Here is a 72,089-nt window from a genome sequence, read left to right as displayed (position 1 = left end):
CCCGGAGCCTTATTTTTTTAAAAATTTTTAATCGTTGCCTTTATTTCATCATAGCTGATTGGCGCTTGAAGAAATGCCATATCTGAATTCGGGACTTTAGATAATGTCAAGTCTTTGAGGAAATTCTGGATGCGAGTTGGGGAAGGGGGCTGCGGGAGGGAGTATAGATTTTGATAATATTGCTGAAACGTTTTATATATTGCGTCTGGGTGGGCAGTGATACGACCTGCAGGATCTTTAATGGAGGGGATATTATTCAGAAGCGCTCTACTCCTAAGTTTACGGGCCAACATGCTGCTTGGTTTGTTTGCATATTTGTGAAAAGTAGACTTAGTCCATGCCAGGGCTCTTTCTGATCTATTTGTTAAAATGGTATTGAGTTGTAATTTAGTTTCACGAATTTTCTTAATTAGATAAAGTGAGGAGAGGTTTTGATTTGCTTGTTCTAATTTTGAGAGTTTATTTTCTAATTTCAATTGTAGCTCAGACCTTTGCTTTTTCTTGTTAGAGGCAAGTTTGATTAGGGTTCCCGTTATAAATTGTTTGTGTGCCATCCACACAGTTCCCGGGGACACATCTGCGGTATTGTTAGTTTGGAAATATAGATTCAGCTCATCCTTTATACAGGTCCTTCTCAAAAAATTAGCATATAGTGTTAAATTTCATTATTTACCATAATGTAATGATTACAATTAAACTTTCATATATTATAGATTCATTATCCACCAACTGAAATTTGTCAGGTCTTTTATTGTTTTAATACTGATGATTTTGGCATACAACTCCTGATAACCCAAAAAACCTGTCTCAATAAATTAGCATATTTCACCCGTCCAATCAAATAAAAGTGTTTTTTAATAACAAACAAAAAAACCATCAAATAATAATGTTCAGTTATGCACTCAATACTTGGTCGGGAATCCTTTGGCAGAAATGACTGCTTCAATGCGGCGTGGCATGGAGGCAATCAGCCTGTGACACTGCTGAGATGTTATGGAGGCCCAGGATGCTTCAATAGCGGCCTTAAGCTCATCCAGAGTGTTGGGTCTTGCGTCTCTCAACTTTCTCTTCACAATATCCCACAGATTCTCTATGGGGTTCAGGTCAGGAGAGCTGGCAGGCCAATTGAGCACAGTAATACCATGGTCAGTAAACCATTTACCAGTGGTTTTGGCACTGTGAGCAGGTGCCAGGTCGTGCTGAAAAATGAAATCTTCATCTCCATAAAGCATTTCAGCCGATGGAAGCATGAAGTGCTCCAAAATCTCCTGATAGCTAGCTGCATTGACCCTGCCCTTGATGAAACACAGTGGACCAACACCAGCAGCTGACATGGCACCCCACACCATCACTGACTGTGGGTACTTGACACTGGACTTCAGGCATTTTGGCATTTCCTTCTCCCCAGTCTTCCTCCAGACTCTGGCACCTTGATTTCCAAATGACATGCAAAATTTGCTTTCATCAGGAAAAAAGTACTTGGGACCACTTAGCAACAGTCCAGTGCTGCTTCTCTGTAGCCCAGGTCAGGCGCTTCTGCCGCTGTTTATGGTTCAAAAGTGGCTTTACCTGGGGAATGCGGCACCTGTAGCCCATTTCCTGCACACGCCTGTGCACGGTGGCTCTGGATGTTTCCACACCAGACTCGGTCCACTGCTTCCTCAGGTTCCCCAAGGTCTGGAATCGGTCCTTCTCCACAATCTTCCTCAGGGTCCGGTCACCTCTTCTCGTTGTACAGCGTTTTCTGCCACATTGTTTCCTTCCAACAGACTTACCATTGAGGTGCCTTGATACAGCACTCTGGGAACAGCCTATTTGTTGAGAAATTTCTTTCTGGGTCTTACCCTCTTGCTTGAGGATGTCAATGATGGCCTTCTTGACATCTGTCAGGTCGCTAGTCTTACCCATGATGGGGGTTTTGAGTAATGAACCAGGCAGGGAGTTTTTAAAAGCCTCAGGTATCTTTTGCATGTGTTTAGAGTTTATTAGTTGATTCAGAAGATTAGGGTAATAGGTCGTTTAGAGAACCTTTTCTTGATATGCTAATTTATTGAGACAGGTTTTTTGGGTTATCAGGAGTTGTATGCCAAAATCATCAGTATTAAAACAATAAAAGACCTGACAAATTTCAGTTGGTGGATAATGAATCTATAATATATGAAAGTTTAATTGTAATCATTACATTATGGTAAATAATGAAATTTAACACTATATGCAAATTTTTTGAGAAGGACCTGTAGTAGATAAGACCGTAGGGTCTACTAGCAAGGATTCATTCAATCTCCACCTGAAGAGTCTAGAAAAGGTAATAGCAAAGTTAAATGCAGAAAGGACGGCATCATGGTCTGACCAGGACGATACAATATGTCGGGAGTATAAAACCGAGGGGAGTGTTCTGGAAGATGTGAGATGTAAATCAATTCTGGAATAGGACTTTTGTGCAGGAGAAAAATATGTATATCCCCGCTGAGGGCCATTTAGCTCTCGCCAGACATCTGCCAAACAATTTACTTTCAGCATTTGTAGGATTTTTTTCCTGTCTGTTTTTGATATGTCTGCTCGGTTCAGTGAACTGCTGTCAAGCGACGGGCTCAGAGTGAGGTTGAAGTCGCCACACCAAATAAGGTGATGATAGGAAAATGAAGCCAACTTTGATAAGATTAAACGTATGACCTTAGTCTGAGCGGCCGTTGGCAGGTAACTATTAACAATGCATATATTTAGACCTTGTAAGGTTCCCATCAGGATAATGAATCTGCCCTCAGGGTCTGAGTACGTGTTGGTGGGTTGGAATGGAAGGCTGTTTTTAATTAGAATAGCCACGCCCCTCGTTTTGCGGTCTTAGGTTGAAAGGAAGAATTTTGAATAATGTGCGTCCAGGAATTTAGGATGGGATGAATTAGAGAAATGGGTTTCCTGAATGCAGATCACATCCGGATTGTGCTTCCGGTAATCGAGGAAGGCCTTTTTACGTTTTATAGGTGAGTTGAAGCCCCTCACATTATGGGAGAGCACTCTACACATTCTTAATTAAGTGAACACTGCTAATAAGAGGCACACCAACACTCTCCACCCGACCTTGGCCTATAAAATCGCCATCGCAGCAATAATCTCTATGCAGAAACGGAAGGAAAGAGACAAACGGGGGAGACATCAACACAAAACATAACATAAGTTTTCCAAAGGGCATTGAGCCCGCAAGATATGGCGATCTGGGGTCCCATATTAAGAAGGACACCAAAATTCGCCAGGGTTGGGCAGCATGATGCAACCCCTAGAACCCCAACCCTTGAATCATATAAGGTTGACAGTATGATAAGGGGAAGAAGGGAGAGAGAAAGGGAGGGAAAGAGGGATGGGAGAGGAGAAAAAAGAAAAAAAAAAAAAGGGGGGGGGAGGGTGGAATAATGAAGGAGGGGGGGTAAGGAAAAGGGTACTGAATAATGCTATAGTAGGTAGTTCAACTGTAAATAGACCGAGCATTAGCTGCTAGGTAATTGACCTAGGTTCAGAGCGGGGCAAGATCAACAACTGGCCATACAACATAACCTAGAGTTACATAAATCACTTAGGGGGTGTGAAAACCTGGGTTATGCGAGTCAGGTGACCCGAGTGTTTTGACTTCTTGTTCTGGGATGGTTCTTCCATTCCCTTGCTGGCCTGGATTTTCTCTGTGGGAGTGGGGATGTCTCCGAGGATAGTGAGATACCAGCCTTAATTAAAGCCTGGGTTCCTTCCTCCAGAGACCGACAGGTATAAAGCTGAGATTTGAATGTAAAAATGAGAGCAAATGGGAAGCCCCACTTGTATTTGATCTGGGCCTCTTGTAGGGAGGTCATTATTGGCCTGAGGGCCCTTCTCCTGGCCAATGTAGTGGGCGCAATGTCTGCATAAATGTGCACTGTCTGGTAGGCCAGGTAAGATAGATTGGTTTCTAGCCGCCAGCAAGATCTGATCACGGGTCTCTTCGTAGTGCATCTTTAGTATTACATCTCTGGGCATATCATTAGATCTTGGCTTGCCCAGCGCCCTGTGTATTCTTGTAATATGAAGAAGGGCCGGGTCCTGGTCAGGTAGAAGGGCCGCAAAGAGGGCTGCTGCTGTATCTTTAAGGGCAACAACATGTTCAGGGAGACCTCTAATTTGTATGTTGCTTCTTCTGGACCTATTCTCATAATCTTCACATCTCAATTCCAGTTCAGTAATGCGGTCAGTATGCCGCTTGAGAGTTTCTTGATCCTCCTCCAGCGCATCTGAGACAACATCCATTTTTTCCTCCAAGTTGTTTGTGCGCTGTGCTAGGTCTTGTAACTGGGATGAGATACCCTGCATAGCAGTGGTGAGTTCCTCTCTAAAGGTTTCTTGTAGGGACCTCGTGAGAGCAGCCGTTGATATCATTGCTTCAGAGTGCGAGGAAGCGTCATCCTGCTCTGCGCTCCCGTTTCCCTGAGTTGCAGAAGTAGGCGGAGGATTAGTTGCTGTAGCCATTTTTGAAGGGGTGTTGTTCATAAGGAAGTCTGAAATAGTGCGGCCCATTGGCTGAGTTGCGCCTCCCTTTTTCGGCATTACAAATTTCACCGCTCTTAGCGATAAACTGTCCCCGGGGGGGGGGGGGATATTTACTGTGCTCCGGTCGCTGGAAAGGGTTAAATGGGGTCCGTCGGGTAGCAGAGCTCAGCACAACATGTCTGCTCTGCGCATGCGCCTCGTCAATAAAATTTTATCTGCTAGCTCATTTCACTTAGTTGCGGGATGAGCCGCATGCAGGGGGAAGCAGTGCAGACTGAAAACTATTGTTACGGCGTTTAGTGTGAGCAGTCCCAGTTACGATGCCTGCTGCTTTCTGCTGTTTGAAAGTACAATGATCTCAGAGCGGCAATAGATCTCTGTAGGCCCTATGTCCTGTTTGGTTTGTGACTGAAATATCGGTACCTCCAGAGGGGAGATTAGAGCCACCCCTGCTTATAGCTGTGCTTTCAGCGTTCACAGGGGTTTATCCCTCCGAAGTCTGTACACCCCTGCAGGGGAAGGTGCCCGGACCCCAAGTACGACGATGTGGGATATGGAGCGCAGGAGCTCCGGGGTTAACCAGATCCAGCGCGACAATCGTGCAGCCGCTAGCTGTTTAATGTTTAATTGTTTACCGAGCGCTGGTCCCGGGACTTCTTACCTCCGGCGCCTCCGGTCAGATCTGCGGCACCGAGGCAGCAATCCGTCCAGCCCGAATGCCCTCAGGGATCTTCACCTCCCCCCGTAAGTGTCCTCTGCGTTTAGCCGCTCTGCCGCGTCAAGACTCAGTGCGGGTAAGCAGACCTCTTTCCTCGGCGCCGGGATGCTGTGGAGGAGGGGGAGGGGGGTTCACTTGCAGCTGCGTCGGCTCTCTCTGAGTCCCGGCGGCTCCGGGATGATGAGGGTCCGGCGGTGCTTCCCGCCCTGTTCAGGGGCTCTCTTGCCGCTCCGGTGTAGGCTTCTCCCCGCTGGTCCTCCGGCTTGGTTCCGGCGTAGTGAAGGGGTTCATACAGCAAGATGGCGCCGGCCAGGTAATGGCGCCAAAACCTTCCGGGATCTCTCCACTCGCTTATAGCCGCCCAATTCTTCTACCGGTTCTGCCGCTGTCTTGGTGTAATCCTGGCAGTGTGGGGACACTGCAGTAGGTCTTTTATCCCGGCTAAAGGGGTAATAGAAGTGGGTTTTAGCGGGTTGAAAGCAGGAGCTACAGCGAGCTGCGTCCTCTCCGTTTGGGATCCAGGCCACGCCCCCTTGAGTTCCCTTTTAATCGGCAAGCTATAGCGCTTGCCAAATATGCTGCAGAGGGAACCCGGCTTCCTGGATCGCAGCGGCCGATCAACTGACCAGTACCGCAGCTGCATGTATTTGTTGGAACAATATATTTTTTTTTTCCTTTAGGAATTTTAAAAATATATATATTTTTACACATGTTAATTTTTTTTTTTTTTTCTTTTACATTGTCCCGGGGTGGGACATCAATCTATAAAGTCAGATCGCTGATCTGACATTTTGCAGAGCACTGTCAGGTCAGCGATCTGACAGGCAGTGCAGGAGACTTGCCGGTGCCTTCTCTCAGCAGGCACTGGGAAGCCACCTCCCTGGAGGACCCCGCGGCAATCTTGGATCCGGGGGCCTGCAGGGAGGAGAACGGAGAAGACCCTCGGAATAAGATGATCACATCGCGTTCTTCTAAGGGTCTCGGAAGCATGCAGGGAGCTTCCCTATGCCACCGGAACGCTGCGATCTTGTTTGATCGCTGTGTTGGGGGTTAAAGTGCCAGGAGCGGTCCGTGACTGCACCTGGCACATAGTGCCGGGTGTCAGCTGTGATAATTAGCTGACACCCGGCCACTCTCCCCCCGTGAGCGCGGCTGACCGGGTATGACGTACTATCCCATCGATAGTACGTCTGATGTCAGAAAGGTGTTAAAGGGAATCTGTCACTAGGTGTTTGCTATGTAATCTGAGGGCATCCTAATGTAAAAGCAGAGACCCGGATTCCAGCGATGTGTGCTTTACTGGGCTTTCTTTTGCTGTTTCAGTATAATCAATGCTTTATCAGCAAGAGATCACTAAGAGGACAGCTGGCCATGTGCCTGCTAGTCCAACCATAATCTCCACAGAGATAATCTTTAGTCCAGAGAGGATTCGTATTCGGTTCCCAGAGCAATGTGGACTGTCTGAGAGGATTGGCATTAGGTCCTGGCAACGAGAATCGCCTTAACGTGGCTGCCAGGTACATATGAATTGGCCACTTTATGCACTAAGCATTCTCAATTTTTCATAATTCTAGTGCAGTAATACAATTCAATTTTCATATTTTATGTTTGCATGCTATAGCGCAACAGACTGCTGCCTTATCTGTTTCATTGCTAGTCCAACCACACCTGAACCACTGATTAGCAGCTTTTTGTCACTATACATTGTACACGGAAAGCTGTAGCATGGGTGGGGCTATACGCAGGTCAACAACTGATCTTTTCTAAAACTGCAAGGCCTCGTGCACACGTTGAGTATTTAGTGAGTCAAAACCAGGAGTTGGTAAATTATACAGAAATGGTGACGTGTTTCTATTATAATTTCTGACTGACTTCCTCTCCTGGACTTGGAACACAAATACTGATTGTAAAAAACTCACCAAAATACTTAGGTTGGCCACGTGCACATATTATCTTAACTACTGAACTCGTGATACATTGCTGGAATCGGGGTCTCTGTCCCTACCTTACGCTGATGTCAGATTACGTAGCAAAAGTCTGCTGACATTCCTTTTAATGACCGTGTCTGATCTGTAAAGCGATGAGAATAGGACATGTTCTGAGCCCTATGTGGCGGACACACAGTTACATTTTTAAAACCGATGTGTGTATGACTCGATGGGTCAATGTGCTGTCCGTCTAACAAACAGCGCACCAATGTGTGGAGAAGATGTGTGAAGGAAGTCTGATGTGGATAGTCTGGATGCCGGGTCTATATTTTGATTGTGTTTCTCAAACCATTGGACACATAATATTGGTATATTATCCTACTGCCAGAGGCTGCTGCCATTAAGGAATGATGCTGCCATGAAGTGGTGTATATAATCTGCAACAATGTTATGTAGGCCCTAGGGTGTACTTGTCATTATGGTTGGGGGTAACAGCCATATAAATTCCTGGACCAAGGTTTCCATAGTGCGACATGGTGCCATCTCCTCCCTATGAAAGTGATATACTGGCAAACCACGGTCCACATAATGGAGAAAATAAAATTATCAGAGAGCACATTGTTACATTGCTCCCTGCTCTGATTCTGATGCTCTTGTGTCCATTGTAAACGATTTCTGAGGTAGACGAGTGCCAGCATGGACCAGTCTGTGGCAACACCGCAAGATGCAATGCTCTGTCACATTTCTATCCTAGCTGGGATTAAATTTATCAGCTCTTCCATGGGGTTAAACCAGACATGCATGGCAAATTGTGCTCCCAGTACTTAGTCTTCCTTGGACCACTTTTGGTAGATACTATCCTCTGGGAACACAAGCTCTGACATTTTGAGAACACTCTGATCCTGCCATCACAATATGACTAAGTTGCTCAGATACACTTTACATTTTATACTTCTTTCAACACTTCAGCCTTAAAGGGATTGTCCGTCATTAGGCTACAAATCTTCAGTCACTCCATATATTGCAAATGTATTGAGTGCTGCCGAGACAGTCTAATCGGCTTGTGGATGGAAGTAAGCAAATTGCTCGTTTGCAGGCGCATGACCACCCGCTGCCGGCACTGGAGAATCCTCACAGCGTGCATTGTGCGCATTCACAAGTCTGCAGTGACAGAGTGACTGCAGACTTGTTGCCTAAAGACAAACAACTTAAGAAATGATTGATTTTTGCTGTGTAATGTATTCCACCCCCATTTCAGTGGTTTTACTGCTGTCTGATAAGTGCCCTTTGATCCAATTTTATAACTCCATAAACCAAGAAAATATATTGAAGATGTCAAGTGCCACTCGTGCGTTGCACACAATCTGCACCAACACCACTATGCTAAAAAATAGAACTGGACACTTGGATCCTACAAACTCTCCATGCTCTCACTGGATACACATGCCTCACATACTGATACATGTCGCTCGCACACAATAGACGCATACCCCTGGCACATCACTAAAATATAGACCCCCAGCTGCTGACACACAATGCATAGCACTCATACATTAAAAGCATTGCTTTATTCTACCTACTTGGCAAACACTGATCGGAGTGCAATACAAACCTGTTTTACTTTAGCCACTGCTGACCTTGGCAAAACTGGACACTAGTGATAATCGAGTGTGCTTGTTTGCTAACCGAGTGACTTTGGTGTGCTCGAAAAATATAATCGAGTCCCCGCACCTGCATGTCTCGCAGCTGTTAGACAGCCACAACACATGCAGGGATTTTCTAGCAGCCACGAGACATGCAGCCGTGGGGACTTGGACATATTTTTCGAGCACACTGAAGACACTGTTAGCACCTGAACATGCTCGCTTATCACTACTGGACACACCCATCCTGATGCACGGCCTTTGCCAAGCCATGCCTTCTTATCCCAGTATATCACATCCACAATTGTTGGCACACCTCCATGATCTGGAGCCTTGTCCCCACTCGTGTTGGCCAATCCTGCGCTCTGGTTTGAATCAGCCCCCAATCTTCAAGGCTCCTATGCCGCAGAGCGCACTGCATGTCCAATATGGAGGCTTGTTGATAGAAGTTATTAAAACCTTCAAGAAAAATTTTCCCTTGCCCCATGACTGCACACCTGAGAGTGGATCCGCCCAGTCAGGACAGGAACCCTACTGAAAATAATAGAGCGGTACCTCTCCCTCGCTTCAGTTGGGTTTCCAGTCCTGACAGGGACCCTTGTGCTGAAAGACAGCGGTTCAAGGTTTTTTCTTTTTTGCTCACCCACTCCTGTCCCGGCACTGGAAGAACAGGCACGGCGCCTGTATGCCAGCCTTCAGGTGGTGGAAGCATCATCCGCAAGGCCTGGGGCCTTGTCGTAAGTGCAGGCGCAGGGTAGCACAGTCAGGCGTCCAGCAACTCTTCTGTGGCTGCCTCGTCACTCTCCCTCCTCTGCCGGCCGTCCATCACTCCAGGGTGAGCTCCGCTTCCGGGTAGCGCTGCCGGTGTCACGTGCGAGGCAAGCTGGGAATGGCCTTGCCCGCGTGACTGTGTGACGCGCCGGATCTAAGATGTCAGCGTCCATGATGAAAACACCAGCTGGTGGCGCGGAGAGATCCCTGTCTCCCTCCTCCTCTTCCCAATCCTTGGACAGTGATATAGGGGCCGTCCATGCTTCTCAACAGAGGACGTGGACAGATTAAAGCGGTCAGATCCACAATGGGCTTAAGAGGACAAAACACCTTGATCCTTTGAGGATGTTATGTTCGGGGGCCTGGAGGAAAAGAGAAAGCGCACCTTCCCCATTAATACAAAGGTGAAGGTGCTTATAGAGTGGAAGAGGCCAGAGAGGTCGAGTAACTTGCCTTCCTCTTCCAAAAGAAGGTACCCCTTCGAGGAAAAAGACTGAGAGCTGGGAAAAAAAATCCCTAAGATTGATGGGGCCGTGGCTAGGTCCTCTAAAAAAAAAAAATTGTCCCTGCCCTTAGAGGACTCTGGCATACTAAGAGACCCAATGGACACAAAGGCAATAGCTGGGACCTGTACTGCTCGCTCTCTCATGATCTGGCTGCAACATATTAACGAACAACTGAGGAATAAAGGGAGGAGATCTTGGCCAACATGACTCTGGTGCAGGGGGCAGCAGCCTTCTTACCGGTAAGGTTGGCAGCTAGGGCGGCAGGCCTGTCGAATGCAGCAAGACACGCCCTGTGGCTAAAACAGTGTCCAGGTGATTTGCATTCAAAGAATAGACAGTTCCATCCCGTGTGGCGGTCAATTCCTCTTTGGGCAGAATCTAGAGGATATTTTGGAAATAGTAGGAGATAAAAAGAAGGGGTTACCCTGATGAAACCAGGAAACCTTTTCGGAGAAGGATATTTACTGGAGGTCGTCCCCCAGGGGAAAGGAAGAGCTGGGACTTTAAGGACAGAAAGGGGTCTGGTTACATGTTCAGAGAGCCCTCCACGTCTTCAAAAAAGTCCCCCCAATAACGTAAGGTCAGAGGTAGGGGGAAGGCTCTCTTTCTCCCTACCTAGGTGAATATCTTCCCCAGGGGTTGGGTTCTGAAAGTCATCAGAGACAGCTTAAGAATAGATTTCATCCGTCCAGACCTTTGTGTTAACACCTCTCAGAACTAGCCCTGGAGACATAGATCTTGGGACTTGTACAGAAACAGGTTCTACGGGAAGTCCTGAGGTAAGAGGAAGGAAGGGGATTTTATTCCCCCCTCTTTTTGATACAAAAGCCGGACAGTTCTTGGAGAACCATTGTCAATCTGAGAAACCTCAACCAGTGGGTAGAGAATTACTCCTTCAAGATGGAGTCAATAAACACAACTGTAAAGATGTTATTCCAGCACTGCTTCATGGCGGTGATAGACTTAAAGGATGCCCATTACCGTATCCCAATCCATCGGGATCATCAAAAGTACCTGAGGGTAGCTCTATGTATCCAGGGACAGATCAGGCACTACCAATATGCAGCCCTTCCGTTCGGTCTGTCTACAGCTCCAAGAGTTTTTACCAAGGTAATGGAAGAGGTGATGTCTTACCTTCGTTCTCAGGACATATTTATCATCCCATATCTGGACGACTTCCTCATAGTAGGGAGGTCACTGTATAGATCAGGTGAAGGAAGTGACTTTAACTCTAATGGAGCTAGATTGGGTGGTGAACACGCTCAAGTCGAAGTTAGTACCAAAAAAAGTACAATCCTTCCTCGGGTTGGTACTGGACTCCGAACGCCAACTTTGCCTCCTGCCAGAGAGCAAAATTGTCAAGATAAGGGCTTTGGTTCTGTCAGCAATACAACAGCCCATAATGACACTGAGAAGGATGATGTCACTGCTATGCTCTCTAACATCTTGTATACCGGCAGTAGGATGGGCACAGTTTCACCTAAGGCAGCTACAGTGGGTAGTTTTGTCAGCGCAGAGATCATTGACAGGACATTTGGAAGGAAAAGTACATCTTTCCTTGATCGTAAGATATTCCCTAACCTGGTGCACTGTAAGAGAGCATTTGGCATCGGGGGTCCAGTGGCGAAGACCAGTGGAGGATGTCATCACTACCGATGCAAGTGGTACGAGATGGGGCGCACATCTAAGATCCCACGCAGTGCATGGTCTTCTTTAGAAAGAGATCAGGGTTCGAATATAAAGGAACTGTGGGCTGCAGAAAAGGCCTTGAAACATTTTCTCCCCTTGCTTCAAGGCCGCCATACCCGGGTCATGTCGGACAATCGAGCAGTGGTGGCTTATATTAACCGCCAGGGGGGAGCAAGATCCCGTACTCTTATGGAGGTAGCCAACATCCTGTTTCAGTTAGCAGAACAACACCTGCTATCTCTCACTGCACTTCACTTAAGGGAAGTCGAAAATACAAAGGCAGAATTCCTGAGTCGCAAGGAATGAGACAGGGAATGGTCCCTAAACCCTCAAGTGTTCCAGCAGATAGTACAGGCCTGGGGCAGGCCAGAGATAGACCTATTTTCCACCTTACACAACAGAAAAGTTAGGAATTTCTGCTCTCTAAATCTGTCAGAAAATCCATTTGCGGTAGATGCCCTGCACATACCCTGGAAATTTACCCTGGCCTACGTGTTTCCCCCAATAGCAATGATTCACGCTTAAAACGGTGTTGCTAGTGGCCCTAACAGCGCGTAGGGTGAGTGACTTACAGGCCCTGTCTATATGCCCTCCATACACTCAGGTTTTCGAGGACAGGGTAGTTCTAAGACCAGATCCGGCCTGTTGAGTCCTTCTCGTCCCTGGCTTCCTGAATGTAGGTAACCAAGTAAATGACACGCAGCACAGAGTTTGTGTGATCATATACAGAGGTAGCCCAGGAGCACGTCTGTCTCACTGGGCTCTCCCCCTCCTTTATATAGTAAAGAGTTAGACATTTTACAGACATGCGCACAAGCACTCATTTCACATTCTTTTACAAAGCAGATCTATACTGTGATAAGTTACAACCTCTGGTATGTAAGTGAAAGGCTACAATATCAAGAAGGAATGCGTGCGTAATTATTTCCATAAAAGGAAATGTCAACTTTGCTCAAGTTTAACAGGAGAAAGACACGATAGATTCTTTTGGTTCAGTCTGATCTCCACAATTCCCCCCTTTGACATATTCTTTTATTTTTATTACCACAGGGCCAAAGACAAAGCCTTTATTTGGTATTACACATGTACACGCTTGTATTCAATAAGAGAATCAAATCTAGTATTAATTCTTCCGTTTAACTCTCGCAACCTTTTCTTTGTTTTGCAATAAGTACAGATGTTACAAAGAGATAGCAAAATAAGCGCAATAATCAGTATTAGCAAAGGATAACATAATGCTTGTAGAATGCGTTGTGCAGTAGGAGACCATCCTAAGAAAATATCATACCAATGGTGTCCGGTTAACTCCTGGAGTCCAACTGTTACATAATCTGAATGTTAGTGTCCATAAGAAGATTATGGTCGAGACTTCTTGCAATGACTTATGTGTATCCATGATGCCTTTCCTTCAAGCTTGACTGATGTAGGTGTTGTCAACAGGACTTGGAAGGGTCCGTCAAATCTTGGTTCAAGAGCCTTTCTGGTGTGTCTTTTTACATAGACTTGATCACCTGGTTCCAACTTGTGACTCCCTTCAGTGTTGTCAGGATCTGGAAGGGAAGCAAAAACTTGTGCATGCACCTTAGTTAATTGTTTCTGAAGATTTTGCACATAAGAAGTCAATGACTCAATATTTAATACAAGTTGCTGTGGAAAATAGCATCCTAAATTGGCAATCCTGCCAAACAAAATTTCATATGGAGACAGTTTAGTCTTACCCCTTGGGGTATTGCGTATTGAGTAAAGGGCCAGTGGAAGGCATTCTGTCCAAGGCTTTCCTGTTTCAGCCATGGCTTTCTGTATTTTTAATTTTAAAGTTCCATTCATGCGTTCCACCTTTCCAGAACTTTGAGGATGGTACGGAGTGTGTAACTGACTTTCAACACCTAACATTTTCAGTACATTTTGAAATATTTCTCCAGTGAAATGAGTACCCCTATCTGACTCGATCACTTCAGGGAGACCGTAACGGGGTATCAGTTCGGCAACTAGCTTTACAGCAGTGTTTTTAGCTGAAGCCTTCCGAACTGGATAGGCCTCTGGCCACCCCGAGAACATGTCCACACACACCAACACATACTCATACCCATTACTTTTTGGCAGCTGGATAAAGTCTATTTGTAATCGCTGAAACGGGTAGAGAGGTCGGACGTGGTGCTTCATAGGGGTCTTTGTTGTCTGTCCGGGATTATGTGCCAGGCATATAACGCATGCAGCACAATAGTCTCTTGCATAGTTGCCAAAACCTGGAGCCAACCAGACTTGCTTTGCCAGTAGTGTCATTGTATTTGCAGACACATGAGTAGGGTGGTGCAGTCCACCAACTACAATCGGGTACCAGGCTCTAGGTAGACATATTAGTCCATCTTTCTTCCAAATTCCTGCTTGTTCTTCTGCCCCTTCCTTTTTCCACCTGTCCCTCTCCTCTTCTCCTGCATCTTCCTGTGCTTGTCTCAGTCTATCTTCAGTATTTTCTGTGGGGTTTACAGTATGAACCTGTTGTAAGGGTTTGACTGCTGCTGCTTTGGCTGCTTTATCAGCCCTATCATTTCCCCTAGATTCCCTAGTGTCGAGTCTCACATGTGCAGCTACCTTAATTACTGCTACTTCTTTTGTTTCTTGTGCAGCCTCTAAGATCTGTTTGATCAGAGAAGCATGTTTTACAGGTTGTCCTGACGCTGTCATGTAACCTCTAGCTCTCCAGATTACTCCAAAATCAAACACAATACCATATGCATACCTAGAATCAGTGTATATATTAGCTGTCTGATTCTCAGCTATTTTTAGCGCTTCAATCAATGCTGTTAGTTCTGCTTCTTGTGCAGACTGTTTCGGTGGAAGTGGTTCTGCTTTGAGAGTTTCAGATTCTGACACAACTGCATACCCTGTATGGAAGTTACCTGTGTCATCTGCAAACCTACTACCGTCTATAAACAGCTCTAAATCTGGATTTTGAAGTGGTGTTTCGGATACATTGGGTAAGCCTACCGTTTCTTGTAAAATGAGCTCTGTACAATCATGTGTGTCTGTAGGGAAAAAATTTGCATGTGGATCAGTGTCCTTATTCCCCCCTTCAGACTCGAGAGGTAGCAGTGTAGCTATATTGAGAGTCTGAAGCCTAGCAAATGTGATAGTAGAGGGGAGCAGCAAAGAACACTGCAGCCGCAAATGTCTGGCCATGGAAATGTGTTTTGGTTGGACCTGGTTTAATATCCCATAAACATCATGTGTAGTTTGAACTGTGAGTGGATACTCTAGGACAATTTCTGATGCTTTGTCCAACAATAGTGAGACAGCAACAACTACACGTACACAGGTTGGCGCTGCTCTAGCTACGGGATCTAACCTTGCTGAAAGATATGCAATTGGTCTTTGTTTCCCTGCATGCTTCTTGGTAAGAACTCCTGTAGCATGGGAATCAACTTCTGCAGCCATAAGCTGAAATGGTTTAGTGTAGTCTGGTAGCCCTAACGCTGGAGCTGAAACAAGGGCATCTTTTAATTGTTGGAACGAAATTTGACCTTCTTTTGTCAACAAATAAGGTTCACTTTTTACACAGTCATACAGTGGTTGCATTAGTTGACTGGCATGTATAATCCATTGTCTACAATGAGACACTATTCCTAAAAATGCTCGTAGCTGTTTATGATTTCTAGGCTCATTCATCTGTCTTATTGCTTCAGTTCTTTGAGGTGTAAGATGCTTTTTACCTTGAGAAATGCAATGACCTAGAAAGACCACTTTGGTCTGACAAGTTTGTAGCTTTTGTCTATTCACTTTACACCCTTCTTTTTCTAGAAAACATAGTAAACGCACAGTGGACCTTTCTGCGGTTTCTAGATCTGGGCAGCAAAGTAGTATGTCATCCACATACTGCAAAATTACTACCTGTGGTTCGGGTTCAAACCTCTGAAGGACTGTTTGTAGGGCATTTGAATAAAGAGTAGGGGAGTGTATCATTCCCTGTGGAAGGCGTGTCCACGCCAACTGTTTGCCCTTAAATGTAAATGCAAACAAATGCCAACTATCTTGGTGTAAAGGAACCGAGAAAAATGCATTTGAAAGATCTATTACAGTAAATACTTGAGAACTGGCTGGTATCTGTGATAGTAACGTATGAGGATTGGGTACAACTGGGGTGATTGGATCTAGAACTTTGTTTATTTCTCTTAGATCATGTACCATACGATATTTGGGCATAGAACTCTTATCAAGAGTTCTCTTTTTGACTGGATACAGAGGAGTGTTAGCAGGTGATTGTATCTCTACCAAAACTCCTTTCTCTCTATATTTCTCTATCTGTTTTGTAATCGCTAGTTCCTGCTGGGCACTCACAGGGTATTGTCTGAGCTGTGGGAGAACAGTTCCTGGTTGCACAGATAGTTTTACAGGAGAGATATGCAATAATCCCACATCAGTATCACCCTGTGCCCACAGTGTTTCTGGGATCATTGAGAGGTCTAGATCTGTGGTGTACTCTTTTTCTTCAGTATAATCCTCAAAAGCCTGAATTCTAACATATTGTTCTAATGTTTCTGCATCATCAGGGATAGTCAGCATAACTGTGCCATCTTCCCTAAAATTGATGTTAGCTTCTAATTTCTTTAGGACATCAGTTCCTAACAAACATGTTGGGGCACCTCTGGCATACAAAAATCTGGATGCAAAACATTTAGGTCCTAATGAGACCTCTAGGGGCACAGTATATGGCAGTGTTCGAATTACCCCATCATAACCCTCAGCAAAAGTTGTTTGTTGTGAAATATCTTCCGGGTTTGGAAGAAAATCTTGATTCAAAATTGAGGAAGTTGCACCTGTATCTATCAAAAATGGAATCTCTCTCCCCCCCACATTCACCTGTATCATAGGTCTTCTAGCTGGTAGGGAAGTTTGTAACACATCGAGTCAATCTGAATCTGGTATGGGACCATCTACGATAGTAGATTTCTGCTGGTTGTCCATTTGGGGAGGGTTATTTCTGGGAACAAATTTGCCTGACTTTATATCTGCCAACTTTTTCCTGCATTCTCTCTGAAAATGTCCTGGCTTCTTGCAGTAATGGCAAGGAAAATTGTGTCTTGCTCTCCCTCCTGTTGTGTTTGCTTGCGCTATTCTGACAGGCTTATGATTTTCTCTTAAATCCAACTCTATCCCTACGGCTTTTTGCCTAGCCAAGTGTGGGTCTTCCAAGGTTCTCCAATCAGGAGTTGCGGCCTTAAGTTTCTCCTTCACTTTTGGAGTCAATCCATCTATGAAGGTTTTTGTAATTAACCTCATCATTCCTGGAGTGGTCAGATCTATTCCTTCATCTCTAAAGCTATTTTCTACCCCTAGATAATACTCATCTACTGATTGACCAGGTTTCTGAGCCACCACTCCCGTTGTTCCTCTCTGCCTCTGTTTCTGCCTCATGAAAATTATTAAGTGGTCTACGAACTGATCGCCTGATTCTATCGTTTGTAGGGCACCTTCTCCTGCTTGTCCTACTTGTCCTACCTGTGGCTTATGTCCCTGTAGATATGCCAGTAATTCCTGGAAGAGACCAGGAGTCATTTTCATTCTACATAGTTCCTCTCCATCCGCCCAGACTCCTGCGTGAGTCTGCATAATTTGCTGTATATATTGTGCAAATCTGACTGGAAACTGGGTGGGGTCTGGCGCGTTATGCAAGAGAGACATACCTTGAGCAGGGGACCAAGGGAAATATTGCCGAGTTTGATGATACCTAGTTCTCATTACCCCGTCAGCACCAGGTTCCCTAAAGGGTCTTGGTACTACCCTAACAGGGGCAAGTACAGCGCCATGTCTAGGCGCACCACAGGCTAGGCAATCATTCCTCCAATCTGGATTTTGTTGTCCACAGTGTGAACATTCCCATCCTCCTACCCCACCAAGATTGGGATACAAAGCTGGAAATTGTTTTCCTCCTTCTGCTCCTCCAGATGGTACAAATGATTGGGCTTTTGGATCTAGGTAAGGTGGCGGGATTATGTCACAACATTTTCCCTTCCCCATGATCCATTTGGAAGTGTCTGGATCATACTTCCAATTTTCTTCCTTTGCTGTTTTTGAGACTCTTATCATGCAGTGCACAATATCTTCCCACCCATTATCTTTAACTATTCCTCCTCTTTCTTTATTTACTCTTTCCCATTCTGTACTGAACATAAGTGCTTCTGAAATTCCCAATTTTTCTCTTACCCTCCTAATCTGCCTTCTGACTGTCTTTCCACATCTTTCCTGTATGATATCTGCTGCTTCCACTTGTCATAAGACGGTTTTTGTCTGTTTATTTCCCATTTTTCTCTTCAATATTAGCTATTTCTACCCCAGGTGACGTTTGGACAATCACTTACTCTATGGTGATGTCTCGTTGCCTTCTCTCCTAGGGAGCTAAAATATTGAAAGGCTTGTCTGCTCCGTTCTTCCTAACGTGCAGAACATACTTAAGTGCTATTATGCACGCAAACAGACCCAGCAACACCATACAGATCACAAAACTTTCTGTCTCAGTTAGCATACTTGTCCCAGGCTCATGAAACCGCGTCCTGGGCTCATTCTATCAAACCTTATCCAGAAATGAAGGAGGTTAAGCACTTAATGAGAGTCAAGCATGGGCGGAGGTCTCCCCGAAAGGACGCAACCACATGACCCAGTTAGGCTGACTTCCGTGTATAAGGCTTATACCCCAACTATTTCGGCTTATTTTTCTACGCACTTTTGCTCTTCTTTCACAACATGCCACAACCTCCACACTGCTCACACACTGCCAGGGACAGGACTCATAAATCTATACAATATGGTAACCCGAGTTTTATAGGTATCTACTCACTACTAGACTAACCCAGCGTGACACGGCTCATAGAGATCTTTCGGATAATACAAGGCAGATAAAAGAGAGCTAATAATGTCTCTTACCTGGCCAGGTTTTTTTAGTTCATTTGCCGTCCATTATCCCAGATCTCCGTTGTCCGTATCCGCAGGTGAATCTCGAGCAAATACTCTCGCCTCGGGTCCCTGTTCGGTGCGCCAAAGAAATGTTGAGTCCTTCTCGTCCCTGGCTTCCTGAATGTAGGTAACCAAGTAAATGACACGCAGCACAGAGTTTGTGTGATCATATACAGAGGTAGCCCAGGAGCACGTCTGTCTCACTGGGCTCTCCCCCTCCTTTATATAGTAAAGAGTTAGACATTTTACAGACATGCGCACAAGCACTCATATTTCACATTCTTTTACAAAGCAGATCTATACTGTGATAAGTTACAACCTCTGGTATGTAAGTGAAAGGCTACAATATCAAGAAGGAATGCGTGCGTAATTATTTCCATAAAAGGAAATGTCAACTTTGCTCAAGTTTAACAGGAGAAAGACACGATAGATTCTTTTGGTTCAGTCTGATCTCCACACGGCCTATCTCACCAAGGTAGTTCTTAAGTTCCATAGGAGCCAGGAGATCACCTTGCCATCATTTTGTAATAACCCTAGGAATCCAGGGGAGGAGAAGTTCCATACTTTAGACCTGAGAAGGTCAATGTTGCGTTACATGTCTATGACTAGTTAGTGGAGAAAAGAACAGTCCCTATTTGTAGCCTTCCAGGGTAGCAGAAAGGGGTACGGTGTATCTAAATGTACCATTGCCAGATGGATCAGGGAGGCGAGTGGCGCTCCAGTTCCTGAAGGCATCAAGGTTCACTCCACCAGAGCCGTGGCTACCTCCTGGGCAGAAAAGGCAGAGGTATTGATTGATCAGATATGTAAGGCCACTTCCTGGTCTTTTTATAAACAATACCGACTAGATCTATCCTCTGCTGATCTAACCTTTGGTAGAAGGGTGCTGCAAGCGGTGGTCCCTCCCTACGGTTTTTCATTCTCCAAAAGTCTCTCAGGTGTGCTGTCATGGGGGAAGGGAAACAACAAGGTTACTTACCGGTAGCCGTTTTTTCCGGAACTCATGATAACACCTGTTTATGAGCCCCCCCCCCCCCCCCCCCCTCTTCCACTCCTTTGGTGTGCACTATAGTTTGGGGAGGTTTTTTTGTTAATACCCAGTTTCCCCGAAAATAAAACCGTGTCTTATATTAATTTTTGCTCCCAAAGATGCGCTAGGTCTTATTTTCAGGGGATGTCTTATTTTTTTTCATGAAGAAGACTTCACATTTGTTGTTGAACAAAAAAATGAACATTTTATTACCGTATATACTGTACAGTAGTTGTCAACACAAACCCACATAACCAGACAAACTGTGAATCCGATCAAGAATTTCTTATTACTACTGTACCATTATTTCCATGTACAACAATCTATGGTACATTTACCGATCCCAATATTTATCAACACAAAGCAAGATTTATTCAGTGACAGTCATGTCATCATCTTCTGGAACATCATCATAACAAACCAAACTCTGAATTTCCTGGTGAATTTCTTGTGGCTCCATTTCTTTCAGAATCATTGGCCCAAATCTCTCATGTCTAGCAATAGCACTGTCCTTAAATGAGTAGTTCTTGTCAAGGTAGCCTACTTGTAGTGCATTTGCAACGCAACTGTCAGTGATTTTATCCCATGAATTCTTCACCCAAGTCACAACCTCTTACAGTTTAGGCTTCACAAAGTTTCCACACTGATTTCTCTCCATTCTATTTTCAATGTAGTCATTAATTTCCACACGCAAATTGTCCTTGGATGGCTTGTTTATTGCAATATCAGGAGTTTTGAGATAGACCGTCATTCCTGCAGGAATCATTATTTGATCTATTCTTTCGTGAAAACATTTCTTCTTCATGTCTTTAGCGCAGTTTATGCTGGCTGCATCCCAGACTAGCAGACCTCTTATAAGCGTTGGCATTAAATCGACCCACTCCCTTATAACTATTTGTCTGGCCCAGGCTTTTTCAGTTTCAAGAATAAAAATGCCTGAAACACTTTCAATCTTATCTTTCTTGCCTTTAGAAATTATTAAAGGTGGGACTTTAGTGCCATCCAGACGAATTGCCAAAATACAGGTAACGCCTGCACTTTCATAACCAGTGCAGGGAATGTACACTGAGGAGGCACCCCCGCTGTTCAATTGTTGTTTGAGATGCTTGGCCCATAAATATTGCACACACACATTAGGCCCCATGCACATTAGGAGCTCCCATGCACATTAGGCTCCCACACACATTAGGCCCCACACACAGGTTCCACACACATTAGGCCCCACATACAGGCTCCACACACATTAGGCTCCACACACATTAGGCCCCACACACAGGCTCCACACACATTAAGCCCCACATACAGGCTCCACACACATTAGGCTCCACACACATTAGGCCCCACACACATTAGGCCCCACACACAGGCTCCACACACATTAAGCCCCACACACATTAGGCCCCACACACAGGCTCCACACACATTAGGCCCCACACACAGGCTCCACACACATTAGGCCCCACACACAGGCTCCACACACATTAAGCCCCACATACAGGCTCCACACACATTAGGCCCCACACACAGGCTCCACACACATTAAGCCCCACACACATTAGGCCCCACACACAGGCTCCACACACATTAAGCCCCACACACATTAGGCCCCACACACAGGCTCCACACACATTAGGTCCCACATACAGGCTCCACACACATTAAGCCCCACACACATTAGGCTCCCATACACTTTAAGCCCCATACCATACACATTATGGCTTTCACATGTTGAATTTTAACACCCAATACTGTAATACAGTTTACTCTCTTCTTCCCACACATGCACAGGGCTCCCTGGTACCTGTAGTTCCCCACATCTCCTCGCATTACAAGTCTGGGTCTTGCAATCACTATTGCGGCACGGCACCTCACACCCTTGTCTGGCGCTACAGGGGATAATGAACGCTCCTGCCCTCTCGTGGTCGAGTGACCATAGCGCCCGCACAAGTCATCACTCTGAGCTGTCTGTGCATGGGTCCCCGAGGGTGCTGCCTGTCTGCGTGGGGATGGGATGGCCACTCTCCATGCATAGTACAAGGGAATATCCATGTGGTGTCATTGCAGGAGGGGGACTCCGTAGTTGCGTGGTGTGCCTCGGAAGCAGGAACAGATCGAGTGGCCCAGTACAGGCACAGTTGACAACGGGGAAGGCGACGGGCCTCTTCATGCCTTGTCTGCACCTTTACAAGTGATGGCCGCAGAACGGAACATCGGGGTTGGCGGCCGGCTTTCATGTCCTGCAACAGACAGTGAAGGTAGAGGACAGCGGCGGGCGAAAAAGAATCACAGCTGTATGCTGTGGTGTTCTAGCGGGCATGCTACCAAAAAACAACTTTGCTAGGTCTTGCTTTCGGGGGAGGCCTTATATTTAGCAGTTCTATCAGACCACAGCTAGGTCTTATTTTCGGGGGATGTCTCATTTTCAGGGAAACAGGGTATAATGTGATTGTTTGCCATGTGAACTAACCAGGGGGCCTCTCATGCTCTGTAAACCAACTGAAGCGACAGAGAGGTACCGCCCTTTTATGTTCAGTAGGGTTCCTGTCCTGACTGGGCGGATCGCCTCTCAGGCGTGTTGTCATGGGTTCCGGCTACCGGTAAGTGTTTTCTCCTCCAGTATCAAAGGGTCAGGATCAGGGGTGGATTATAATAGGGTCAATCTGGGCGGTAGCCCAGGGCCCAGTGGTGTGGGGGGCCCTGGGCTACCGCTCAGATTGCCGGCCGCCATCACGGCATTACTGCCCTGACTGGCGTATGGGTCCAATGGGCAGAGGGGGCCTGCATCGGGCCCTGTCTCATCTGCTCACCGGGCCCCTACCGGCGCTGCGGCAGTTTCACCTATTGATGTGCGGGCGCGCACCCGCACGTTCATAGTTAACAGCAGCCGCCAGCCAATTGGAGGCTGGCAGCTGAAGTAGGCCGCAGGCGCAGCGCACACGTCGCAGCCGTCTGACGTCATTGTCAGTCGCCTGCGAGTGCGTGCTGCTGGAGGGAGCTCACCGCTGGAGCGCAGGTCAGGTGAGGAGAACTCTTTTTTTTTTTTTTTTTGCGAACGGCAATCCGGGGGCCCAGGCCAGAATGCTGGACACTGTCTGTGGGCAATATGCTGGACACACTGGGGCAGATTGCTGGACACACTGGGGGCAATGCTGGATACACTGGGGGCAATATGCTGGAGTCACACTGGGGCAGATTGCTGGATACACTGGGGGCAATATGCTGGAGTCACACTGGGGCAGATTGCTGGATACACTGGGGGCAATATGCTGGAGTCACACTGGGGCAGATTGCTGGACACACTGGGGGCAATATGCTGGAGTCAGACACTGGGGCAGATTGCTGGACACACTGGGGGTAATATGCTGGACATACTGGGGCAGATTGCTGGACACACTGGGCCAATATGCTGGACATACTGGTGCAGATTGCTGGACACACTGGGGGTAATAAAACCTACAAGAGAAAAAAAAGTAAGCAAAAACCCTGATATAACTAAGCAAAAAAGCAAAAGTGCATTTAAATAAGACAGAGTTTTTATTAATACTGTTTTTTGATAAAAAAAAATAGCACAAAAGCCATCCCACCTCGTCAAGGTAACTCTGATCGGGACAGTCCTACACACTGGGGGCAATATTGGAGACACTGGGGCAGATTGCTGGACACACTGGGGGCAACATGCTGGACATTTTGGGGGCAATATGCTGGACACACTGGGGCAGATTGCTGGACACACTGGAGGCAACATGCTGGACACACTGGGGCAGATTGCTGGACATATTGGGGGCAGGATGCTGGACACATTGGGGGCAGAGATGCTGGACACTGGGGGGAAGAGATGCTGGACACACTGGGTGTAATATAAGGATAAGGCGCACAACCATAATAAAAATGGTAGCAGGGAGGTGCAAAAGGGCTGGTAGTAAGAGACAATATGAGCAAAAAATGAAGAAGAAAGTACTACCGTACAGCCCGCACACTACACCACACAAATATAAGAAAAAGTATAACAAACTTTATTTGGTACATCATAACAAAGATATAAAACATAATTAAAATACATAGGCACCCTTCCCAAAAAGACCCCAACATGTACAATATAGGGTAAGTAGGATGTAGATGGAGATAAACAAGTTATATAAATATATAAACAATCATTGTAGTACACAGAAAAATATATATACAAAACAACCTCCAAATGCACCTTAGACCAAAAGATATGTATCTAAAGCACAAGCAGTAGAGGGGTGAAATTCCCTAAAAACCTCTGGGCAATAACACAGCAGGCATACTCCTGCAACCAAAGAATAACACCAAGGCAATGCTCCACAAGTCAGCATGAATATAATGAAATAACAGCCATACCATAAAGAATATATAGGTGGCCAAAGGGCCACAACCTGTGTAAAATAATCAGGAATGGGCCTCAGTATGTATAGAAAAAGTAATGAACTAAGCCATATACCATAGATAAAGAAGGTCAGGAAAAGCTGAAATGCTAGGACCAACTTGCCAAGGTAAATTGGAACCACCTAGAGGGGGGAAAAAAAAGATGGAATACCGGGAAGGGTGCCGCTACAACGACCCAACGCGTATCGCCGTAACTCGTACGGCTTCCCCTGACAAAGCCGTACGAGTTACGTCGATACGCGTTGGGTCGTTGTAGCAGCACCCTTCCCGGTATTCCATCTTTTTTTTTCCCCCTCTAGGTGGTTCCACTTTACCTTGGCAAGTTGGTCCTAGCATTTCAGCTTTTCCTGACCTTTCTTTATCTGTGGTATATGGTTTAGTTCATTACTTTTTCTATACATACTGAGGCCCATTCCTGTTTATTTTACACAGGTTGTGGCCCTTTGGCCACCTATATATTCTTTATGGTATGGCTGTTATTTCATTATATTCATGCTGACTTGTGGAGCATTGCCTGCTGTGATATTGCCCAGAGGTTTTTAGGGAATTTCACCCCTCTACTGCTTGTGCTTTAGATATATATCTTTTGGTCTAAGGTGCATTTGGAGGTTGTTTTGTATATATATTTTTCTGTGTACTACAATGATTGTTTATATATTTATATAACTTGTTTATCTCCATCTACATCCTACTTACCCTATAATTGTACACGTTGGGGTCTTTTTGGGAAGGGTGCCTGTTATGATCCCAATGGCAGAGGATCTCTGATATTCCGGCAAGATAGCAAAAATATAAATACTGCTCTAGGAAGGTGGAAACTGGACTAACCGCATACCTGATCCTGACACAAACAACTAAAAGTAGCCGGTGAACGTGCCTACGTTGGTTCTAGACGTCTCGAGCCAGCCGGAGAACTGACTACCCCTAGAGGGAAAAAATAAGACCTCGCTTGCCTCCAGAGAAATTGAACCCCAAAGATATAGAAAGCCCCCAACAAATAATAACGGTGAGGCAAGAGGAAAACACAAACGTAGAGATGAACTAGATTCAGCAAAGTGAGGCCCAATAGTCTAGATAGCAGAAAATAGATAGTGGACTATGCGGTTAGCAGAAAACCCTACAAAACATCCACGCTGAACATTCAAGAACCCCCACACCGACTGACGGTGTGGAGGGAGAATATCAGCCCCCTAGAGCTTCCAGCGAGTCAAAAATCAAATGTAAAGCAAGCTGGACAAAAACACTGAATAATACAAACGATCCAAATTGTACAAAACAGACTTAGCTTTTCTTGCATGAGGCAGACTGAAAGGAATCCGGAGGAGACCAAATAGGTCTGGATACAACGATGCCAGGCAAGAGACTGAGTCCAGAGGAGACTCAAATAGGAAACACCCGCTGCTTAACGACACAGCTGGAGCTCAGGCCTGCAACAAGACATACCTAACACAATACCGTTAGTGACCACCAGAGCGAGCCCAGAAACACAGTTCACAACAGTACCCCCCCCTTGAGGAGGGGTCACCGAACCCTCACCAAGACCCCCAGGGCGATCAGGATGAGCAGCGTGAAAGGCATGAACCAAATCAGCCGCATGAACATCAGAGGCGACAACCCAGGAATTATCCTCCTGACCATAGCCTTTCCACTTAACTAAATACTGGAGTTTCCGTCTAGAGATACGAGAATCCAGAATCTTCTCCACCATGTACTCCAACTTGCCCTCAACCAAAACTGGGGCAGGAGGCTCAACAGCAGGAACCATAGGCACCACGTACCGCCGCAACAAGGACCTATGGAACACATTATGAATAGCAAAAGACGCTGGAAGGTCCAAGCGAAAAGACACCGGGTTAAGGATTTCCAAAATCTTATAAGGACCGATAAAGCGAGGCTTGAACTTAGGAGAGGAGACTTTCAAAGGAACATGCCGAGAAGACAACCAAACCAAATCCCCAACACGAAGTCGGGGACCCACACCGCGGCGGCGGTTGGCAAACCGCTGGGCCTTGTCTTGTGACAATTTCAAATTGTCCACCACATGGTTCCAAATCCGCTGCAACCTATCCACTACAGAATCAACCCCAGGACAGTCAGAAGATTCAACCTGACCCGAGGAGAAACGAGGATGAAAACCAGAGTTGCAGAAAAAGGGTGAAACCAAGGTGGCAGAACTAGCCCGATTATTAAGGGCAAACTCGGCCAGCGGCAAAAAGGTAACCCAGTCGTCCTGATCAGCAGAAACAAAACATCTCAAATAAGTCTCTAACGTCTGATTAGTTCGCTCGGTCTGGCCATTAGTCTGAGGATGAAAAGCCGACGAAAAAGACAAATCAATACCCATCTTAGCACAAAAGGATCGCCAGAATCTGAACACAAACTGGGATCCTCTGTCAGATACAATATTCTCAGGGATGCCATGCAAACGAACCACATTCTGAAAGAACAAAGGAACCAAATCAGAGGAGGAAGGCAACTTAGGCAAGGGCACCAAATGGACCATTTTAGAAAAACGATCGCACACCACCCAGATGACAGACATCTTCCGAGACACCAGAAGATCCAAAATGAAATCCATGGAAATGTGCGTCCAAGGCCTCTTTGGGATAGGCAAGGGCAAAAGCAACCCGCTGGCACGAGAACAGCAAGGCTTAGCCCGAGCACAAATCCCACAGGACTGCACAAAAGAACGCACATCCCGCGACAAGGAAGGCCACCAAAAGGACCTGGCCACCAAATCTCTGGTACCAAAAATCCCAGGATGTCCCGCCAACACCGAAGAATGAACCTCAGAAATAACTCTGTTGGTCCATCCATCAGGGACAAACAATCTCTCTGGTGGACAACGATCAGGCCTATCAGCCTGAAATTTTTGCAGCCCTCGTCGCAAATCTGGGGAAATGGCAGACAAAATTACTCCCTCTCTGAGAATACCAGCCGGCTCAGAGACTCCCGGAGAATCAGGCACAAAACTCCTAGAAAGTGCATCAGCCTTCACGTTCTTCGAACCAGGCAGGTACGAGACCACAAAGTCAAAACGGGAGAAAAACAACGACCAACGGGCCTGTCTAGGATTCAGGCGCTTGGCAGACTCGAGGTAAATCAGATTTTTATGATCAGTCAAGACCACCACACGATGTCTAGCTCCCTCGAGCCAATGTCGCCACTCCTCAAATGCCCACTTCATGGCCAACAACTCCCGATTACCAACATCGTAGTTCCGCTCAGCAGGCGAAAATTTCCTTGAAAAGAAGGCGCATGGCTTCATCACGGAGCCATCAGAACTTTTTTGCGACAAAACAGCCCCTGCACCAATTTCAGAAGCATCAACTTCAACCTGGAAGGGAAGAGAGACATCCGGCTGGCACAAGACTGGCGCTGAAGTAAACCGACGCTTCAGCTCCCGAAAGGCCTCCACGGCCGCAGGAGACCAATTCGCAACATCAGAACCCTTGTTGGTCATATCCGTCAAAGGTTTAACCACGCTGGAGAAATTAGCGATAAAACGACGGTAAAAATTAGCAAAGCCCAAGAACTTCTGCAGGCTCTTAACAGACGTGGGCTGAGTCCAGTCATGAATGGCACGGACCTTAACTGGGTCCATCTCCACAGTAGAAGGGGAAAAAATAAAACCCAAAAAGGAAACCTTCTGTACCCCAAAGATACATTTTGAACCCTTCACAAATAGAGCATTCTCCCGCAAAACCTGAAACACCATCCTGACCTGGTTCACATGGGACTCCCAATCATCAGAAAAAACCAAAATATCATCCAGATAAATAATCATAAATTTATCCAGATATTTCCGGAAGATGTCATGCATGAAGGACTGAAACACAGAAGGAGCATTAGATAATCCGAAAGGCATCACCAGGTACTCAAAATGACCCTCAGGCGTATTAAATGCCGTTTTCCATTCATCTCCCTGCTTTATGCGCACAAGGTTATACGCACCACGAAGATCTATCTTGGTGAACCAATTGGATCCCTTAATCCGAGCAAACAAATCAGACAACAATGGCAAAGGATACTGAAATTTAACCGTGATCTTATTCAGAAGACGATAATCAATACAAGGTCTCAGAGACCCGTCTTTCTTGCCCACAAAAAAGAATCCTGCACCAAGAGGGGACGAAGATGGGCGAATATGTCCCTTCTCCAAAGACTCCTTTATATAACTCCGCATCGCGGCATGCTCTGGCACAGATAAATTAAAGAGTCGTCCATTAGGAAACTTAATACCAGGAATCAAATCTATAGCACAATCACAGTCCCTATGAGGAGGAAGGGCACTGGGCCTGGCATTCTGTTATGATCCCAATGGCAGAGGATCTCTGATATTCCGGCAAGATAGCAAAAATATAAATACTGCTCTAGGGAGGTGGAAACTGGACTAACCGCATACCTGATCCTGACACAAACAACTAAAAGTAGCCGGTGAACGTGCCTACGTTGGTTCTAGACGTCTCGAGCCAGCCGGAGAACTGACTACCCCTAGAGGGAAAAAATAAGACCTCGCTTGCCTCCAGAGAAATTGAACCCCAAAGATATAGAAAGCCCCCAACAAATAATAACGGTGAGGCAAGAGGAAAACACAAACGTAGAGATGAACTAGATTCAGCAAAGTGAGGCCCAATAGTCTAGGTAGCAGAAAATAGATAGTGGACTATGCGGTTAGCAGAAAACCCTACAAAACATCCACGCTGAACATTCAAGAACCCCCACACCGACTGACGGTGTGGAGGGAGAATATCAGCCCCCTAGAGCTTCCAGCGAGTCAAAAATCAAATGTAAAGCAAGCTGGACAAAAACACTGAATAATACAAACGATCCAAATTGTACAAAACAGACTTAGCTTTTCTTGCATGAGGCAGACTGAAAGGAATCCGGAGGAGACCAAATAGGTCGGGATACAACGATGCCAGGCAAGACACTGAGTCCAGAGGAGACTCAAATAGGAAACACCCGCTGCTTAACGACACAGCTGGAGCTCAGGCCTGCAACAAGACATACCTAACACAATACCGTTAGTGACCACCAGAGGGAGCCCAGAAACACAGTTCACAACAGGTGCCTATGTATTTTAATTATGTTTTATATCTTTGTTATGATGCACCAAATAAAGTTTGTTATACTTTTTCTTATATTTGTGTGGTGTAGTGTGCGGGCTGTATGGTAGTACTTTCTTCTTCATTTTTTGCTGGACACACTGGGGGCAGGACTGGAGACATGGGCAGGATTGGTGACAGATCGTGCAGGATCATGGGGCAGGATGGATACGATGGAGACTGATGGGGCAGGATGGGAGAACACATGGGGCAGGATGGGAGAACATATGGCTGGAGCCAGGAATGAGATACACGGGGCCAGGATGGGGGATATTATTATTACCATAGGGCTAATTAGAGGATATTATTACTGCAGTGATTAATTTATTTTATTTTTTTGAGGACAGTGTTTTAAATGGGGGGGTGGTCCTGTTACTGTGTAGAGTGACACTATGTCGCCTCTTTTTCTTCATGTGGTGTAATGTAGAAGTTGGGGAAAATTAAGTAATGTGTTCTACAAGCGGAGCTCGAGATAACTGTGTTATTTCCTTCAGAGACGAGTCCTGGCTGGATGAAGTGATGGCGGTCTGTGCTGGATGAAAGATGAAGGACTTCACCTAGAGAGTTCACTGGTGAGTCAGTGTTACCTATACACTGACACTATACACTGTATACTATATACTGAACTGAAGGGTAAATTGACTAGATCAATTGATGTTTGACAGGTTATAGTTTCACACAGCAACTATTTTTCTGGAATAATCTGGTTCAGGTATATCATGACCCCGTCACGACCCCATCACATGACCCCGTCACATGACCGGGGGGCCCACAGTGTCTGAACAGCCCGGGGCCCTGGCTACCCTTAATCCACCCCGGTCAGGATAGATTTCATTGTTTGCATCTGTGGCTGAGACTTTGGTATTATATAGAGCTTGTTACATGTGGGGATCAGAAACCATAACGGATCCGTAATCTATTTGTGATGTTAGAAGATTTACAGAAATATTCAATCAAGCAAATTTCCAAATAAACCAGATATCCTGTCATATTTTAGAATAATTTTATTAATATATATCTATATATTGCACAAATTGGTAAGCAAGATAATCGAGACTACAATAGTGCATTGGTAATCACATTTAAGCCATACATCTTACGCCACAAACCATTTCATCTGCTGCTTCATGTCCTGCTTTTCCATCTTCGTTGAAACAACCAGAATTAGTGCCTGCCCTCACCCAAGGCCTGAAAAGTCAGGAGTAAGTGCAATTAACCCCAATATCCCTCTATCCCAGATATTGCACTCATAGGAATCCAAAATAAGGAGAATTGATTGAAGAGTCTCCCGTTTGGAGCTGCATTAGTTGTCTCTGTGTTTGACTGTAAAGGTAGCAGGCGATTTTCTTAGCCTTAGGCTGCATTTACACATTTAAGTGTTGCCCCTTTTTTTAATTGGATTGGATAATTGAGTAAAATGGCTCTATCCATACATCCATTAAAAGGAATCTGAGCTCTCCATGATGTAAGGGCTGAGACCCTGATTCCAGGGATATGTCACTTGCTGATCTGAAAGCTGTCATTTTGATAAAATCACTGTTTTCTCTGCTGAAGCTCTAACGGTGCTCTGATTGCTGAGCCCTGGATAATTGAGCACACACCACTGATTTGTAGCTAGCTGTATACACTATGCTCAGGCAGAAAGCTGCTAATCGGTGGTGGGGGTGCGGTTACACATAGCAGTTAAGTAGGAGGCGCAAGACACCTAGTCTTGAAGTGATAATCTCCTGCTGATAAAACACTAATTTTCTTGAAACAGCACCCTACAGCCTAGTAAATGACACATCACTGAGATCAGGTTCTCAGCCCCTACATTATGCTGCTCTCATATTACATAGCAAAAACCTGCTGAAACATTCCCTTTACAAGGACAGATCATAGAATGAGATCATTGAGACTCAGAGCTTGTCTTATGCTGATACAATTTTGAAGCTCAGAATAGGAAATACTCAATAGATTTGTTCTGTGTTACGGAAAAAAAAATAATCAGTGCGTTTACACGTCACACGGATATGTGAATGCAGCTTTACTGACAAAATTGTCTGTAGGAACAATTTTTCTATTTAAGCACCTCTCATTCCACCAAACAGTGCCGACATCTTAGCTTCCTGGCCCCTCTTTATATGAGGGTAACAAGGTAGGCCTAGTTTAAGACAAGTTGCAACGAAGAAGGATGGCGGACTGAAATGGTCACATTGAAAGTTCTGCTGTGATACTGTACCAATAGCTGACAAGAACAAAGAGTGCAGGTGGGTGTGAAGTGTCGTCTTCATGACTGCTCTCATATGGCTGTTGAAATACACTTGTGTTACTTCCCTGAAGTTTTATATCACTACATTCATTATTTTATTAAGAAGGCATCTTGAACTGGAAGAGTTTTGTGGCTCAGGTGTCTACAGGCAAGTGCGGTACTTCTATGGATTGGTAGTGGGGGATGTGGCCTCCGCACTTATACATGGCTTCTATACATCACTATCCTATTCCATATTTTAGAGTAGAAATTATTGCATGTGTCCCCTGATGCACTCAACCTCCCTAATCAAGTTTTCTATATCCAAGGGTCTTGTTTTCAATATACTATTATCCCCCCCAACTCTTTGGTGTGTTTATAAGGGCAATAATCTGGTAACTTCATAGTTCCAAATGTTTACTGGTCTAATAAATTAAATCAAGTAGGGAATGTTGTCCATAAAACGACTAGGTGAGATTGTTGAAAGGTGTTGGAAAGAATCCTACATGGCCATGTAACAGGAACTCCAAATGTCGTAAAATATGCAATTATACCCTCAATATATATTCATTACCTTACCCATAATCCATTGTATATATTACCATCTACTGTATGTGCCTAATACGATCAATTTGTTTTAAAGTGTATTCCTACTATATCTTACTTTCAAGACTCTCTAATAGTTACTACAGTGGAAAAAAAAGAATGCATTGCATTTGTCGTATTGCTAATAACCCCTTTATGTGACCCTTGGGTTATACCTCTTGTGTATTCTACATGTTCAGTAATATATAGTGTTACTGATTCTCAAGAATAGAACTGGACCACTGGACTAGAGGAACCTGCAGAGCTGCTGTTGCTCCTGATCACCCTAGTAAGCGGCTGGCTATTTGTCCATGTTCTGCTCAGCAGTACAGTGGGGTTCACCATCAAAGCAGTGTCTCTGAGATTGACAGTTCCAGAGCGAGATTCTTGGATCTCTTTTGACCTCTTTGGTGGTTCCAACCATCTGTGCGCGCTGGTGTTTTATAAGCTAGTTTACTTTTCACTTTTCTTTGCTTCTTGAGAGGGCTCACTTGCAATCTGATCTGTACCAGAAGACTTCTCACTTTTCTCAGGCTTAGTTTTTGTACCTTGAGTAACCCCTCCACTAGACTGCTTTGTAGTGCTTGTATCTTTCACCTTTTTTGGTAATTTTGGACTATCTCCTTTTTCTTTCATTTCTTTAGTAGGTTTCTCTGGCTCAGGGGTTTTCACTTTTTTAGGCGCTTGGTCTGTTTTTACCTCACTTGTTTTCTTTTCCTTCTCTTCTGCCTTAACGGGTCCATTTTCTTCTTTGGCTAGCTGCTTTTCTGCTTCCTTGCTCAGCTTCTTCTCCTCTAATTTGGATGCTTTTGTGTCATGTTCCTTAGCAGACTGTTCTTCCTCTGTTTTTTTCTCTGCCTTAGTTGGTTTCTTCTCTTCTGTCTTTGATGACTTTTTTCCATCTTCCTTAACTGTTTCCTTAGTTGATTTATGCTCATCTTCATTTGGTTGCTTCTTTTCCTTAATTGGCTGCTTGTCTTCTGTGTTAACTGGTAGTTTTTCATCTATTTTAGGTATTTTTTTATCCTCTTTCACAGGTTGCTTTTCTTCTGCCTTAGTTGTTTTGTTTTCTGTTTTAACAGACTTTTCCTCTTCCTTCACTGGCTGCTTCACTTCAGTACTTGTCTTATTTTCTTCTCCCTTTACTGGTTGTTTCTCCTCCTTCTTAGTCATTTTTTTGTCCTCTTCTTTAGGGGTTTTCTTTTCCTCTTCCTTTACCTTCTGTTTTTCCTCTTTGTTAGCTGGTTTCTTCTCTTCTTCTTTGGAAGGCTTCTTTTCTACCTGTTTTTTTTTATCTTCTTCTTTAGTTGGTTTAGCTTTCGCTTCTATATCTTGCTGCTTTACTTCTGCCTTACCTGGCTTCTTTTCCTCTTCCTTTACTGGCTGCTTTTCCTTAACTTGAGCTGGTTTCTTCTCCTCAACCTTAGATGGCTTCTGTTCCTCCTCTTTCACTGGCTGCTTTTCAACCTTTTTATCTTTCACAGGTTCTTTTTCCTTCTTTGCCTCCTCTTTAACTGGCTCCTTCTCATCCTCTTTTCCTTTTGGCTTTTCCTCGACCATAGGTGGTTTCTTCTCCTCCACTTTAGTTGGTTTCTTTTTCTCTTCTTTTATTTCTGGCTTTTCATCAACCTTAGGTGGTTTCATCTCCTCTACTTTAGTTGGTTTCTTTTCCTCTTCTTTTACTTTTGACTTTTCGTCAACCTTAGGAATTTTCTTTTCTTCCACTTTAGTTGGTTTATTTTCCTCCTCTTTTACTTTTGTCTTTTCTTCAACCTCAGGTGTTTTTTTTTCTTCTTTTACTTTTGGCTTTTCCTCCACCCTAGGTGGTTTAGTCTCTTCCACTTTTGTTGGTTTCTTTTCTTCTTCTTTTACTTTTGGCTTTTCCTCCACCCTAGACGGTTTTTTTTCCTCTTCTCTTACTTTTGGCTTTTCTTCAACCATAAGCGGTATCTTCTCCTCCACTTGAGTTAGTTTATTTTCCTCTTCTTTTACTTTTTGCTTATCCTCAACCGTAGGTGGTTTCTTTTGCTCTTCTTTTACTTTTGGCTTTTCCTCAAACTTAGATGTTTTTTTCTCCTCCACCTTAGTTGGTTTCTTTTCCTCTTCTTTTTCTTTAGGCTTTTCCTCAACCTTATGCGGTATCTTCTCCTCCACGTTAGTTGGTTTCTTTTCCTCTTCCCTTACTTTTTGCTTTTCCTCAACCTCAGGTGTTTTTTTCTCCTCCTTTGATGGCTTCTTTTCTTCCTCCTTAATTGGTTGCTTTTCTTCAACCTTAGTTGGTTTCTTCTCTTCTGTAGGTGGCGCTTTCACTTCTTCTTTCATAGGGTCCTTTTTTTTCTCATCATCTTTGGTTTGCTTTTTTTCTTCTTCCTTATCTTGCTGCTTTTCTTCTGCCTTGGGTGGTTTCTTTTCCTTTGCTGGCTTTTCATCTTCCTTTACACTTTTAATTTTGTCTCCTCCTTTATCAGGTTTTTCTTCTTTTTCCTTAGTTTGATCTTCCCTGCTGGGTTTCTGTACTGTTTTAGCATCTTCTTTACTGGCTGGCTTTTTATTTTCTTCCTTAAAAATATCACTATCTTGAGTTTTGGTTTCAGGTTTTTTTTCTTCTGCTTTAGAATGCTCTCCCTTTTTTGTTGACTTTGCATGTTCTTCTTCCTTATCCTCTCCCTTCCCTTCATTCTTGATGACTGTTTGCTTATCTTCTATCTTTCCAGAATCTTGCTTTGTTTTATCTTCTTTTTTATTAGTGTCCGTTTTTTCTTCATGGCTAACTACCTTTTTTTCCTCCTCCTTGCCTGTTGTCTTTTGTTCATTTTTAGGAGTTTCATCTTTCGGTTGAATTTTTACAGTTTTCTTAGATGGTTTTTCATCTCTTTCCGTTTGTCCATCTTTCTCTTTTTTTGCTGCTCCAGCTTTCTCTTTGGCATCCTCTTCTTGATTTTTGATTGGTTTGTTTTTGTCTTGTTTCTTTTTTAGCTCTTCATCGTCAATCTTTCCTGACTTTCCTTGTTCTCTATCTGCAGATTTATCCTCTTGTTTCTTGGTGACATCCTTATCTTTTACCTTTATTTCACCCCCTTTGTCTAATTTATGATTTTCTTCTTCCTTTCCTGGCTTATTGTCTACTTCTTTTTCTTCATCTTTAGTACTTTCCTTAACCTCATTTTCTCCATTTTCTTCTTCATCTTCTTCCTTATCTTCTAATTCTTCCTCTTCTGTTACATCAGTTTCTGCTTTTTCTTCTGCCAACTCATCAGGTGTCTTTCCATCTTCATCTTCTTCAGGCTCCTCTATTGGAGATGTGATTACTTCTTCCTCTGTCACTTCTTCAGTCACATGAGTTTCTTCTGTCTGTTTCTCTACAATTACTGTTTCTTTGTCTGACTTTTCCACAATCTTTATTTTTTCTTCCTTTTTCACCTTAATATGCTTTGGTGTGCTTGGTATCCTTGGACTTCTTGCATCAAATGGAAAATAGTCAAAACTGGTTCCAATACGACATTCTTCTCCCTCGAGTAGCTTTCTAAGAATAAAAAAAGGGGTAAAATGCATTTTGTTTTTAAATTATTCCAAGAAAAAAAATCTTAAAATTACATTTTATGTGTTTCAACATGTACAAATACTGCAGCAGCTACAAATACTTTTCTTTATTCATTATTCTTTGTTCTTAGATTTGTCGATCATTCAGTCAATAAAAGATGAGTAGTCAGTTATTTCTGTGGCTATATTTTGCTAAATATTAAAGAAAGGCCAATTGAAGTTTCTTTACTTACTATTCAGAATTATGCTTTATGCTAAGATATTTATAAATGGTAAGATTAATAAATGTCAAAAGTTTTATGTATAAGGACTTATAAACTTACAACTTATTTACAACATAGTAACTAAAGTCTTCATTTATTTACTATGGAGATTGAATATATGTTTCATTGCTTTTACAATGTTGTGTACATAATACAGTTTGAGTAGGTAATTGTACAAATCTGATGCAGATAGTGATAATTTTTACCTTGTGTGGTACCAACTAACTACCAATTAAAGCATTAGAAATTCAGGAAAAGAGGGTTCAATCTTTAACCCCTTCCTGACATATGACATACAGTTACATCATATGCCGGGTCCTTGACTTTGATGTGGGCTCAGCTTTCCTGACAGATGATGATTGTGTTATTGAGCCATCATCTGCTTCTAACAGCCGTGGGTGAAGCAAAACATTAGCCTGTAATTCCGATTGCGAAGCACCGATGGGTTGCCATGACAGTCATTGCTTGCTGAAGACCCATGTCCCTGTAGCTGGCATTAATAGGAGACCATGATTTTCTCTATACATACTGTAGCAATACTCTGGTATTGCTGTGCATAGTACAAACAATCAAGCGATTGCAGGTTACAATTTCCTTAGGAGACTAAGAAGTACAATAGAAAGTGAAAAATGTTTTATTAAAAATATGAAAAAATAAAAAACATAAAAGTTCAAATCACCCCCCTTTTCCTCATTAAAAATTAAGAAATTAAAAAATGCACATATATGGTATCGCTACGCCCATAAAAGTCTGAGCTATCAAAATATAAAATAAATTAGTCCAGAAATAAAATATCTCATGAGTCTTTGAAAATTGCGACACAAACAATTTTTTCTTTTTTTTACAAATTTTGAAATTTTGTGCAATCATGTTGACCTGTAGAATTAGGGTATGTGCACACGTTGGAAAAGAGGTGCAGAATTTTCTGCACAAAATCCACATTTCCTGGCAGAATCCGCAGCCGCGGATTTGCTGCGGTTTTTATGCGGATTTTGTACGGTTTTTATGTGGAATTGATGCGGATTTTGTGCAGATTTTCTGCAGATTTTGCCACTGCGGATTTTTAACATGGAGGGGTGCAGAAACGCAGCAGATACGCAAAAAAGAAGTGACATGCACTTTTTTGAAATCCGCAGCAATTCCACACTGATTTTTCTGCACAGCTTTTTTTTTTTTTCCATTTCTTAACATTGTACTGTACATCACAGTGCAGATTTGCAGCGTTTCTTCGCGGAAAAATCCGCTGCGGATCCGCAGCAAATCTGCATTGTGTGCACATAGCCTTATGGTATATTTCCAGGTCAGTTTTACCATATAGTGAACTTGGTAAATAAAAAAAACAAATGTGGAATTGCACTTTTTTTTTTACAATTGCAATCCATTTGGACTTTTTTCCTGCTTTCAAGTCCATCACATGATAAATTGATTGATGACATTCAAAAGTACGGTTTGTCTTTCAAAAAACAAGCCCTCATGTGGCATGAGGATGGAAGAATAAAAAAAGTTATGGTTTTAGGAAAGGAGAGGAAAAAATGAAAATGTTAAAAACTGAAATTGGCTGCAGTGGGAATGGGTTAAAGAAAACATGTTTCTTTAAAGAGAGCATGTACACTCTCCTAAATAAGAAAAGTAATACTTTAATACCCCATGAAAAAAAATGTTTTAGCTTTTTTTTGTATTAGAACTCTGTGTTGTTCTGTTCCTCTGTTGTTTTTCCTCCTAGAAATGTAGAAATGTACAACTTGGTGTTAACAGTCCCCTCATCAAAGCGGAACTGATAATGTCAGACAAAAGTAATCAAATTATTCGTACATTTCCAGGAGCAATAACAGAGCAACTATTTACATGGATCCCACAGAATTTCACTTCTTTCCACATATGGATGTCTGCTTGGACAAGAAGTACAAGCTTTATTGGTGTTTTCAGAATGAGCTCTGATCTATCTTTGTCCCCAAGTTTAAACTTAATAATTGCTGGATAGACTATCTTTTATTTAAAGCAAACCTGTCAGCAGGATTTTGCTAAGTAACCTACAGACACGGTCAGGTTGGCAGCTTTTTTTCACTGATTAAAATGATATCTGGGGTGAAGAAATCCATCTTGTGTAATCAGTGTTAGAAGTTTTTGGCTAATAAGATGCCCGTACTCTGGGGCGGGACTGTAGGCAGAGTGTTATCTTCCTGCTCTAAGCCATAGAAACTAAGACCTGCTCACAGGCCGCCCTGAAGCACAGTCTATCTTTTGTTCTGTCTCAATGATGAGGAATATGTTTGTGATTCCATGCGGCCTGTGGGAAGGTTTTTCCTTGGTTTCTCTGGCCTAGAGCACCAAGATAAGACTCTGTCTACAGTCCCGCCCCGGAGCACAGGCATATCATTGGCTGAAAACTTCTAACACTGATTACACAAGAACCACAAGACGGATTTCTTCACCCCAGGTATGATTTTAATCAGCGTAACACTGCCGACCTGACAGCATCTGTGTTTTATTTAGCAAAATCCTACTAACTGGTTCACTTTAAAAGAGGTTGCCCAATACTTTGAAACTGATTATTAGTGGGCCCAGAGTGGTGTAGAAATAAAAAATGCCTAGCGCACTCCACCAATCTTCTATTCTAAGCACTGTGTACCCCATCGGTGTTCAGGAAGGGGCATCAGGTTATGGCTGCAGCTAATCACCAGCCGCAGCAGTCACTCTTCGTCTGAGTGAAAATAAATAGTCAGGAGAGCAGGGGACACGGTGCGGAGTACAAATGAGCAATAGGCCCATTAGTAATACGTAGTGCACAACTCCTTTATTTGTCGCAATTTACTTTTCCCAACCAATTGATTTGCAGCCAACCCCTTGTTCACGTATGCAGCTGATCAAAAGGCCAGCTTTAAGTGCAAAAGGAGTTGTCTTCTTAATAATTTACAATATATGTAATTAATAGAATAATATTTTTAATTAGAAATTATAAAGAGGATAGACACGTACAAAAGATTAGTTGCACTTCCTAAATTTAAACAATGTAAATCTTTATTAAGTAACAAGCACGAAAATCTATTAATGAAAAATAAAAACATTTAAAAATGAGCATATTGTGCCAGCACCTGCTTCCTACGCCAAAAATTGGCGCTGAGATACATCCCATACGACCAACATGATGACCAATAGAGCCATGTAAAAATGGTGGATATCTGAGATAAGTATGAATGGACACTATCAGTAAAGTGATGTCAAGTAGTATTCAGAAAAGAATAATGCAGCATCAAAAGAATATATAAAAGATATAATATACAAAAGAATATGTAAAAGAGACTAAGCAATATATACAGTATGTGCAACAAAGCGTGCATAGTCACCCAGGTAAACTGGCCCATAAGAAAAGCATCATACTGGAAAAAGGACCCAACATTCACCACAAGAGGTGGCTTCTTCAGGGGTAAAGGTTGTTGAGGTTTTTGTGTTTGTTTTTTAATTTAAATTTAGAAAGTGCAACTGATCTTTAGTATTTGTGTTTTTTTCCTCTTTTCTTAATTGCATCTGTCTTAGGCCGGGGTCCCACTAGCTTATCACATCCGATGTGAGAGCATTGGATGCAATATGGTAATGACTCTTGGCTCTTGCTCTGATGATCCGATCCTCTCACATGACACAATCTGAGCACAGCTGAGGAGAAGACAGAGAAAGCAATTTCTCCATCTCCTCTAAACTCAGGTGACATCCGAGTGCAGTGTGATGCTTCACACACACCCAGAGACTTGTATGGTTGACTGCAAACCAATGCTTGGATTGTTTTTTTTCATGGTGAATGACTACTGCATAGTATAACGCTGGGCTGAGAGCAATCAGATTTTTTTAATCAGATTGCACTTGTCTGATTTATTCGCTCGTGTGAGTGAGCCATTACACGTATTTTGGTTTGCACTCCACCAATGCACAGATGGTACTCATTCCATTGTTACTTTTTTGTAAATTCTTATAGACAAACAGTTTTTTGAGAAAAGTAAAGTCAGACTTCAGTAGGAATTTTGAAGATAAAGCTGGGTTATAGCCTAAGTTGTATAGCCAAGACCACTCTTACCTATATGCAGCAATCTCAATATCCAGAGCCATCTTGACATTCAGCAAGTCTTGGTATTCGCGTATCTGAGCAGCCATTTCCCACTTGGTATTCCTTAGTTCATTTTCCAATTGATGCAAAGTTTCCTGAATTGCAAGAAATGTTAGACTATGTCAGTACGAAGTTCCATAGTGAATATTCACAGATATCTTGCTTATAGCTGGATATAACTGTGACTTTACAAAGTATGATATTTTGTTATATGGATCGGGCCACGTATGGTTAAAACAATAAGCTTAGCGAAACGCCGGTAATGCTGTGAGAGTTGACAAAAGAGGAACTCTGATCTGCAATTAATATTTTTGTAGGCAAATTAAAATCCTTTTTTTTGTTAAAGAGAGCCATACTGTTTTAATGCTATAATATTACAACATGTGCCATGATTTTAGTGATGATTGGGTTGATTAGTGGTAGACAAGTGTCTCAACCAAAAAGACGACTATCTAAAAAGACATGTAAAATCATCTCATCATTTTTGTATAGCGTTTTTTTTATTTTGTAACTTTAGCATCCTTATCTGGTCCTGCTTCAATGGCGCGCTATGTCACCAGGGGCTGCCGTATTCATTTTGCACTCAGCACTAAAGATGGAGGAGACATCATGGCCAATACCTCTGGATGGCACAGGCATGGTCTAGCAAGAGATGGGACATGAGATGCCACCCAGTCAGGCAGAATAGGTGGGTTTGTGTGTGCTAGGACCTGCCCTCGCTGGTTTTAACATGAATAGTTTACTTTTCTTTTCCAAGGTTGTGCCACTGGCCAGTACCTACTCCATATACGCAACCCAGGGTTCCTGTTGTAAATCAAGATATCTGTATAGGAGCTAAAGGAAGAAGTTCAGGGTACCTCTAAGACCTGCAAATTGGAGTGTCTTGGACAAAACCTGCTTGTGCAAACCCTATTAGGAGCAGCCAGTCTTCCACGAACAGTTCACCTTTATAGTAAAATTTTAGAAATAATATTAACTTACTATGTAGAGGTAGAAGTCACAGTGTATTACTTTAGCATTGTATAGTGTGAATGTTGGTCTTTGTATAGTGTGTTTTGCTCACTAAAGTATTATTCCCAAAATCAAAGGATAGGGATAACTCGCAATTCTGTGAGTGGTAGGAAATGCCTCCTTGGAATGGAGTAGTGGCTCCTCACGCTATTTGTTTTCTATGGCACTGCCAGAGATAGCTGAATACATTACTCTGTCTGCAGCAGTGCCATAGAAAATGAGTGGACCAAGAGTACACATGCTCTTTCACCACTCTATTCTGATGGGATTTAAGAGCCCCATTACTGGGAACACTAGGTGACCCAGTGACTGCAACTGATCCATAAGTTATCATCTATGATTTTTAGTAGGTGAAAACTTTAATGTGAAAATTCCTTCAACATTTTGAAAGTAATATCTTGCAATGGGTATTGTTTTTCTGAATGAAGTCTGAGAGACTTCTAAACTCTGTTTTTTGTCTAGTCAGCTCTCTGGAGGTTCTGCATTAGTTCCTGACTAGGAGCAGCACTTTCAGGCTCTGATAGCAGATGCTGTCCTTCCCTGGTCAACTTCCATACTATGCATGGTTTCAAGGGCTTGGAATGCTCTACACAAAGAGACAAAGGGGGTTCTGTTCTCTTTCAATCAAAATACAATGAAAAATACTTTCATCTTCCACTGTTCTGCCTCACAACCTTCTCTGACAGACCAACTTGGTCATCTGTATAACAGTCAGAAGTAGACATTGCAGTACAAGTTGTCATGACTGTCATGACACAACTCACATGAAGATGCTGTAAGTAGAGGTAGAACGACAGCAGCTGTACAGATTGAGGCACCATTTGTGGGTACAGTATATGGAGATATTAATTGTGGGTATAGTAAATAGATTATTTTATTACCCACCTGTAAAATTCTTATCACTGATTTCTATGGGTGACACAGAAAACTGAGGGTATTATAGGCTACTACCATTACTTGTCTCATCTCTGGCCATGGTCCCTGGCTGGATCCTCTAACTACTGTATATTCATACATATCTGTCTGCATTTGTGCAGTCACACTCTGATTCATTCTGCCCGTGATTTGGGTTGCATGAAGCAGGTGACAGATTCCCTTTCGGTGGAATGGAGACACCAATGTTCTCAATTTGAGTGTCTCTTTGACGGCAGCAATAAGACTGCCCACCATGAAAACCATGATTGTTAGTTACTGAGTCCAGTGTTCACACAATTGGTATACCTACAGAGGGGGCAATATGGCTGCCTGACTCTCACAGTAACTGCATAATAATGTTGTTTAAAAGGTTGTACATTAGCACTCTACGAAAAGGGGTAATATATCATCTCTGAGAATGAGCCTACGCAAATGAAAGGAAGACAAAAAAAAGTACTCTCGCAACTGCTTTGTAAGCTGAAAATGAGTTGGAGGCTTAATTAAAAAGCACTATCGGGCTGCATTGTTATGTGTCATGGATTTTAATAAGGCTCTGTGGAGCTGAGGCCTGTGTGAGCGGTAGGAACAGAGTGCAGCTTGAAAGGTTACTGTGATCCACCTACTAGGCCTCAAGAAGACTGGAGCTAAATTTTGCAAAAGTGACAGCTGAATCTGGCCTGGAAAAAAATAAGAATCTGCCTGGAGGAAGAAGGCAGCTGTGGAGGATGAAGACACTATGCTTGAAGGCCAAACAAAAAAGTAAGAAGAAAGTAGGCTAAACATAACAATGGAGGTATCAATGATCGATGAAGCTGGGGGCTAGACTGTCTTTAAGAGGGGTACAGCCTGTGTAGGGGATGCCAACATGTCTAATCAGATCATGGTCTTCTCTTTCCCCTAATCGGACAATCAAGACCATTATATTCACAGTTTATGGGGGCATAATTCGTACAGATACATGTAATATGATATCATAAAAGTCCTTATTTTTTGGTTTTGCTATACATGGGAGGAGACTCAACTTGAATGTTTGTGTCAAGTCCCATGAACCCTTATCATTCATTTCTGCGTAAAGTCTGCTTGTCACTGATTCTTATTACTTTACAAGTGCAATTCTTACCCAACCCTACACGAAATGGAAAACCACTACTCCCAGGATGTTGCTTCATCGTAAAAAGCAATGCACTCTAATGCTAATAGAGGCTTCTAAATCGAGACATGAAATTACAGAGTCAGAGAGAACCTTTTCCTCAGCATGGTGTGCACGGCTGGCACATACAAAGGAGGTGCACCAACAGAGAGCAATGCCAAGTACTGAGGAGACCATAAGGCTGCTCTGGCAAGCACAGGAGTAGATGATGACTACAACATCCATAACTAGTGATGGATGACTGGTTATTACAACTTAGTACCTAGTGATGCTTTAATAAAACATGAACTAATCACAAATCCTGTAAACAGTATTTCTGATTGCAGATCAGCAAAGGTCTTTTTTATTTAGTATCATGTGGATAACATCCAGGCAGAAATATGAGGCATAGTGGACAGCTGGATTACACCAAACTCTTTGCCCATAGTTTTTTTTATTGTTGCCAAAAACAGCAGACCATTTCTTAAAAACAGGTCCTCTTAAACCTGTCCATAAAATTAACTAGGGTTTTAATTTTCTTGGTAAATAATGATTACTTTATGAGTCAATATCTATAGTATCCAATCCGGAACCAAAAATCAAAGGTCCACACTGGACCCTCAGCTGCCATTAAAAAAAATTATTGGGTTCCCGCGATTGCTAATGAGAGCAACACAGAGTGACCCCTCTCATAATCTAACCATTTAGATGCCTTGATAGTCATCATGGCATAGTAGGAGTTAAACTGCTGCAATCATAGCTAGCTCCCAAAGCAGTTAGCAGCAGCATCCTTCCCAGTTCTGCCGTACATATACGGCGGATGCTGGTAGAAGTGAGCAGATGCCAGCACTGGGGCCCAGTATGCCACAGCATCCAATTTTGTCATCTAAAACCCTATCTTGGAATATAAAATTATTTCGAGCTCACAGCAGAATTTATTAGTATCCCAATTATCAGCCCAGTTGACTAGCTGCTTCCTCTGAGTAAAACTAACACTGTCGTAAATCTTCCTGCATGTGGTGTGCCATTCGGGCAAAAAAAAAAAGCTAACCATATAATCCATGGGCAAGAAATGGAATACGGAATGAGACAATACATTTAAATGATAGTTCATGAGTTCTCCTCCATATATTTGTATTTTCCCCCTTTGTCCTAGCATGGATTGTGTCTACCTAAAGCAGAAGGGGAAGACATGTTGGGACTATGGTGCATGTGATGGATTAACAGTTGGACGTACCCAGAGATCGAGGGAATCGGGAATTACAGTTGAGATCTGTGTTCTGTTATTTAAAGTAAGTGGACCCCAAAGAGTGGCATTTAGGTATTTATGTCTTCACATTGTGTAATTTTTAGTCATCTATAGGTTCATCTATGGCCTGGTGTAGGGACAGCCACCATTGAGCAAGGCTTCCATTGATGCTGTATATAGGGTGTTAATCTTTGCAGTTAGGTAATGACTAATGTTTCATCATAGAGTTTACTAGGACATAATAGATATACATGTAGCCTTTCACTTTTGGTATATCTATCTTATTGATTTGTTTTATGCCGCTACTATTTTTAAGGGCCTCGATAGACTTCATTACTATAGAGTGCAATTGGTTATAATTACTGACTCTCAATTAATACAATAAGGCATTTGGTTTTATATTGGCCATATAGATTTTGTTGTTAGTTGTTAGACAATTATTTACTGATTAAAGCATAATTACTACATGATTGCACGTTCATTTGTGGTCTACGTTGTCCTCTCCTCCTAATATTGCTGGATATACCGTAGCTAATAATTGGCTCTGCTGACTAATGCAGCGTATTTTAATGCTAGAGTGGCTAGTTGGTCATTGGTCCCCACCGTTAGTCTTTTCAAATATAGTAACAGTTTTAGACTTACATGAGCTTATTGGGTTCAACAAGTTAATATTTAATAAAGAAATTGGTTTATAACTGGGTTTTCTAGTATGTAGCTAAAAGTCTATCTAAATCATTGGGAATTAATATTACTCCCGATATTTCCACTTTCTAATTTTCTATTGTGTGTCCTTGATTTTGAACTGTATTTAAAAGTTTATGTAATAAAGTTTTCAGTCATATTTCCTGTTTCTTCCATAGTCTTTACTTCTAAAGGCAATGCACATATTTAATTCCCTTTAAGGCCTCATTCAAACTTACATTTTTTTATGCACTTGTTTTATTAGTTTTTTTCATGGATAGAGCACTAACCCATTATCGTCTATGGTTCTTTTCCGGTGTCCATGTAATTTGTTTTTGTGGATCACGTGTTTGTAAAAAAAACTCAGACACATCTATTTATGATCCGAGTCACGGATCAAAATCACATATACAAGATTATGGGTCCTGAAGTTTCATAGGTTGAGCAGTCATCAAAAATTGCATCTAACGTCTTGAACACCTCTTTTACGTAAAAGGAAGGGATCTTGCCATACGATTCACTGCAACTGCATGGTGTATGAAGCAGTGACATCAGATATTGATGACCTCTCCCAAGGACAGGTCTTCAATAATAAAGTTCTGGAAACCCCTTTAAGAAATAGATTTCAGTGAATATCTCAAATCTCCCCTGATACATTTTATAACCTGCAGTGACACTGATACTGTGAATTCATCAGTATATCCTACTGCACATACACTACCATTCAAATGTTTAGGGTCACTTAGAAATTTCCTAATTTTTCAAAGAAAAGCACAGTTTTTTCCAATGAAGCTAACATTAAATGATTCAGAAATACACTCTATACATTGTTAATGTGGTAAATGACTATTCTAGCTGCAAACGTCTGGTTTGTAATGCAATATCTTCATAGGTGAATAGAGGCCCATTCCCAAGAACCATCACTCCAGTGTTCTTATGGTACATTGTGTTTGCTAACTGTGTAAGAAGGCTAATGAATGGTGAGAATACCCTTGAAAACCCTTGAGCAAGTATGTTAGCACAGCTGAAAACAGTTTGGCTGATTAGAGAACCTATAAACCGGACCTTCCTTTGAGCTAGTTGAGAATATGGAGCATTACATTTGTTGGTTCCATTAAACTCTCAAAATTGGCAAAAAAAAAGAACTTTCATGTGAAACTCGACAGTCTATTCTTGTTCTTAGAAATGAAGGCTATTCCATGCGAGAAATTGCCAAGAAACTGAAGATTTCCTACAACGGTGTGCACTACTCCCTTCAGAGGAGAGCACAAACAGGCTCTAACCAGAGTAGAAAGAGAAGTGGGAGGCCCCGGTACACAACTGAGCAACAAGACAAGTACATTAGAGTCTGTAGTTTGAGAAATCGACGCCTCACAGGTCCTCAACTGGCAGCCTCATTAAATAATACACACAAAACGCCAGTGTCAACGTCTACAGTGAAGAGGCGACTCCAGGATGCTGGCCTTCAGGGCAGAGTGGCGAAGAAAAAGCCATATCTGAGACTGGCTAATAAAAGGAAAAGATTAATATGGGCAAAAGAACACAGACATTGGACAGAGGAAGATTGGAAAAAAGTGTTATGGACAGACAAATCCAAGTTTGAGGTGTATGGATCACACAGAAGAACATTTGTGAGATGCAGAACAACTGAAAAGATGTGGGAAGAGTGTCTGACGCCATCTGTCAAGCATGGTGGGGGTAATGTTATGGTCTGGGGTTGCTTTGGTGCTGGTATAGTGGGAGATTTGTACAAGGTAAAAGGGATATTGAATTAGGAAGGCTATCACTCCATTTTGCAACACCATGCCATACCCTGTGGACAGCGCGTGATTGGAACTAATTTCATCCTACAACAGGACAATGACCCAAAGCACACCTCCAAATTAAGCAAAAACTACTTAGGGAAGAAGTAGGCAGCTGGTAGTCTATCTGTAATGGAGTGGCCAGCGCAGTCACCAGATCTCACCTCCATTGAGCTGTTGTGGGAGCAGCTTGACCGTATGGTATGCAAAAAGTGCCCATCAAGCCAAACCAACTTGTGGGAGGGGCTTCTGGAAGCATGGGGTGAAATTTCTCCAGATTACATCAGCAAATTAACTGCTAGAATGCCAAAGGTCTGCAATGCTGTAATTGCTGCAAAGGGAGCATTCTTTGATGAAAGCAAAGTTTGAAGGAGAAAATTATTATTTCAAATAAAAATCTTTTTTTCGAACCTTGTAAATGTCTGGACTAGATTTTAAATTCATTTGGCAACTCATTTGATTAATAAAAGTATGAGTTTTCATGGAAAACACAAAATCGTCTGGGTGACCCTAAACTTTTGAATGGTAGTGTATTTAGGGAAATATATAGAACACGTACTCTTACGATAACTGTTATTAGTCAGAATCTGAGCCCTAGTGATGACATGTTACCTGGTAAGACGTCAGCTCTGCTTGGTGCCGATCCTCTAAATCCATGCATTGTCTCTCCAAAGACTGCTGAGATCCTTTCAGAACTTCAAGTTGGGTGATTTTGCTTTGAAGCTGATGTCGATAGCTGGTTATTTCATCGCTAGCCGAGCGAATAGCTTGGGTATTCACGTTTGAAGCCTCATTTAGTTTCTCCAGCTGAACTGTTTATAAAAATGAATAGAAAATATATGTAAAAATATATATTAGTAATGTAAGATGTCCGGACCTATAACTGGCACTGCTATAGTGTAATAACGGCTGCAGAAGGGACAAGCAGAGACAATGATGGATTGTCCATATTACAAAAATCGCATGGAATTTTTTGTCTTTTTATCTGTTCTTCTAATATAAATACTAAGTTGATGAGTATCTAATGGTATGACGTACTGTATATGCGGAGAGAGTTAACACTCCTGCATGGTTAAGAAATTATAGCTGATAGGTGTGGTCCCTAAGTGGGGGGGCAATTTATGACCACGTATTGCCAAATGATCCTACTAACGAGTAGAGATTGTCCAAGGTAGAGAGGCTTTTTAAAGTTTTTTTTAAGCTATAATCCTTGGCTAATAAAGATTTTCAAACAAATAAAATGCACAGAGAAAAATATCGGAAAAATACCCACTAGGTATAAGGACACCTTCTCTAAATAGCAATATTTTTAATTTTACAATGTTATCTATCCCTTGATTAACAATTCGCATCAGTGAGGTTTATTGCAGCACAAGAAAGGACTGCGAATGAGAAGATGAGAAGACGTGTGGAGACTAATATAGAAACCAAACATGACTCAGGAATTTCAAGTGCTAGGCTGTAACCCCTTCCTAGCGTGAAGGTAAAATCAAATGCATTGCTTTATACTTAGTTATCTACTGGAAAACCCTACGATGCCCAGACTGAACAACACAGTAGATGATTCAATATACATCATATAATCATATGCTGTGCCAGAGGAAAAGAACATTTTTTTTCCAGTCTCTTAAATATTTCATATAAATCATAGCAATATATACAGTATAATACAATGAAGTAATAAAAAATGTATGTATGTGTTTTGGTATCAGCCCATGCAGATAATTTTAAGACTAATGAATGTCAGATTGATGTAGATGTCTGTACGTGATGTATGGGTGCTCACCTTGGAACCAGTCTTGGGTCTGCATGTTATTTCTTCCTATATGGCCTTCCAACTGAGCCCTGATTTCCTTCAGAGCAGATGCCAGGTCCACTCCAGGCATTTCTCCAAATTGTTGTGTTGACACTTGACTGCCTTGTATCTGCCTAAGCATCTCATCTACATCTTCTTGGTGACTTTTGCACAGGTGGCTTACTTCATCCTGCAGAGCCTGGACCTTCCTTCCAATCTGTTCACTTTCTAGGGTACAATCCTGTAAGTATTGCCTAAGTGCCCTCTCAGCAGACACAGCCTCTTCCTTCATTCTCTCCTCTTCTTGTGTCTTTAACCTCAGTAAGTCAATGTCCTCATTAAGTCGGTTTGCTTCCAACTGTTCTTGAATATTTTCAGAGTTTATTTTCAGGAGCTGGTTGCGAATATCTTTTATCTCTCTTTGATATAACTGGCCAATAGCAGAGATGCCAGCCTGCTGCTTCCTTAGGGCTTCTGCCTCTTGTTGTAAACTCTGGTTCTGGTCTTCCAGTCTCCGCACCTTGTCTATGTAGCCAGCAAACCTTTCATTCAGCCCTTGCAAGGCCTCCCTTTCATCCCTTGGACCATTGGGGGGCTCAGGACTTTCACTGTAAGATGGGGCACTTCTACGACTCCGAGTCTGAGATTGAAAACTACTGCTACCACTGTGGGTTAAGGAAACAGAACTAGATCTAAGGTAGCCATCTGCAGGTCTTCTGTAGGTAACAGGGCCTACTGAGCGATCCATGCCGAAGCTGAGCATGATGAAGTAACGGAGGCAGCTAGAAGGTACAGAGAGAAGAAGAAATGCAAAGAGTCAAAAATGTCACATGAAATGGGAACAGACAAGTAGGCAATAGAATCACAAAGAGTGATGACTCATGTACAGAATGAAAGCCTAGGTAGACGTATGGAGCTGTCCGCAGCCTAGAGTTCTGAAGCACACACAAGGAGAGAGATGCAGGGCACTGCGGCAGATAGAGGACAGCATCAGCTTTTATACTGCAGCAAAGTTCTCAACTCAGCAAAGCAGAGACACCACCCCTGCATCACACTCATCATCTTACACGCTGACTCTGAGCGAGCACAGCATTACAGGCTGTCACTACCATACACCAACATTTCCTTACATACAGTATTGTGCAGGAAGAGATGTCTATATATGTATATATGATATTGACTCAGGAGGATGAATGCTTTCACTTACTTAATGTATAAGCATAAGAATGCAATGTATTATAACACATATAATGTATGATGACATCTAAGTGGCAACATTACATGAAACCCCGCATAATAATATATATAACAGTGTAATCCGTGAAAAAGACAGTGCAAGAAAACTGAAAATGCACGGTGCAGTAAAAGAAAGTCAGATACTGACCATCACATATAATATTATGTCCTCACCAGGATATTGCAGTGAAGAGTTTAGGTTTACGTACTGTAATAAGGTATGCAAATACTAGCAGGATAGAGTTTATGGATCTTCTTAATTTCTACAATCTCTGCTTTCAGTATTATAAAGATTCAACAACCAGGATGCATGAGATAAAACATCATTTTTTAGTCATCCATTATATAGGTTGTTTGTACCTTTTACAAATACACATGTAAAATCAATTAATTGGATATGACAAAAGAAAAAATTGGACGCAATTCCAGGCATCTACTTCTACAAGGTACCAATAAATAAGAATTAAAACGGTGTATATTACTGGTATGGAATATATACCCATAGAACAGGGTGGTTATATAGGATAATGGTGCATTTATACAAATAGATAATCGGCCTTTCTGGACATGCCGGCAAAAAAATCATTGTTATCAGAAGGCTACTTTTCTGTTGGCATGACAAAGGACTTATGGTTGCACTCACCTTTTCTTCTTCAGGTAATCATTCTTCCAGATGTCTCAAAAATGCAAAGGGGGCTTCATCGGCGAAAATTACGTTACCCAAGTCCCTTGCAGTCCAATTGCTGAAAATTTTGCAAAGTTACATTTTGTAATGAAGCCCCCTTCAAGCTGTTTAGTAGATCTGGAAGAATGATTGGAGAAGAAAAAGTGAGCACTACCATGACTCAAGTGCCAACCGTAAAGCTTTCTGAGACCATTCATGAGTACGGCTAATTTTCATCCAAGGCAGTGGGCTCACTCACAATTTTATCTAAGAACCCTGCCATGAATAAAGAATGGTATCCAAGCAAGCAAACTCCAAGAGTAACTTCTCCCAAAGATCCAGGAGCAATTTGGTGATGAACAATACTTTTTCCAGAACGATGGAGTGCCATTTCACAATAAATAAGTGCTAACTAAGCAGCTTAGTGAACAAAATATTGATATTTTTGGGTCCATGGCCAGGAAACTCCTCAGATCTTAATCCCATTGAGAGTCTATGGTCAATCCTCAAAAAGCGGGTGAGCAAACAAAAAACACAAATTGTGATAAATTCCAGGCACCAATTAGATAAGAATGAGTTGTGATCAGTCAAGATCTGGCCCAGCAGTTGATATCTCGCATCCCAGGGTTAATGACAGAAGTCTTGAAAAATAAGGGTCAAGAAGGAAAATATTGGGTCATTGCATAAACTTGATGCATTTGTCAATAAAAGTGTAAAACGTGAAATGCTTCTAATAGTACTTTAGTAACTATAGAAACATCTGGCCAAAAGCAATAAGCATCAAAACTTTGTGAAAACTAAAATTTGTGTCCGTCTCAATTATTGGCCATGACTGTGCAATCAATTTGAGCAATAACAGATGTTCATACATAATCCTGAGTAGCAATATATTTTGCACAAACTGACCAATATGAAAGATTATACAAAATGGCTGTTTGAATGCTGGTTATACATACTAGAAAAAACTATCCTGGTGTCCATTGTAATACTGGTAAGTGTGGACCCATTGTGACATGGGCCGGGCTTACCCTGGAGGCAGGGCCGGCCTTTGCCCTGTGCGACCTGTGCGGCCGCACAGGGCGCCAAGGCTCGTTAGCATACAAGGGGCGCATTTATTGAGCTCAGCAGATTAATGTCACATTACATCAAAATCAGGGGTGGGATTCAGCCGGTACGACCCGGTACGGGGCAGCCGTTTTCTAAAATTTCCATCTGCCAGCGTTCCGGTTACCACGCCCCCGGTCATCGGGCCCCCCCTGGCAGTGGCGTAGGAAGGGGGCGGCACAATGCGGGGGGGCGGGTCGCCGGCGGCGCAGAATTTACCTGGCTGTTCGCTTCTCGGCTTCAGAAAAATGGCCGCCGCGATCTCCATCTGCGCATGCGCGGCATCCCGCGGCCATTTTCCTGAAGCCCCGGGCAGCAGAGCACTCCACCTGCGCACGCGCGGCCTCAGGAAGATGGCCGCCCCCACCGATAAGCAGATAGAGCAGGATCGCGGTCAGGTAAGAAGAACTTGTTGTTTTTTTTTAATTATTATTGAGAGCGGCGATCGGGAGGGGGGGGGCAGGGCAGAAAGCTGGACACAGGGAGGCAGAACGCTGGACACTGGGGCAGAAAGCTGGACACTGGGGCAGAAAGCTGGACACTGGGGCAGAAAGCTGGACACTGGGGCAGAAAGCTGGAGACGGGGGCAGAACGCTGGACACTGGGGCAGAACGCTGGACACGGGGGCAGAACGCTGGACACGGGGGCAGAACGCTGGACACTGGGGCAGAACGCTGGACACTGGGGCAGAACGCTGGACACGGGGGCAGAACGCTGGACAAGGGGGCAGAACGCTGGACACTGGGGCAGAACGCTGGACACTGGGGCAGAACGCTGGACACTGGGGCAGAACGCTGGACACTGGGGCAGAACGCTGGACACGGGGGCAGAACGCTGGACACGGGGGCAGAAAGCTGGACACTGGGGCAGAAAGCTGGACACGGGGGCAGAAAGCTGGACACGGGGGCAGAAAGCTGGACACTGGGGCAGAAAGCTGGACACTGGGGCAGAAAGCTGGACACTGGGGCAGAAAGCTGGACACAGGGGCAGAACGCTGGACACAGGGGCAGAACGCTGGACATTGGGGCAGAACGCTGGACACTGATGCAGAACGCTGGACACTGGGGCAGAAAGCTGGACACTGGGGCAGAACGCTGGACACTGGGGCAGAAAGCTGGACACTGGGGCAGAAAGCTGGACACTGGGGCAGAAAGCTGGACACAGGGGGCAGAAAGCTGGACACAGGGGCAGAAAGCTGGACACTGGTGCAGAATGCTGGACACTGGTGCAGAATGCTGGACACTGGTGCAGAATGCTGGACACGGGCAGAATGCTTGACACAGGGGCAGAATGGAGACACGGGGCAGGATGACAGACATGGCGTCATGACTGGAGACACTGGAGGCAGGATTGGAGACAGATGGGGCAGGATGGATACGATGGAGACAGATGGGGCAGGATGGGAAGATCATATGGGGCAGGATAGATACTCATTAGGGCAGGATGGGAGAATATATGGCTGACGCCAGGAATGAGACACACGGGGGCCAGGATGGCGAATATTATTACCATAGGGGCTAATTAAGGGATATTATTACTGCAGTGATGTATTTATTTTATTTTTTGAGTATACTGTTTTAAATGGAGGGGCGGTCCTATTACTGTGTAGAGTGACACTATGTCGCCTTCTTCATGTGGTGTAATGTAGAAGTTGGGAAAATTAAGTAATGTGTTCTGCAAGTGGAACTTGAGATAACTGTGTTATTTCCTGCAGAGACGAGTCCTGGCTGGATGAAGTGATGGCGGTCTGTGCGGGATGAAAGATGAAGGACTTCACCTAGAGATGTCACTGGTGAGTCAGTGTGTTACCTATACACTGACACTATACACTGTATACTATATACTGAGGTCCTGTGTATGTCACCGGTGATCACTGTATTACCTATACACAGACGCTGCATACTAAGTACAGATCTCCTGTGTATAATGGCACTTATGGTGATAGTATTGTGTTTTTTTTTATTATTGATCAGTATTGTAGTATTCAGTCACTATGTGGTGGTAATATGTGGTCTGGTCATGATGTTGTGGTATTCGTTCCTTGTATTTGATATTATTCGATCACTGTGGTGGTAATATGTCATCTGGTCATGGTGTGGCGGTGTTTGGCCTTGCAGGCCGCCGCTCTGCACTCTGATTGGCTGTCAGCCCATATGGCTTTGGACCAAGCGTCATTTTTTCCTTTTGGTCCACTTTAAAGCACTTTATAATTCCCGTTATTGCAATATTAGTGTTTCTTCAAGTGTTTTGCAGGGAAACACAAGTTTTCTAAGTAAACGTGTTGTTGTGAATATTAAAGAGTTATTGTTTTCTTTCAAAGTTTGGAGGGGGGGGGGGGCGCCGTCCTGCAGTCTCGCACAGGGCGCCTTTTGGGCTAAGTCCGGCCCTGCCTGGAGGGGAGTGACTAAGTGTCTACCGGGTCTTCACTAGGACCTCTGATAATGAGGATATGCTGGGCTGCCGGTAGACACCAGGTACCAGTCCAGGCCAGTCTGTGGGGCTGCAGCAGCCAACCAGAGGGTCAGAGGCACGAGTATGAGGAATAAGAGGGCAAGACAGAAATGTCAGAAGGTCTGAGGTCGGGGCAGGCAGCACAGAATCAGAGTACAAAACTGAGGTCAGGAGCAGAGAGGTTATGATAAACAGTAAACTAAAGCTCGGTCAATAGCTGGAGAGACAAAACAAACATGCACCCACAGGATCCAGAGACAAGCAACTGGGAAACAACGATTGGGCTAGGGGTAGTGGGTGGAGCTGTCTAATAAACCTGCTGTGGCATATTGATAGGCTGGGGAAGGCAAACCTTGCAGGAAACAGCAGAGTGTGGCTGCACCTCCCTATAGCCAAGTGGAGATTCTTTAGGAGCACAGCAGGCAGTGAGTACAAGGCAGCACAGGAGGAAAGTCTGATGCGGGGGAAGCAAAGGGGTGAATACAGTAAGTGGGGCGTCACTGAAGCTTGGATCTCTGTGGAGATATACATTTTCCTAACATGCAATGCAGCACATCATCCCTTCTTGTGAACCCTGATTCTAATAAATAAGTTGTAGCCATAAAGGTCTGTATTCCAATCATGTATATTATCCCACCAAATTTCAGTGATGCCTATGACATCATATCTCTCTTCCTGTGTTAGCAGCTCCAAATTCCTTGTTTGTTTCCCATGCCCTGTGCATTTGTATAGACACAGTTTAGTTTGTAGTAGGTTTCTCTTGTTCCTCTATTTTCATTCAGAGTTTGTTATATTTGTTTTCTATATACACGTCTAATAGCAGGGTTCTCAAAAGAATTCATAGCTGCATATTTTTTCCTGGCTCTATATTTCCCATCCCATAATGCCTTCCTGATGAGTGTAGCAAGGCATCTACCAAATATGTGTTTTCCTGTTTTCACAAGATTCAACCCATTTCTAGCAAGCATTCCATCATACAGGTAGTTGCCTCCATGGTCACGAAAAACAAAACATTGCTCATGGCACCATTGACGTAGCCAGTTGTTCACCTGTAGAATCCTGTTCAATCTCCTTGGTCCATGTTCATCCACTAGGAAGATGGATCAGAAGATGACCTGGGCTCCCAGTTCCTTCACTTTCGAGCCTAGGTCTTCAAAGTCTCTGCATATAGTTTCCATGTCCTTTTTTGCTATGTCATTTGTTCCTATGTGTACTAATAGATGTGGGTGGTCGTCTATAGCACTGAAGAGTCTTGATTCCCTATCAGACACAACTTTAATTTGGGTACCTGGAAGACAGCAGACTTCTCGGGAAGTAATGTCCAGTCGACAGATAGAGGCTTCTGTTCCTCTCAGTAGGGAATCCCTCATAACCACAACTCTCCTTTTCTTCTTCACCACCAGTGGCATACCGCCAATGGCAGCAGGCCACGCGACTGCTATGGGGCCCCGAGGGGTGAGGGGGCCCACCAGAGTTGGACCGCAACAGCTGTGCCAGGGATGGACATACCTCATGTGCAATGGGTGCGGCTGCACCGGGGCCCAGAGGCTCCAGGGGCCCCAGCATTGCAGCTAATAATGAGGGCAATCTGCCCTGTTTATCCAGCCCTGAGGCTTTGGGGGCCCTAACCATATTGCCCTCATGTGTGGTGGGCAGGGAGAGATCCCTACATCTCCGCTGCCTATAAGAGAGAATAGCAGCGGAGCTGCAGCGATCCATCCTGCTTCCTGTCTCACTCAACAGTCAGCGGCATGGCTGGATGACATCATCACTCAGCGCTGTGGCCGCTGTGCCAGTGAGAGGAAGCTGCCGTAGATGGTAATTCTGTGGCTGTGGGAGAGTGTGCGAAGAGGTGAGAGGTGCTGTCTGCTGTGTGTGTGTAGAGATGAGTAGTGGTGGTGTGTGTGTGTGTGTATGTGTGCGTGCATAGTGCTGCGGGGGAACATGCAGAGAGGTGAATGGTGCTGTGTGTGTGGGTGTGTGTAAGTGGAGGAGGCAATGATGGGGAGAAGGCAATGATGGGGGTGATGGGGTGAAGGCAATGATGGGGTGATGGGGAGAAAGCAATGATGGAGTGATGGAGAGGACAATGATGGGGTGTGTTATGATCTGGTGGCCTAGGAGCAACATGGACGAGCTCTGGAGTAGGTGGCCTCTATACTGACCGCAGACCCTGAACTTAACACTGCAACTAGAAGTAGCCGTGGGATGTTCCTGTCACTCCCTAGACACCTCGTCACAGCCGGAGGACTAATTACCCCTAAAGAAAGAAACAGGAAAACTATCTTGCCTCAGAGAAAATCCCCAAAGGAAAGACAGCCCCCCACAAATATTGACTGTGAGAGGAGAGGGAAATTACAAACGCAGACTGAAAACAGAATTTAGCAAAGGAGGCCATGCTACCTAGAAAGAAAAGACAGGACAGAGTACTGTGCGGTCAGTATTAAAATACTACAAAAATCCACCACAGAGAATACAAAAATCTCCACACCTAACTAAAGGCATGGAGGGTAACTCTGCAACTCCAGAGCTTCCAGCTTGGCTGAATAAATCCTTACACAGACAAAGCTGGACAAGAAAAAACATAGCAATTCACTGAACTATAAAGTCCACCACATGTGGACTGCAAAAACAAAGCCAGGACTTATCTTTGATGATTTGGACAATCCAGCAGGAGAAACCAAGCAGAGATGTGAATCCTCCAGAAAAACAATGGACAACTGGCACTCACTAAAGGGTGAAGCCAGACTAAATAGCCCCGTCCAAAGTGGAAGCACCTGAAGACTGCTGTGAAGGACAAACAGCAGCACTACCACTTATAACCACCGGACGGAGCCCAAGAGCAGAACCCACAACAGAATTCACAACAGGGGTGGTGGAAAGGGCAATAATGGGGGGTGGGGAGATGGAAATGATAGAGGTGGTGGAATGGGCAATGATGGTGGGGGGAAGGCAATGATGGAGGTGGTGAAAAGAACAATGATGTTGGTGGTTGAAAGGGCAATAATGGAGTGGTGGGGAGGAAATGATGGAGGTGGTGGAATGGGCAATGATGGGGTGATGGGGAAAAGGCAATGATGGTGGTGGAAAGGGCAATGATGGGGATGTGGGGGAGGAGGAAATGATGGAGGTGGAATGGGCAATGATGAGGGTGGTGGGGAGAAGGCAATGATGGTGGCAGTGGAAAGGACAAAGATGGGGGTGGTGGGGAAGAAGGCAATGATGGAGGTGGTGGGGAAGAAGGCAATGATGGGGGTGATAGTGTGGGAGAGGGCAAAGAATGGGTGGTGGGGAGGAGGAAATGATGGAGGTGGTGGAATGGGCAATGATGGGGGTGGTGGAGAAAAGGCAAAGATGGTGCAAAGGGCAATTATGGGGGTGATAGGGGAGGAGGAAATGATGGAGGTGGTGGAATGGGCAATGATTGGGTGGTGGGGAAAAAGGCAGTGGTGGTGGTAGTGGAAAGGACAATGATGGTGGAAAGGGCAATGATGGGGTGATAGGGGAAGAGGAAATGATGGAGGTGGTGAAATGGGCAATGATGGGGTAGTGGTGGAGAAGGCAATGATGGAGGTGGTGGAATGGGCAATGATGGGGTGGTGGGGGAGAAGGCAGTGATGGTGGTAGTGGAAAGGACAATGATGGTGGAAAGGGCAATGATGGGGTGATAGGGAAGGAGGAAATGATGGAGGTGGTGAAACAGGCAATGATGGGGTGGAGGGGGAGAAGGCAATGATGGAGGTGGTGGAATGGGCAATGATTGGGTGGTGGGTAGAAAGAAATGATAGAGGTGGTGGAAAGGGCAATGATGGGGGTGCTGGGGGAGAAGGCAATGATGGGGTGGGGAGAGGACAATAATGGGATGTGCAAGGAGGAGGACAATGAGGGGTGTGGGGGATTGGGAAGGGAGGAAGGGGGATTTATAATGGATTTAAGAACAGGGGAAGTGGAGGAAGACGCTATTATCGCTTATTATGTTTAACACAGTCCCTTAGATATATAGTTTACTCACTTATTATATATAGCACAGCCCCTTAGTATATAGTGTACTCACTTATGTATAGCACAGTCCCTTAGTATATAGTGTACTCGCTTATTATGTATAGCACCATCCCTCAGTATATAGTGTAATCACTGTTTATGTATAGCACAGTCCCTTAGTATACAGTATAGTGTACTCACTTATTATGTCTAGCACAATCCCTTAGTATATAGTGTACTCACTTATTATGTATAACACCATCCTTAGTTACACAGTTTCCTCTTTTATCATGTATAACACTGTCCCTTATTACATACCATCCTCTCTAGTTATATATAGTGTGGTTCCTTATTATATAGCTTCCTCTGCTGTTATGTACAGTGTTGTCTCTTACATAGTGTATTCTCTTACATAGTGTATTCTTGTTATTTTTGTTATTCACAGCTCCCTCTTTTATTACATAATCCTCTCTCTGGTTAAATATAAAATGACTGCTGATGGAGGAGCCGGTGACCAGACTACCAGTCCATCATCTCCTCCATTAGAAAAGAAGCTTTCCCATGCTCCATCATCTATCATTGTATTATATATCTAACAAGAGAGGACAGTATGTAATAAAAAACAGGGCTCTATATAATCCAATATGTAAGGGCCGGTGCTGTACATAGCAAGAGAGGGCACTGTATAAGGGACAGCAATATACATAATAAAGGAGACTACGATATATATATATATATGTGTATATATATATATATATATATATATATATATATATATATATATATACATGTATGTGTGTGGATAAATATATATATATACAGCTCTGGCAAAAATTAAGAGTCCACTGCAAAATGTTCAGTTTCTCCAATTTTTCTCTTTATAGGTTTACTAGCTGTTTCCAGCCAGCTAACGCTCAGCATGCTCATTGCTATCTAATTAACGCTGCTAGTGATTAAACTAAAGTAAATAATTACAACATTCAATAGCGCTTACGCAGGTGGTAAATTAACTTAAAATGAAGTTAATAACAATAATAATAATTAAAAATCAGAATAATACTAATACATTTTATTCACAGTGTAAAATCAAAAGCAAACTGGATTTGTGTGGTGATGTGTGGGGGCAGAGCCTCGTGTGGTAATGTGTGGGCACGCAGCCTCATGTGGAAATGTGTGAGGACGGAGCCTCGTGTGGTAATGTGGAGGGACGGAGCCTCATGTGGTAATGTGTGGGGACAGAGCCTCGTGTGGTAATGTGTGGGTACGGAGCCTCGTGTGGTAATGTGTGGGGACGCAGCCTCATGTGGAAATGTGTGAGGACGGAGCCTCGTGTGGTAATGTGGAGGGACGGAGCCTCATGTGGTAATGTGTGGGGACAGAGCCTCGTGTGGTAATGTGTGGGTACGGAGCCTCGTGTGGTAATGTGGGGGGACAGAGCCTCAGGTGGTAATGTGTGGGGACGGAGCCTCATGTGGTAATGTGTGGGGACGGAGCCTCGTGTGGTAATGTGAGGGGGCAGGATTATGTGTGGTAATATGGTGGGGGCGGGATTATGTGTGGTAATGTGATGGGGGGATTGTGTGTGGTAATGTGGGGGGGCGGGATTATGTGTGGTAATGTGGTGGGGGGCGGGATTATGTGTTGCAATGTGGCGAGGGGTGGGATTATCTGTGGTAATGTGGTGGGGGCGGGATTATATGTGGAAATGTGGTGAGGGGGCAGGATTAGGTGTTGTAATGTGGTGGGGGGTGGGATTATGTGTGGTAATGTGGTGGGAGGGCGGGATTATGTGTGGTAATGTGGTGGGAGGGTGGAATTATGTGTGGTAATGTGGTGGGAGGGCGGGATTATGTGTGGTAATGTGGTGGGGGGGCGGGATTATGTGTGGTAATGTGGTGGGGGGGCGGGATTATGTGTGGTAATATGGTGGGGGGCGGGATTATGTGTGTTAATGTGGTGGAGGGGATTATGGGTGGTAATGTGGTGGAGGGGCGGGATTATGTGTGGTAATGTAGTGGGGGGGCGGGATTATGTGTGGTAATGTGGTGGGGGGTGGGATTATGTGTGGTAATATGGTGGGGGGCGGGATTATGTGTGATAATATGGTGGGGGGCGGGATTATGTGTGGTAATGTGGTGATTGGGATTATGGGTGATAATGTGGTGGAGGGGTGGGATTATGTGTGGTAATGTAGTGGGGGGCGGGATTATGTGTGGTAATGTGGTGGGGGGTGGGATTATGTGTGGTAATATGGTGGGGGGCGGGATTATGTGTGGTAATATGGTGGGGGCGGGATTATGTGTGGTAATGTGGTGGGGGATTATGGGTGGTAATGTGGTGAACGGGCGGGATTATGTGTGGTAATGTGGTGGGGGGGCAGGATTATGTGTGGTAATGTGGTGGGGGGCAGGATTATGTGTGGTAATGTGGTGGGGGGCGGGATTATGTGTGGTGATGTGGTGGGGGATGGGATTATGTGTGGTAATGTGGTGGGGGCGGGATTATGTGTGATAATGTGGTGGGAGGGTGGAATTATGGGTGGTAATGTGGTGGGAGGGCGGGATTATGTGTGGTAATGTGGTGGGGGGCGGGATTATGTGTGGTAATGTGGTGGGGGGGTGATTATGTGTGGTATTATGGTGGGGGCGGGATTATGTGTGGTAATGTGGTGGGGGCGGGATTATTTGTGGTAATGTGGTGGGGCAGGATTATGTGTGGTAATGTGGTGGTGGGGCGGGATTATGTGTGGTGATGTGGTGGGGGGGCGGGATTATGTGTGGTAATGTGGTGGGGGGCGGGATTATGTGTGGTAATATGGTGGGGGGCGGGATTATGTGTGGTAATGTGGTGATGGGGATTATGGGTGGTAATGTGGTGGAGGGGCGGGATTATGTGTGGTAATGTAGTGGGGGGGCGGGATTATGTGTGGTAATGTGGTGGGGGGTGGGTGTCATGGTTCCCAATGGCAAGGGAACGTCAGAGAACTTAAATAACAGACTAGCTCTTGGGTGATGGAATCTCGAGCTGACCGTGAGCTAAACCTACCACACAACTAACAGTGGCCGGGTGACGTACCTACGTTTTATCCCTAGACGCCCAGCGCCAGCCGGAGAACTAACTAACCCTAATAGAGGAAAAAACAGACCTGGCTTACCTCTAGGGAAATTCCCCCAAAAAGGAGACAGAAGCCCCCCACATATATTGACGGTGAGTTCAGAGGAAAAGACATACGCAGTATGAAGGTAGGTTCAGCAAAGCGAGGTCCGCTTACTAGATAGTAAGAAGATACAATAGGGAACTTCACGGTCAGCTGAAAACCCTATTAAAATACCATCCAGAAATTACTTTAAGACTCATGTGTCAACTCATGACACCGGAGTGGTAATTTCGGCCCACAAGAGCTTCCAGCTACAGAAACATAACATAACTGTGAACTGGAACAAAAATGCAAACAAACTTAGGACTAAGAGTCCAACTTAGCTGATAGTAGTCTAGAAGCAGGAACATGCAACAGAAAGGCTCTGGTTACATTGATGGCCGGCACCAGAATAACTGAGCAGCAAGGCTAAATAGGATACTCCCACATCCTGATGGAAACAGGTGAACAGAGAAAGTGAAGCACACAAGTCCAGTACCACCAGCGACCACCGGGGGAGCCCAAAAACCAAATTCACAACAGTACCCCCCCCCTCAAGGAGGGGGCACTGAACCCTCACAAGAACCACCAGGGCGATCAGGATGAGCCCTATGAAAGGCACGGACCAAATCAGAGGCATGAACATCAGAGGCTGTCACCCAAGAATTATCCTCCTGACCGTAGCCCTTCCACTTGACCAGATACTGAAGTTTCCGTCTGGAAACACGGGAGTCCAAGATCTTCTCCACAACGTACTCCAATTCACCCTCAACCAACACCGGAGCGGGAGGCTCAACGGAAGGCACAACCGGTACCTCATACCTGCGCAATAATGACCGATGGAAGACATTATGGATAGAAAAAGATGCCGGGAGGTCCAATCGAAAGGACACAGGGTTAAGAATCTCCAAAATCTTATATGGGCCGATGAACCGAGGCTTAAACTTAGGAGAAGAAACCCTCATAGGGACAAAACGAGAAGACAACCACACCAAGTCCCCAACACGAAGACGAGGACCAACACGACGCCGGCGGTTAGCAAAATGCCGAGTCTTCTCCTGGGACAACTCCAAATTGTCCACCACCTGTCCCCAAATCCGACGCAACCTATCCACCACAGTATCCACTCCAGGACAATCCGAAGACTCCACCTGACCAGAAGAAAAGCGAGGATGAAACCCCGAATTGCAAAAAAAAGGAGAAACCAAAGTGGCAGAACTAGCCCGATTATTGAGGGCAAACTCCGCCAACGGCAAAAAGGCAACCCAGTCATCCTGATCCGCAGACACAAAACACCTCAAATAAGTCTCCAAGGTCTGATTAGTTCGCTCAGTCTGGCCATTAGTCTGAGGATGGAACGCAGACGAAAAAGACAAATCAATGCCCATCCTAGCACAGAACGCCCGCCAAAATCTAGACACGAACTGGGTCCCCCTGTCAGAAACGATATTCTCCGGAATACCATGCAAGCGAACCACATTTTGAAAAAACAGAGGAACCAACTCGGAAGAGGACGGCAACTTAGGCAAGGGCACCAAATGAACCATCTTTGAAAAACGGTCACACACCACCCAGATGACAGACATTGTCTGAGAAACAGGGAGATCAGAAATAAAATCCATAGAGATGTGAGTCCAAGGCCTCTTTGGAATAGGCAAAGATAACAACAATCCGCTAGCCCGAGAACAACAAGGTTTGGCCCGAGCACAAACATCACAAGACTGCACAAAAACTCGTACATCTCGAGACAGAGAAGGCCACCAGAAGGACCTAGCCACCAAATCCCTGGTACCAAAGATCCCGGGATGACCTGCCAACGCAGAAGAATGAACCTCCGAGATGACTCTACTGATCCAATCATCAGGAACAAACAGTCTACCAGGCGGGCAACGATCAGGTCTATCCGCCTGAAACTCCTGCAAAGCCCGTCGCAGGTCTGGGGAAACAGCAGATAATATCACCCCATCCTTAAGGATACCTGTAGGTTCAGAATCACCAGGGAAATCAGGCTCAAAACTCCTAGAAAGGGCATCCGCCTTCACATTTTTAGAACCTGGTAAGTATGAGACCACAAAATTAAACCGAGAGAAAAACAACGACCAGCGCGCCTGTCTAGGATTCAGGCGCCTGGCAGACTCAAGATAAATCAAATTCTTGTGATCAGTCAATACCACCACCTGATGTCTAGCCCCCTCAAGCCAATGACGCCACTCCTCAAAAGCCCACTTCATAGCCAAAAGCTCCCGATTACCAATATCATAATTTCGCTCGGCGGGCGAAAATTTTCGAGAAAAGAACGCACAAGGTCTCATCACGGAGCAATCGGAACTTTTCTGCGACAAGACCGCCCCAGCTCCGATCTCGGAAGCATCGACCTCAACCTGAAAAGGAAGAGTAACATCAGGCTGACGCAACACAGGGGCGGAAGAAAAGCGGCGCTTAAGCTCCTGAAAGGCCTCCACAGCAGCAGGGGACCAATCAGCAACATCAGCACCCTTTTTGGTCAAATCAGTCAAAGGTTTAGCAACATCAGAAAAAACAGTTATAAATCGACGATAAAAATTAGCAAAGCCCAAAAATTTCTGAAGGCTCTTAAGCGAAGAAGGTTGCGTCCAATCACAAATAGCCCGAACCTTGACAGGATCCATCTCAATGGAAGAGGGGGAAAAAATGTACCCCAAAAAAGAAATCTTTTGAACCCCAAAAATACACTTAGAACCCTTCACACACAAGGAATTAGCCCGCAAAACCTGAAAAACCCTCCTGACCTGTTGGACATGAGAATCCCAGTCATCCGAAAAAATCAAAACATCATCCAGATACACGATCATGAATTTATCCAAATATTCCCGGAAAATGTCATGCATAAAGGACTGAAAGACTGAAGGGGCATTTGAAAGACCAAAAGGCATTACTAAATACTCAAAATGGCCCTCGGGCGTATTAAATGCGGTTTTCCACTCATCCCCCTGCTTAATTCGCACCAAATTATACACCCCACGGAAATCAATCTTAGAGAACCACTTAGCCCCTTTTATTCGAGCAAACAAATCAGTCAGCAGTGGCAGAGGATACTGATATCTGACTGTAATTTTATTCAAGAGTCGATAATCAATACACGGCCTCAAAGAGCCATCTTTTTTAGATACAAAGAAAAAAACGGCTCCTAAGGGAGATGAAGAAGGACGAATATGTCCCTTTTCCAGGGACTCCTTAATATATTCTCGCATAGCAGCATGTTCAGGTACAGATAGATTAAATAAACGACCCTTTGGAAATTTACTGCCCGGAATCAGATCTATGGTACAATCGCAATCTCTGTGAGGAGGTAGTGAACCAAGCTTAGGCTCCTCAAAAACATCACGATAATCAGATAAAAATTCCGGAATCTCAGAGGGAATAGATGACGAAATGGAAACCAAAGGTACGTCCCCATGAGCCCCCTGACATCCCCAGCTTAACACAGACATTGCTTTCCAGTCAAGAACTGGGTTATGAGATTGTAACCATGGCAATCCGAGCACCAAAACATCATGTAGATTGTACAACACAAGGAAGCGAATCGTCTCCTGATGGTCTGGATTCATACGCATAGTCACTTGTGTCCAGTATTGTGGTTTATTACTAGCCAATGGTGTAGAGTCAATACCCTTCAGAGGTATAGGGACTTCCAGAGGCTCTAGATCAAACCCACAGCGCCTGGCAAAGGACCAATCCATGAGACTCAAAGCGGCGCCAGAGTCGACATAGGCATCCGCAGTAATTGACGATAATGAACAAATCAAGGTCACAGACAAAATAAACTTAGACTGTAAAGTGCCAATTGAAATAGACTTATCAACCTTTTTTGTACGTTTAGAGCATGCTGATATAACATGAGTTGAATCACCACAATAGAAGCACAACCCATTTTTTCGCCTAAAATTCTGCCGTTCGCTTCTGGACAGAATTCTATCACATTGCATATTTTCTGGAGCCTTCTCAGAAGACACTGCCAAATGGTACACAGGTTTGCGCTCCCGCAAACGCCGATCAATCTGAATAGCCATTGTCATGGACTCATTCAGACCTGTAGGTGCAAGGAACCCCACCATAACATCTTTAATGGCATCAGAGAGACCCTCTCTGAAATTCGCCGCCAGGGCGCACTCATTCCACTGAGTAAGCACAGACCATTTACGAAATTTTTGGCAGTATATTTCAGCTTCATCTTGCCCTTGAGATAGGGCCATCAAGGTTTTTTCAGCCTGACTCTCTAAATTAGGTTCCTCATAAAGCAACCCCAAAGCCAGAAAAAACGCATCCACATTGAGCAACGCAGGATCCCCGGGTGCCAATGCAAATGCCCAGTCTTGAGGGTCACCCCGCAGCAAGGAAATTACTATCCTAACCTGCTGTGCGGGATCTCCAGCGGAGCGAGATCTCAGGGAAAGAAACAATTTACAATTATATTTGAAATTCAGGAAACGAGATCTATCCCCGGAGAAAAATTCTGGTATAGGAATTCTAGGTTCAGATATAGGAGCATGAATAACAAAATCCTGTAAATTTTGAACCTTCGTAGCAAGATTATTCAAACCTGTAGCCAAACTCTGAGGATCCATTTTAATCAGGTGAGATCAGAGCCATTCAAGGATTAGAAGGAGAGAGAGAGGCAAAGGCTGCAATTAGAGCAGAAATGCAACTGAGTGAACTATAGAGCAAGCTCAGAAGAAAAAAAAAAAAAAAATCTGCAGACTTCTTTTTCTCTCCTTTCTTCTGCCAACGGTTTTAACCCTTGGCCGGCCATACTGTCATGGTTCCCAATGGCAAGGGAACGTCAGAGAACTTAAATAACAGACTAGCTCTTGGGTGATGGAATCTCGAGCTGACCGTGAGCTAAACCTACCACACAACTACAGTGGCCGGGTGACGTACCTACGTTTTATCCCTAGACGCCCAGCGCCAGCCGGAGAACTAACTAACCCTAATAGAGGAAAAAACAGACCTGGCTTACCTCTAGGGAAATTCCCCCAAAAAGGAGACAGAAGCCCCCCACATATATTGACGGTGAGTTCAGAGGAAAAGACATACGCAGTATGAAGGTAGGTTCAGCAAAGCGAGGTCCGCTTACTAGATAGTAAGAAGATACAATAGGGAACTTCACGGTCAGCTGAAAACCCTATTAAAATACCATCCAGAAATTACTTTAAGACTCATGTGTCAACTCATGACACCGGAGTGGTAATTTCGGCCCACAAGAGCTTCCAGCTACAGAAACATAACATAACTGTGAACTGGAACAAAAATGCAAACAAACTTAGGACTAAGAGTCCAACTTAGCTGATAGTAGTCTAGAAGCAGGAACATGCAACAGAAAGGCTCTGGTTACATTGATGGCCGGCACCAGAATAACTGAGCAGCAAGGCTAAATAGGATACTCCCACATCCTGATGGAAACAGGTGAACAGAGAAAGTGAAGCACACAAGTCCAGTACCACCAGCGACCACCGGGGGAGCCCAAAAACCAAATTCACAACAGGTGGGATTATGTGTGGTAATATGGTGGGGGGCGGGATTATGTGTGGTAATGTGGTGCGGGATTATGGGTGGTAATGTGGTGGACAGGCGGGATTATGTGTGGTAATGTGGTGGGGGGGCAGGATTATGTGTGGTAATGTGGTGGGGGGCGGGATTATGTGTGGTAATGTGGTGGGGGGGATTATGTGTGGTAATGTGGTGGGGGGGGCGGGATTATGTGTGGTGATGTGGTGGGGGACGGGATTATGTGTGGTAATGTGGTGGGGGCGGGATTATTTGTGGTGATGGGGTGGGAGGCAGAGCTACTGTGCAGGGGGTGGGATTATCTGTGGTAATGTGGTGGGGGGCGGGATTATCTGTGGTAATGTGGTGGAGGGGAGGGATTACGTGTGGTAATGTGGTGGGGGGCGGGATTATGTGTGGTAATGTGGTGGAGGGGCGGGATTGTGTGTGGTAATGTGGTGGAGGGGCGGGATTGTGTGTGGTAATGTGGTGGAGGGGCGGGATTGTGTGTGGTAATGTGGTGGGGGGGCGGGATTGTGTGTGGTAATGTGGGGGGGGGCGGGATTGTGTGTGGTAATGTGGTGGGGGCGGGATTGTGTGTGGTAATGTGTTGGGGGTTGGGATTATGTGTGGTGATGTGGTGGGGGGCGGGATTGTGCGTGCCGCTGTCACTCTGTACCTGGCTCCTGGAACAAAAATGCAAACAAACTTAGGACTAAGAGTCCAACTTAGCTGATAGTAGTCTAGAAGCAGGAACATGCAACAGAAAGGCTCTGGTTACATTGATGGCCGGCACCAGAATAACTGAGCAGCAAGGCTAAATAGGATACTCCCACATCCTGATGGAAACAGGTGAACAGAGAAAGTGAAGCACACAAGTCCAGTACCACCAGCGACCACCGGGGGAGCCCAAAAACCAAATTCACAACAGGTGGGATTATGTGTGGTAATATGGTGGGGGGCGGGATTATGTGTGGTAATGTGGTGGGGGATTATGGGTGGTAATGTGGTGGACAGGCGGGATTATGTGTGGTAATGTGGTGGGGGGGCAGGATTATGTGTGGTAATGTGGTGGGGGGCGGGATTATGTGTGGTAATGTGGTGGGGGGGATTATGTGTGGTAATGTGGTGGGGGGGGCGGGATTATGTGTGGTGATGTGGTGGGGGACGGGATTATGTGTGGTAATGTGGTGGGGGCGGGATTATTTGTGGTGATGGGGTGGGAGGCAGAGCTACTGTGCAGGGGGTGGGATTATCTGTGGTAATGTGGTGGGGGGCGGGATTATCTGTGGTAATGTGGTGGAGGGGAGGGATTACGTGTGGTAATGTGGTGGGGGGCGGGATTATGTGTGGTAATGTGGTGGAGGGGCGGGATTGTGTGTGGTAATGTGGTGGAGGGGCGGGATTGTGTGTGGTAATGTGGTGGAGGGGCGGGATTGTGTGTGGTAATGTGGTGGGGGGGCGGGATTGTGTGTGGTAATGTGGGGGGGGGCGGGATTGTGTGTGGTAATGTGGTGGGGGCGGGATTGTGTGTGGTAATGTGTTGGGGGTTGGGATTATGTGTGGTGATGTGGTGGGGGGCGGGATTGTGCGTGCCGCTGTCACTCTGTACCTGGCTCCTCCCAACTCCTCCGTTCTAGTCCTGCACTGCTCCCGGCTGAACACTCTGGCTGGATATGCATAATGATGCCACGCCTCCTGGCTGACGTAGCTTTCCAGCCAGAGAGAGCAGTGTATGCTGGGCCCAGCCGGAAGTAGTTGCACATGTGAAGGCGGTTATCGGCTGCTGGAGGCGGAGCGTGAGGAGTTGAGGCTGTGTGGAGATGCAAGATGGTGAGCTGGGCCTGGCCGTGATTTTTTTTTCGGGGGAGGGGACCAATTCAGACTTTTGCTATGGAGCCCCATGATTTCTATGTACGCCCCTGTTCACCACATCTTTATTTCCCTTCAAAAGGCTTCTGATTTCTTACTGGTGTTTTCTTTGTGGGCAAAGCACTTTTGTTTATGTACATTTACATCCTGCCTGAGAGCCTGGTAGCGGCCCTTCAGCGGTATGGGTGCTGACTGCCGCTTCATCCTGCTGCTTCTTTGGGTCACACACTTCCATTTTTCTTTTTCTGCAGGTACATCGAAAGGTGCTTCTCTTCGACCATTCTGAACAGTTATTTCTACTCTGTCATTAGCTTCTGCAGGAAAACTGAAAAGCTCTTCTCTTGCAATATTCTGAAGAGATTCTTCTGCTCTGTCAAGGAAATCCTCATCTTCTTTGATGAGCTTCAGTGTAGCTATTTTCTCCTGAAGACTTTTGCACCTTTTCCTCTAACAGAGTCACAAGCTTGCATTTCTGGCAAGTAAAGTTTGTCTTTTCCTCAGGCAAGTCTGTCAATATGTGGCACAAATATGGCAACACACCATATGGGTAATCTCCTTCTCCATGTTAAACAAAATTAATTTCTGTGGAATTGTCGTAAAGATTCCTAACGGCGCAGTTTGACGATTTCCTCCAAGCAGTTTGATCCAGCTACACCCAAAGATCCTACGACTCGCGACGACTCTTCACTCTTTCCAGAATGCACCAGGAACATGCAAATTATCTCCCACGAGCTTCAATTCCTGGTTTGACAATTTCCTCTAAGCAGCTCGATCCAGCTACACCAGGGGTGGGCAATTCATTTTCCCGATGGGCCACATGAGAGACCGTGACTGTTGTGGACGGCAGAACCAATAGGCTGAAATTAATTCTACTCAATATTAATATCAATATATTATAATTATTATATTATTGATAATTATATTAATATTAATTGTATAACTTAATATTGAGCAGAATTAAGCATGCTGACATCCCCCTATATATCGTTTGAAACCGAGTACAGCCCCTCCTGTATATCGTATGAACCCCCGCAATCCCCTTTTATATACTGTAAGAGTCCCCACAGAGCCTCCCCATTTACAGCATGAGCCCCACACAGCCTTCCATATAGTGCATGAGCCCCACACAGCCTCCTCATATACAGCATGGGCTACACACAGCCTCCCCATATACAGCATGGCCACACACAGCCTCCCCATATACAGCATAATCCCCACACAGCCTCCCCATATACAGCATGAGCCCCACACAGCCTCCCCATATACAGCATGAGCCCCACACAGCCTCCCGATATACAGCATGAGCCCCCCACACCCTCCCCATATACAGCATGAGACCCCCACACCCTCCCTATATACTGCGTGAGCCGCACACAGCCTCCCTATATACTGCAAGAGCCCCACACAGCCTCCCTATATACTGCATGAGCCCCACACAGCCTACCTGTATGTTGCAAGAGCCCCTCACAGCCTCCCTATATATTGCATTAGCCCCACACAGCCTCCCTATATATTGCATGAGACCCACACAGCCTCCCCATATACTGAAAGAGCCATACACAGCTATATACTGCATGAGCCCCACACAGCCTCCATTTATACTGCATGAACCCCACACAGCCTCCCTATATACTGCAAGAGCCCCACACAGTTCCCCTATATACTGCATGAGCCCCACACAGAATCCCAATATGCAGCATAACCCCACACAGCCTCCCTATATACTGTATGAGCCCCACACAGCCTCACCATATACTGCATGAGGCTCCTATAGCCTCCCCATGTTCTGGATGAAGCACCCATAACCTCCCCATATACTGCACAAGACCCCATAGCCTCCGCATGTCCTGTATGAGGTCCCCATAGCCTCCCCATGTGCAGTGTGACACCCCCATAGACTCACTAAACAGCAAAACTACAAAAAGAGGACTTAAAAATCCTCCAAAAATTCAAAAACAGCAGAAAAAAGGCAGCAATGTTTACCTGCCCAGGCCTACAAAAAAATGCACTATCGGGATGCAGTGGACCCATGTAGTTAAGATGGCGGCAACAGAGGTGCAAAAATACCGATGAGACAACCACTCTCTGCCTACCAATCCATGGAGGGGGTGGTTGCTTGGTATATTAATGCACAATAGAGGCTGTTCACATACAGGCACAACGTCTCAGAATGTCCCACATTATGTAGCGACGACAAAACCTGGCGCAACAAACAGGGACCCTCTAGTTCAAAATACCGCTTGGTCTCATAGGCTTTGCTGGTGCATAGACAGACTGACAAATCAAAGCTGCAGTAATAGATAAGAAATTTTATTCTTAGACTACCTGAATTTGTCTTTCTCTCTTGGCCTGATGTGATTGGGTAAGTGGGTCTGCAGGTCACTTGATCTGTTCATAGTAAGTGGGTCCACTATTAGACTAAGAACCCTGATGAGACCACTGTGTTGAACTCTTGTGCTGTATGTTGTATGGGGAGTGTGGATTTGGCATTTCACTGGTCATCTGTACGTAGGGTTGAATTGTAATGATTAGTTGATTGTACCCGCTGGAGCCGACGTGTGTAATTGCCGACAGTAGCCTCTTGTATTGCTAAGAAAACCCATATGGTTCCGGCTCCTAGAAGTAGAGGCTGATGGTTTCCGTCTGATTATATATAAGAAACCATAGTGAGTGTGGTAGTCCCTGCTGGTTTGCCTGTCTAGTCCTGTATTCCTGTTTTTAAAGAAACAGCATACCTCCCAACCATCCCAGATCCAGCGGGACTGTCCCAATTTTGACAGTCAGCCCCGCGATCCCGGGCGGGACATTAGTTGTCCCGCACTGGTTGGGAGGTGTGTATATCACCCGGTCAGCTCCCTGAGCCTCTGCACCCGCAGAGAAGCATATTGGCTGCTCTGTGCACACAGGACCTGTGATGAAGTCACAGGATGGGAGGAGTCAGGGGGTCACATGATCGGGAGGACCTCCGTGTACAGGACTCTGCTGGTTGTCATGGCGCTGGAGGAGGGTAAGCGTATGTGTGAGGTCAGGAGGTGTTTACAGTGTGGATGTAGCAGAGCAGTGTGTGTACGAGGTGTATGGAGCGGAGCAGCGTGTGAAAGGTGTATGGAGCAGAGTCGTGTGTGTAAGACGTGTACGGAGCGGAGCCACGTGCGTACGAGGTGTACAGAGCCGTATGTACGAGGTGTACGGAGCAGAGCCACATGTGTATGAGGTGTACGGAGCGGAGCCGCGTGTGTGCAAGGTATACGGAGCGGAGCAGCGTGTGCAATGTGTACGGAGCGGAGCCGTGTGTACGAGGTGTACGGAGCGGAGCCATGTGTGTACGAAGTGTACGGAGCGGAGCCGTGTGTGTACGAGGTGTATGGAGTGGAGCAGCGTGTGCAATGTGTATGGAGCGGAGTTGTGTGTGTAAGAGGTGTACGGAGCCGTGTGTACGAGGTGTACAGAGCGGAGCAGCGTGTGCAATGTGTATGGAGCGGAGCCATGTGTGTACGAGGTGTACGGAGCGGAGCCGTGTGTGTATGAGGTGTACAGAGCGGAGCCGTGTGTGTATGAGGTGTACGGAG

General features: G+C 44.6%; 1 protein-coding gene across 1 annotated transcript; it reads right to left on the bottom strand.

Moving 5' to 3' along the window:
• Nucleotides 1-30,243: 30,243 nt before the first annotated feature.
• On the bottom strand, nt 30,244-49,530 carry NEFH (neurofilament heavy chain). Its single transcript, XM_077296820.1, has 4 exons — nt 48,545-49,530; nt 47,371-47,570; nt 39,942-40,066; nt 30,244-35,595 (listed from the first exon to the last, which is right to left on the bottom strand). The coding sequence occupies exons 1-4, from the start codon at nt 49,314-49,316 to the stop codon at nt 32,526-32,528; spliced, it is 4,167 nt and encodes a 1,388-aa protein (XP_077152935.1). The 5' UTR covers nt 49,317-49,530; the 3' UTR covers nt 30,244-32,525.
• Between the last annotated feature and the right edge of the window lie 22,559 nt (nt 49,531-72,089).

Source organism: Ranitomeya variabilis, chromosome 1 (genome assembly GCF_051348905.1).
Source record: "Ranitomeya variabilis isolate aRanVar5 chromosome 1, aRanVar5.hap1, whole genome shotgun sequence".
Taxonomy (NCBI): Eukaryota; Metazoa; Chordata; class Amphibia; order Anura; family Dendrobatidae; genus Ranitomeya; species Ranitomeya variabilis.
This window is presented reverse-complemented; position numbering and strand designations above follow the sequence as displayed.

Bases quoted from the DNA above. Each gene is read 5' to 3' on its own strand.
- NEFH (XM_077296820.1), bottom strand. From the start codon at position 49,316: ATGCTCAGCTTCGGCATGGATCGCTCAGTAGGCCCTGTTACCTACAGA. The intron at 47,571-48,544 runs GTGAGCACCCAT...TTTTATAAACAG, and splicing joins GACCCAAGACTGGTTCCAAG to TTCAGCTGGAGAAACTAAAT. The intron at 40,067-47,370 runs GTAACATGTCAT...CTTGCAATTCAG, and splicing joins CAGAGCTGACGTCTTACCAG to GAAACTTTGCATCAATTGGA.